The sequence below is a fragment of the Oryza glaberrima genome, chromosome 2, assembly GCF_000147395.1.
Source record: "Oryza glaberrima chromosome 2, OglaRS2, whole genome shotgun sequence".
Taxonomy (NCBI): Eukaryota; Viridiplantae; Streptophyta; class Magnoliopsida; order Poales; family Poaceae; genus Oryza; species Oryza glaberrima.
In genome coordinates, this window is record NC_068327.1 from 27,470,262 (window position 1) to 27,539,345 (window position 69,084).

General features: G+C 46.2%; 7 protein-coding genes across 9 annotated transcripts in view; 2 read left to right on the forward strand and 5 right to left on the reverse strand.

Annotated features, from left to right (window-relative positions):
- Window positions 1–1,091, reverse strand: part of LOC127761191 (protein RGF1 INDUCIBLE TRANSCRIPTION FACTOR 1-like) — a 1,655-nt gene extending 564 nt beyond the window's left edge. Inside the window, exons 1-4 of the mRNA XM_052285438.1 lie at window positions 891–1,091; window positions 596–802; window positions 283–498; window positions 1–192 (exon numbers count right to left, since the gene is read on the reverse strand). The exon at window positions 1–192 is cut by the window's left edge and continues 564 nt beyond it. Of these exons, the coding sequence (XP_052141398.1) occupies window positions 1–192; window positions 283–498; window positions 596–802; window positions 891–941 (666 nt within the window). The 5' untranslated portion in view covers window positions 942–1,091. The remainder of the gene's footprint in view (window positions 193–282; window positions 499–595; window positions 803–890) is intronic.
- Window positions 1,092–18,395: 17,304 nt separating this feature from the next.
- On the forward strand, window positions 18,396–19,444 carry LOC127761852 (uncharacterized). Its single transcript, XM_052286184.1, has one exon. The coding sequence runs from the start codon at window positions 18,535–18,537 to the stop codon at window positions 19,129–19,131; it is 597 nt and encodes a 198-aa protein (XP_052142144.1). The 5' UTR covers window positions 18,396–18,534; the 3' UTR covers window positions 19,132–19,444.
- Window positions 19,445–21,917: 2,473 nt separating this feature from the next.
- On the reverse strand, window positions 21,918–24,642 carry LOC127762000 (uncharacterized). Of its 2 annotated transcripts, XM_052286336.1 has the most exons (7): window positions 24,323–24,642; window positions 22,900–22,977; window positions 22,746–22,821; window positions 22,517–22,590; window positions 22,359–22,429; window positions 22,189–22,229; window positions 21,918–22,094 (listed from the first exon to the last, which is right to left on the reverse strand). In XM_052286336.1, exons 1-6 carry the CDS (start codon window positions 24,353–24,355, stop codon window positions 22,196–22,198), a joined length of 366 nt encoding a protein of 121 aa, XP_052142296.1. In that variant the 5' UTR covers window positions 24,356–24,642; the 3' UTR covers window positions 21,918–22,094; window positions 22,189–22,195. The 2 variants fall into 2 exon arrangements, with proteins under 2 accessions (XP_052142296.1, XP_052142295.1); XM_052286335.1 differs by having other exon boundaries at window positions 21,918–22,229.
- A 6,558-nt stretch (window positions 24,643–31,200) lies between these two features.
- LOC127761998 (ubiquitin carboxyl-terminal hydrolase 21) lies at window positions 31,201–36,895 on the forward strand. Of its 2 annotated transcripts, none has more exons than XM_052286331.1 (14): window positions 31,201–31,550; window positions 32,214–32,297; window positions 32,432–32,491; window positions 32,581–32,655; window positions 33,266–33,340; window positions 33,515–33,592; window positions 33,873–33,950; window positions 34,044–34,164; window positions 34,265–34,375; window positions 34,664–34,836; window positions 34,910–35,245; window positions 35,329–35,448; window positions 35,616–36,105; window positions 36,422–36,895. In XM_052286331.1, the coding sequence occupies exons 1-14, from the start codon at window positions 31,494–31,496 to the stop codon at window positions 36,682–36,684; spliced, it is 2,121 nt and encodes a 706-aa protein (XP_052142291.1). In that variant the 5' UTR covers window positions 31,201–31,493; the 3' UTR covers window positions 36,685–36,895. The 2 variants fall into 2 exon arrangements, with proteins under 2 accessions (XP_052142291.1, XP_052142292.1); XM_052286332.1 differs by lacking the exon at window positions 31,201–31,550 and adding an exon at window positions 31,726–32,089.
- A 413-nt stretch (window positions 36,896–37,308) lies between these two features.
- LOC127761999 (uncharacterized membrane protein At4g09580) lies at window positions 37,309–40,091 on the reverse strand. Its single transcript, XM_052286334.1, has 4 exons — window positions 39,725–40,091; window positions 38,263–38,533; window positions 37,924–38,094; window positions 37,309–37,837 (listed from the first exon to the last, which is right to left on the reverse strand). The coding sequence occupies exons 1-4, from the start codon at window positions 39,883–39,885 to the stop codon at window positions 37,673–37,675; spliced, it is 768 nt and encodes a 255-aa protein (XP_052142294.1). The 5' UTR covers window positions 39,886–40,091; the 3' UTR covers window positions 37,309–37,672.
- Window positions 40,092–46,262: 6,171 nt separating this feature from the next.
- On the reverse strand, window positions 46,263–55,989 carry LOC127762706 (ABC transporter B family member 2-like). The gene is made up of 10 exons (XM_052287180.1): window positions 55,451–55,989; window positions 55,293–55,347; window positions 55,028–55,203; window positions 50,157–50,357; window positions 49,802–50,061; window positions 48,786–49,712; window positions 48,034–48,694; window positions 47,710–47,957; window positions 47,207–47,619; window positions 46,263–47,105 (listed from the first exon to the last, which is right to left on the reverse strand). Exons 1-10 carry the CDS (start codon window positions 55,736–55,738, stop codon window positions 46,540–46,542), a joined length of 3,795 nt encoding a protein of 1,264 aa, XP_052143140.1. The 5' UTR covers window positions 55,739–55,989; the 3' UTR covers window positions 46,263–46,539.
- A 10,099-nt stretch (window positions 55,990–66,088) lies between these two features.
- LOC127761923 (F-box/LRR-repeat protein At1g06630-like) lies at window positions 66,089–68,435 on the reverse strand. Its single transcript, XM_052286255.1, has 3 exons — window positions 67,059–68,435; window positions 66,819–66,971; window positions 66,089–66,731 (listed from the first exon to the last, which is right to left on the reverse strand). The coding sequence occupies exons 1-3, from the start codon at window positions 68,040–68,042 to the stop codon at window positions 66,441–66,443; spliced, it is 1,428 nt and encodes a 475-aa protein (XP_052142215.1). The 5' UTR covers window positions 68,043–68,435; the 3' UTR covers window positions 66,089–66,440.
- Between the last annotated feature and the right edge of the window lie 649 nt (window positions 68,436–69,084).

The following is a 69,084-nucleotide window of genomic DNA, read 5'->3' on the forward strand; positions in this document are numbered from 1 at the left end:
GAAGCTCTGCACGACGCTGCTCTTGTCGCTGCTGCCGCCGCTGGTGCTCGTGCACGAGTCCTCGGACTCGTACCGCGCGTCCTTGAGCGCCGCCCTCTTCTTCTTCTTCTTGCCACCGTCGCCGCCGCCGCCGCCGCCGCCGCACCCGCCGTGCTTCTTCCTTGGGCGGTATCCACCGGACGTACCCACAATCTGCAGAGAAAAGAAAATAAAGACGCCATTGTTGGTGTCTACGAGCATGCGTCGCGCCAGAATTGATGGCGTTGGTTGGTGCGTGCGTACCTTGCATCCGAGGGAGCAGAAGCGGAAGGAGTCGAGGAGGCTGCGCTCGCAGACCTCGCAGGTGTTGGTGACGCCCTTGCCGGGCCTCGGCTGGGGGCGCTCGTTGAGGAACACCACGCGGGCGCTGTTGATGATGTACGTCTGCACGCCGGTGATGTCCAGCACCTTCTGTATCTCCGACACCCGGATCACGTCGTGGTACGACGACCTCCGTATCTGCTCCATCCACGACATGGACGGACAGGCAACGCGTGAGTCTCCGCGATATAGATCGATCGATCAAGAAGCACACGCATTGGATTAACAGACTGACCTGGATGGCGTGGTGGTCGCGGTGGTGGGAGAGGCAGAGGGAGCAGAGCGCGCCGTTCATGCAGTCGAGGCAGTACATGTTGCACTCGCTCTTGTGCGCGTCGGCGTGGATCCTGCATTGCACGAAGAAGCTCGTCGACAGCAGCGGCTTCAGCCACGGCGGCCACCGCTGGTTCTCCACCTCCTCCTCCTCATACCCCCTTCCTCCCTGCACCCCCACATTCAATCCATCACACCCCAATCAATAACCAAGAAACAGAGCAAGAGCAATCAATCAGTCATCGGCAGCTACTTACCATGTCGCCTCTGTTCTTCAGCGAGAAAGGGGACGCATGGTCTATCGCCATTCCCAGTGCGAAGCAATCGAGAGAGAGAGAAGAATGTGGATGGAAGAGACGAGAGAAAAGAGAGGAAGAGGCTCGAAGCGAAAGAAAGCACTTCTGAATGTATGTAGTGTGAAGTCTTTTGTAGACCAAGGGGGGCAAAAGACGAAAAGCATCTGCAAACACCGGGGTTAAGTAAACTAATCGGAGGAAGACTCGGGGAGAGTATTTGTGCTCGTTCTTACTCCCACCGTCCCAAAATAAGTACAGTTTTACACATTTAACCGTTCGTCTTATTTAAAAATTTTATATGATTAGTATTTTTATTGCTATTAGATGATAAAACATAGTAGTGTATGTGTTACTAAATATTTTTAAATTTTTCACAAATTTTTCAAATAAGACGGACGGTCAAATGTTAAACACGGATATCCACGGCTATACTTATTTTGAGACGGAGATAGTATCAACTACTCGTACATGGCGGATCCGGGCCGTCTCATAAGTCACAACCCGGCAAGCACATATGACCGATCGAATGGCAGAGCGTGTTTCCAAACAGTGGAATCCTAGCACAGTTCGAATTGTCTCCTACCGCAATGTCCCTTTCGCTTGAAATTTACTAATCAGAGTGTTGCATTCACTTGTGAACCTTATCATCAACAGCATTATGATTTACTGATTTCTTTTTCGTTACAGTAACGATTCCGATTGCAACTTGCGACGGGGCGAGACCCAAAATCCACCGTAAATTGTCGTAGAGTAAAGCAGTGCTATCAGTTTGGATATTTTCTTTTCCTACATTTTGGAATTATCACTTGCTAGTGAATGGATGCTTTCTCTAGGAGATTCTATTGCACTTGCGCATATGTTTCAGCTTCCCACATGAATGGTGGGGAAAAAACATTAGGCGCACGTTTCTACCCGAAAAGTGAAAAGGGGAAAAGTTACCACTAACTACGCCATTACCACCACAAATACTAATGTGCCTGCCACCTTTGGCATCCCACATTAGTCTTCCCCAAGTGGATCAAGAGGGGGATCAGATGCAACCTTAGCCGTGAGTGCGTACGCTGCCATACACTACGATATCTTTTTGGACGGAGCAGAGCACATCGGCGAGATGCCTCGACAGCCTACTGGAATCAGGATGCCTTTTTTCTGGTGGCCTACTGCATAATTTCATTTGCCGTTTTGTAAAGCCATTTCATTTTTCCGTTTTGAAACCTACAAACCGGTAGAACCATGGCATCGATAATTCGGCAGGTGATGCTACAGGTTTTCTGGCAATCGTAGGGCGTTCGGTTTGTGGTTTGGTCACCCACTCCTGTAACGCCATCTGAACCATTGTGCGTGCTACTGCATTTCGGCAATTCCTGGCTGGTACTTGGAACTGTGCACACAGTCACACACCGAATTGTACTATATATCGAGTAGATTAGCATCTGAGCACACGTTTTGTGGACTGTTCGTCCGAATTTTTTTTTCCAACCCCAGTTCACCTCCATTTTCATGTGGGAAGAATCGTGTGTGGGCCCATGGGATATTGATGTGTGAGATCATGTGAATAATCAGTAACCAGGTTAAAGATAAAGTCAGAAATACGGCATATTGATTAGTCTTGCAGCGGTTATACGTCGCATCGTCTCCTTGGAGCTAGTCGTAATCTCTTAGCAGATAATGACGAACAAATTAAGATTTACATGTTAGTAAGACGATTACCCGCAGTATATAATATTAGCTGAGTGGGTCCCCAAGTCGTAGAAACGAACAAGCAAGCGTTGACATGAATTTTTGTTTCAGCAATCAGGTTTCCCATTTGAGTTCAGCCAGTCTGCTGCGATAGACACGGCGGCGTAGTACGTTGCTTCAACAGTTGAACCATCACGCCGCCCATGAGTCCATGACACATGGCCGCCAGGTTTTCTGTTAACGATTTTCTGCACTCCTGGATTCTTGGCCGTCCCCTTGATTCACGGGTTCAAGTAAGAATTTCGTCGAGAGATCGCGCATAATCTGCCCAATGCGCCAATAATTCAGACGCAGATTTTGACCTAATTATATTACCTTGTACAGTTGGCCGAACTTATTAAGACAAATAAAATGAGCACTCCTGTTTCTGAACTGTTGGCAGTCACCTCAATCCACTGAATCTTAGTATAGTGATGAGCTTATAGACCACACACCCCTGATCTGCTTTCAGTGGGTTGGCATATTGGCATCTCCAGTTCGGGAGACACCTCAAAAGCGAGAGGCCAGCTCTGGCACAAAGGCCGAATTTTTCAAGGCGTGCCGCGTGCATTGCATCTCATCTGCTCTTGATACAGCCATTGCCGTACAGCGCTTGTGGCTCCAGTTCCTGAGAGGTGTTTGGATAACCTGACTAAATTCTAGTCCTATCACATCAAACACTAATTTAGAGTATTAAACATAGACTAATTATACAGATGGAGGTTAATTTACGAAGCGAATCTATTAAACCTAATTAGTCCTTGATTTGACAATATAGTGCTACATTAAATATGTAATAATCATAGATTAATTAGGTTTAATAGATTTATCTCTTGAATTAGCATGTAATTAGTATTGTAAGTAGTTTAATATTCTGAATTAGTGCCAAAAGTCGGGTATCCAAACAACCCCCCCCCCCCCCCCCCCCCCCCGCGTATTCCTCCGGCGCTAAGTCATTCCGCAATCATCTAGAGACAAGAAAGGTCTTCGTCCTCTCTCTGCGTCCAACCCGAAGGATCCACCTAAAAAGACGAGCTTTCATGGCTCTACCGAATTCTGGCACATGGCTGCATCAGATTACGTTACTACTCCTATCACGGACACCCCGTGAGAGAGGCACCGTGTCATTGCGAAGTGAAATGCTGCTCCATTTCCATCCCCATTTCGTTCACTAGTTGATCAGAGGCTCTTAACATTTCGGTATGTGGCTGTATGTGCAGTGCAGATTCTATGATATGGTCATCAGTTTCAGTACTGTACTGTATCGTACAGGCAAGGGCAATCACTCGATATAAATAGGCTTGGAATTTTCAGGCGTTGCGTGCTGCTGCTTCCCATGGCGGCTGCCGAGCAACGCGGAAACGGTCGCGCGAGGACGACAAAACCGACGCTTTGTTTTAAGCCTGAAAATCACTGGGTGGTGCAAGTTTATCACAAATATTTTAGTACAGAGTCGTAATCCTAGTGCCGGCCGCATTGCGTTAGCGTTTCGGCCTGGAGGAATTAAAAACAACCTGGGAAGTGGTTTTTTCTATGACATGCGCACCCCGCTGCTGTGGATGGCTGAGGCTTAAACAGGCGAACCGAGGTGACGGGATTCATGATTGATTGCTCCAGAAATTGGTATTCTACCATAGAGTTGGCACCTGGTTGACACCTGGATTAGGTTGGTCCTGATCTTTGGAGTATCTATTCGTTTTTTCCCTTTTTGGGTTTTTTTAATTTATTGTTTTTCCTTCCTTTACAGGTTGTAAGACTCTTTTTCAATGTTTTGTAGTGCACATTTCTTTAATGGAAATGGAGGGTGTTTGCCCTTTGATAAAAAAAAATTGCTGCTTTCTTCGTGGTTAGCTGACACAATCACACAACGGCGGGTTTGCTTTGGTTGCTCTCGGCTGCAGGTAGGAAGAAATGAAGCGGATGTGGTATACTGATATTCTGAGCTCTGCCGTTTGTTTCAGAATTCATGCAACCTGCTGTAAACTTGTGTGCCGGGGGCCTTGCAGGCTTGCAACCACGGTAGATGGAATGATGAGTTTGGTCAATATTTTTTTTTCTTTTACAAAGATAACATGTCAGTGATCAGGTGTAACCGTGTAACACGCCTAATCTAAAAAAGAATAGAGACGATACACCTGATCGTGAGCGATGTTCACCCTTACGGCCTTACCTTCATTAATGCCTAAAAAGATTCCGAAATAAGTCATTCTTCATGCCATCGGTAGGCTACAGGTTCCTTTTATAGTCGACTAGATTCATTGCAAAACCAACAAACAAATCTATACGACGAGATTGCTACCTGGCGGTCAATCGCCAGGGGCGATCACGATCAGATTCGGATCCCCTCCCTCCACATGTTTTTATTTTTTTTCACCACATTACTTTCCTATTTTAATAAATTTATGCACCTAAAGTTTGTACACCTCAAATTTACACATCTAAAGTTTATAAATCAAAAATTTATATATCCGATTCAAATTTGGATTCAAATATTTTTTATATATAGTATTTCTATACATCTAAAGTTTATAGACCCAAAGTTTATAAGTCAAAAGTTTATATACCCTATTCAAATTTGAATTTGAAATGTATCCGATTCAAATTTGAATTTGAATTCAAATATTTTTTATATATAGTATTTCTATACATCTAAAGTTTATACACCTAAAATTTATAGACCCAAAGTTTATAAGTCAAAAGTTTACATACCCGATTCAAATTTGAATTTGAATTATATCTGATTCAAATTTGAATTTGAATTCAAATATTTTTTATATATAGTATTTCTATACATTTAAAGTTTATACACATAAAGTTTATAGACACAAAGTTTATAAGTCAAAAGTTTACATGCCCGATTCAAATTTGAATTTGAATTCAAATATTAGTTTATAGACCCAAAGTTTATAAGTTAAAAGTTTACATACCCGTTTCAATTTTGAATTTGAATTCAAATATTTATTGTGTAGTAAGAAGAGAAGAAGAGGAGGGAGCGACGGAGCGTATAGGGGAGGGGCGGGCGGGTGATCACCCGCCTATTAGCCTTACCCTATCTTATATGCCCATGAGGCATGCCCAACGCAGGCCATACCCTCGGTTGCTATGTGGGCCAAAGCCACAAAAACGATCTCATCCCCCCCAATGGAAGCAATACCTTCAGATGGACCCTTTTCAAATTAAAGCTGCACAACAGATTAATTGCACGGGTGCTTCATGCTACACAATGCGGTGCCACAACCTAAACCTAGCCTCAGAGTGGTGCCTCGCGTGAGGGTGCGCGGAGCGATCAGAGGGTTCGCACCTCCTCGCAGGCGCGTGGTCCTCGCCACTTTTTGGCCCCGCGTTTGACATGTGCGCCTAGGGGTACGCTCCACGTACTCGCGTTGGGCATGCCCTGAGTTCTCAAAGCCTCTTTTTTCAGTGTTCACCTCTCGCTAAACGCTAGTCGGACGGCCACCTACTGACTAGCGACTAGGCTGATTAGGCGGCGACTAGACGGATTAGGCGAATTAGACGTTTTATCTATTTCTTTCACACAAAAATACTGATTCTAGACATTCGGTACTCGGTAAATATAGGCATTTAGACAAATAGCATAAATCATAGTTAAGTTCAGAAATCATCAAGTCCATACAACGAACTGACACTGCACACGAAGCATTGGGTTTAGTACAAATCTATAGGGATAGCGAACACATCAGTATAGCCACTGTACATGCACATCACAATTCATAAACCATAACTTTATAGATCTGAGGGGCTGGAGCTAGGAGAGAGGAAGAAAAAATTATCTAGAACTGGAAGAACAGAGGAGGTAAGGTGGTGGAGGGGAGCCTGATCCCCTGATGGCCTGATCTAGGGTTGGCGTAGGCTGCTTGAGTGGTTCCGTGCTTAACTGCTTCAATCGGTGTGTTTGTCACCTTCCATTGATGGCAAGGATGAAGGATGAGATGGAGAGCAGGAGCAGCAAAGGAGGGGGAAGAACGTGGAGCAGCAGAGGAGGAGAGGGAATAACGTAGCGGCGCAGTGGAAGATCGATGGGCGCAGCGACGAAGCCGTCTCTCGTGGCGGTGTGAAAAAGGGGTAGGCAGGGATTGCGCTCTCTCTCCAGGCTCTCAAATAAGGCAACCTAAATCCCCTTTTATACCGAGTCGGTCCCGCGTGGCGCTTCTAAATTTTATCACGCCCAAATTTTGATTTCTTTCGCCTAGTCGCCGCCTAGACGCACTGTCCCGTTGTCTAATTGCGCCCAGGCACTGTCCTGTCCAGGCCGTCCAGGCCGCCTAGGACCGACTAGTACCGTCTAGACGGTAAATCGACTAATTCACTGCCTAGGGTAACTGGACAAATTATCGCCGACTAGCGATTAATCACCGTCTAGACATGCTAGGCGGTCGTTTAGGCGAATATTGCTTTTTTCCCATGTTTCGCCAGCCCTGGCCATACATATCTTTTTGCCGGTTTTTTGCTGGGAATACCGCGCACGTTTATCATTTTGCTGGAGTTAAAAAAAAAAAAAACAGGCGTCTTCTCTAGGCCTCTTCGACAAAGCCAAAAGCAAATATCGCCTCGGTACTCACACGTCCTCAATCCGGACTCCACATGCGCTCCTGCATGCTCTTCCTTCGTGAAGAAAAACAATCAATTAGATTTCTATGTATTAATTTCTACGAGTATCATCTATCTATGTATCTATTATATTATAAAAACAGCGTTAAAAGAACGCACCATATTCGCTGTAAGGCTATAAATTTCCACATTAATCAGAGAAAAAGAAAAGAAGAGTTCAAGTAGAAATTCAATTAAAAATAGCTGAAATTCGGAATTAAAATAAAGCAATATTGAAAGAAGTGGCCATATAAAAACCCAATACGAGATTAATCGAAATTCAAAATAAAAATAAAATAAAATACGAAATTAGGAAATAAAACGAGAGTCCAAATAGGAATATAATTTAAAATAACTGAAATTAGAAATTAAAAATAAGGAATATTGATAAAAGAGTCCATATAATAACCCAATACGAGATTAGTTAATATTCAAAATAAAAATAAAAATAAAATCCGAAAATAGCAAAAATAAAAGAAGAGTTCAAGTAGGAATACAATTTAAAATCAACTAAAATTCAGAATTAAAAAAAGCAATATTTAAAGAAGAATCCATATAAGAACCCAATACGAGATTAATTAAAATTCAGAATAAAAAATAAAATAATATCCAAAATTAGAAAAATTAAAAGAGAGTTCAAGTAGGAATACAATTTTGAAACAACTGAAATTCAAAAATGAAAAATAAAAATATTAAAAGAACACTATACGGTATTAAATATTTTTTTAAAAAAATTCTGAAATTAGAAAAAGAAAAGAAAAAAGATTTAAAATAGAATACAATTTATAAATAACTAAAATTGGTGATAAAAATAAAGATTATTAAAAAAGAGACCATCTAAAACACACGGTGAGATAAATTAAATAACAAGCCTATAAAAGAATAGAGTGGTGGCGGTTGATTCGACATATAAAAACTGTTAGTAATACACCAAATAGAATCTTTAGAAATCCCGTCAAATGCTGCCAATATACTCCTCTATGACCCATCCGCCGCTTAATCTTTATTGTCATTAGCATTTTAATAATTGAACAAAACTATCGTTGGAATTCATATTTTACTTTCAAGAAGTCCCACCAACCATCGGTAGGCCGTGAAGCAAACGGGTAAAGCGGTTGCCGGGACTTTTAGAAAGTAAAAAAAATAAACCCCATTGATAATCATATTCGATTTTTAAAATCTCAATGATAATAAAAAGGAGAAGCAGCAAGCGGGGTGTATAGGAGTATAGTTGCAGAGCCGCCGACGATTGGCGGGATTTCTAGAAAATAAAAAATAATTCCAACGATAGTTATGTTCGATTTTTCGAATCACAATAACAATAAAGAGTAGGCGTCGGATGGGTCGTAGAGGAGTATAGTGGCATCGTTTGACGTAACTTCTAAAAATTATAAAAAATAAAACCCAACAAGACAATAAATTTTAAAAACTACAGGGTCCAATTTTTAAAGGCACGAAACTTCTAAAAAGTAAAAAAAACAATGATAATCATGTTTGATTTTAAAATCTTAATGACAATAAAAAAAGGAGACAGCGGGTGAGCCATAAAGAGTACAATGGCAAAACCGCTGACAGTTTGGCGGGACTTATAAAAAGTAAAAAAAATGAACTCGAACGATAATTATGTTCGATTTGTAAAATCCCAATGACAATAAAGAGAAAAGACAGTGGACGGGCCATAGAGGAGTATAATGGCAGCGTTTGACAAGACTTCCAGAAATTATAAAAACGAAACCCAACGAGATAATAAACTCAAAAAAACAAATCCAATTTTTAAAGGTTTCAATGAACGAAACCCAATGAGATAATAAACTCAAAAAACATATCCAATTTTTAAAGGTTTCAAGGAGAATGAATAGAAATAGTGGTAGACCGAGCAAGCAAATAAAGAAGGATATGACAGAAGTAAGGGGTAGCAGCTGGTGTGACTTTTAAAAACTATATAATTAGAAATACGGGGATGATACGGGGATAACTATTTAACAAATTTAAAGTAAAATCATACTAAAAAATATATGATTTTGTTTAGGTGCTAGCCACGCAAGTGAGCGGGCCATCCAGCTAGTTCGATTTATATGAATGAGGTATAGAAAAACCTCTTAAAAAGTCCTATGAATTATGTGTACATACTCATATTCCTTCACTTTTATTATTCCTATGAGTTAAAATTCTGATGCCTTCCTCCTTGGTGTGCAGCCGCTGGCATACGTTGGTCATATTGATCTTTTGAGTCCTAAAGCTTCAGGTGCCAAATCTTATCAAATCTAGGCAACGACCGACGATATCAACCTCCTTCGTGTGTGTTGGCAAGCTTCCCTTTGTGACTCCATCGGTTCTCAGTGATGAGCTGTTGGCTATTGCCATCTGCCCATCTATTAGTTTCGTTGTGTAAGGCGGATGGTAATAACGGGGGAGATAGGGATGCCCACGATATTATTTTTCTAGAATACCCCTCCATTGACCATTGATCATCACATTATGTTTGTTTAGTAATATACTACGGAAAAAATAAATTGAGAGACCACAACGCCGTAATCTCGGTTGGATGGCCCACGTATGCACGCTGACCGCGCATGCCAAATGACAAACTAATCAACCAATAATTATTGTGCATTCAAATCATATGCAAGCATGTAACAAGTAATCTCTCATCACTAAATTCTTGATTGCACTTTTTTCAGAGAAGGTTATTTTTTAATCGGCTCTACATCCAACCAATATATGGAGCCATTTGAATTAAGAAATTAGCCCCGCAAACAATCTAATCTAAAATTTACTCCTATAAAGATTTAAACTTAGAATATTGGGTACTACTCAGCTCACTGCAATTACTAGACTATGCACATGAGAAAATAGGAATTTCGCTTGCTCCTCGTGTTATGTGACGATCAATTCTGTTTTTTTATTTTGTGTCAGGGTTACGGATAAGGTATACCCTCTACTCTTGGATATATGTTGTATGTCGATACGGTATACCTGCGCGTATACGGATGTTTCCTGTATACATTAAGGAAATCCATCACGTAATAGAAACGGAGTCCACGGATGGAAGGAGTCCTACTCGGACAGAACTAGGTCGTTACTATATTGTGTGGGGTCCGATATCTACGAGTTCTACTTGGAGATCGACTGACCCGCGGTATAAAAGTGACCCCCGGGGAGGACTTAAGGCATCGAATCTCATCGCCAACACAACCACCACAGCCTACGAAGTCGAAGCCGGCAGGAGCTAGGGGTGGAAACAAGCCGAGCCGAGCCACCAGGCTCGGCTCGTGAAAGCTTGGTGCAAGGGAAGCTCGGCTTGGCTTGGCTCGCTACAAACAACGAGCTAAAAGGCTTGGCTCAGCTCGTTTATGGGCTCGAGCTGGCTCACGAGCCTGGCATCAAGTAAATCTCAAGCAGGTCTAAGAGAAATGGAGCAACATTTTACTAAATAGAATGTGTAATAAAGTGATATTTTTCTTTAATATGTCATCACAACACATAAATACATAATATGACAATTAAAATTATCATTTTTAACAAATAAATAGTTAGAAAAGGTGTAAAACTTTTGCATATGACACTATTGTACTGAGCCAAGCGAGCTCACGAGCGGCTCGTGAGCCGGCTCGGGCTTGGCTCGTTTCGGAAACGAGCTAGGAAGGAGGCTTGGGCTTGGCTCGTTTGGCTTTCGAGCCGAGCCGAGCTATGTGAGCCCAAGCCAAGCCTGAGCCGAGCTCACGAGTCCAAGCTTTTTGTCCACCTCTAGCAGGAGCCAAGTCGCCGGGTGATCTAGTCGAACCAACTCGATTACGGTCTCGTCGGTATCATCGAGTTCCATATTCCCTTTGTAATCTGTGACTTCCACCATATAATCCTATATCAACTGGATTAGGGCTATTACCTATCAAGGGACCTGAACCAGTATAATCCTTGTCTTTTATTTGCTTGATGTCGTACTACATAGATCCTCGTACCTGCGTACCCCAATACCCTCTATATCCGGTCTAGGGTACCCCATATCGACATTTTGATAATAGGATGATTGATTGTGTCTGGAGGGAATATGTTTTTCTAATTTCCTAGCTACTCCCTCCGTCCCATAATATAAGGGATTTTGAGTTTTTGTCTGCACTATTTAACCACTCGTCTTATTAAAAAATTTGTGCAAATATAAAAAATGAAAATTTGTGCTTAAAGTACTTTGGATGATAAAGTAAGTCAAAAAAAATAAATAATAATTCCAAAATTTTTTGAATAAGACGAGTGCAAGCAAAAAATCAAAATCCCTTATATTATGGAACGGAGGGAGTAATTCATATTTTTTTTCTCGGAAAGTGCTCGTCAAGAGTCAAGACCTCACTCTTTGCTCCAGGTGTTTCTAGCGAGATGTGGATTTGACGGTGATTCTTGGAAGGCTATTGTTGACCCATCTTTTTTACAGAGCATAACTATATCTAACGGTACATATTGAATTTGTGTTGCATCGGACGGTCATTATTCAACATATGACGTGGCTTATTATATGATCAAAGCAGGATTCACTTTTCACTTGGATAGATAGATAGATACCCTGTGTATATTTACTACTAAAAAAATCTATAATGATGATGGTGAAGCCGACCCTGATAGACCTGCACAATCACAATCGTTCAATCCTAATAACTAATGTCCCAGATTGTCCAGCTCGTGTGGATCGCTCACGCATGCCTCCTCCGCACCGAACGCCTCCTCTCCGTTCTTCTCTCTCTCTTCTTCTTTCTCCCCGTGCCCGACGCCGCCACCACCTCTGTGATGCCCAGGGCCCGAAAATGATGTGTTTTTCGTCCTCGTTTTAACACAAAAATTCCGGAATCGGAGTTCACAGTCCCCGGGCTATCCTCCTTCATAAGCTGCTCTCTGCCTTCTCAAACTAGCGAGTGGTATTAAACTTGCTACAGTACCGCGAAGGTACTGTAGCGAGCCGCTGCTCTGCCTGCTGCGCTGCTACTACTACTCTGCTGCTGTTGTTGTGGGCTGCTGTTGGGCTGGGCTAGCCGGCCTGCTGCTTGCTGTTGTGGGCTGCTAGCTAGCTTGCTTCTTTTCTTTCTCTCCTTTTCTTTTTCCTCTAATTATTGCGGGGCGTGAAAACCGCACCGCCCGGCTCTCCTCTCACTCGGAGCAAGTTTAATAGTATAGCCAAGTACCAACTCCAATTTATCTGTAGCCAATATAATAACTCATTTATACAATAGTTGCATATAAGTATATACTACACCATTAATATATGGTCCCACCTCTCATACACACACAACGTATTGGATTCCGCGCTGCAGCTGGCTACAAATCTGTAGCCTGTTTTCCTTCTATCTCTTCTCTTCTCTCCTCCGCATGTGTTTACAACTGACTTGTAGCCTGCTCTTGTACTCGCTCTCACCACGCGTCCCCCTCCCCAAATTCCGAGCTCCCCACCACCCGCATTTTGCAGTGGCTTGCAATGTATGTCGCCAACTCCCCTTCTCCGTGCCCATGCATCATCGGATCGAGCGTCACCGTCGTCGGATCAAGGAAGCCCTCTCAACGCCATCGTTGTCAGATCGAGGGGAGGACGTCTCCTCCGCTCAGCCCTTGATCTCAACCTCGTCGTGCGTCTCCGCTCCACGCCCGATCTCCTCCTCGCCGTTATTGTACTCCGCCACCAGACTACCTCAGCCCACGCGTCGCAACCTCCTCCATCAATGATGCGCTGCTATCCGCTCTGCCTCAAGCGCCACTGGCACCCCACATTGCCACCGTTCTCCGCCGCCAGACCACTGTCGCCTCGATCTGCTCCGCCTATGCGTCGCTGCCTCCTCCATCCACCCTCGCCGCCCCGACCTTCAAATTCGTCAGCCGCCACCACCGACATCATCCATCCCCTCACTATCACCGGCTGCCGATTCCACTAACCGCCACCCCCTCGCGCTGCCCGACTCCGTTGACGATGATGCGCTACTGTCCACTCCGCCTCAAGTGCCACCGACGCCCCACGTCGCCACCATTCTCCGCCTCCGGACCACTGTCACCTCGATTTGCTCCGCCTATGCGTCGCTGCCTCCTTCATCCACCCTCGCCGCCCCGACCTTCAGATTCGCCAGCCACTGCCACCGACGTCATCCCTCCTCCTCACCATCGTCAGACGCCACCCCACTGCCCTGACCACTCCAGACAGGTATCTTCGTGCCCATCCTCTTGTACTGCTCGATGAAATGCCCATAGGGTATTATTTGTTCACGTAACATTACATGATATGTTTTTTTTTTAGTTTTACTTGTCAAAACTGAAAATGAGATCTCTAGATTGAGCAGGAAGACGATAGCAAACAAGAAAATATATGGATTTGTTGGTTGGTTGGTTCTGCTATTTCTTTTTCCATATTTAAGTGCAGTATAGCACAGGATAACACTGCACTTAAAATATTTTTTTTCATATTATGGTTCAAGTGCTGATATTGTGGATTGCCATAATACTATCATCTTCCAAGTGCAAATTATCATGGAGATTTCTGGGTTGATGAGGCGCTGTCGTTATGGAATTTTGATTTTATGTTCGTCCATGATTACCAGGATTGGGAAGGATCTAATATGTGGCTTAGGAAAGGGAGTGCTTCAACCTGGAAGCATCTCCTGCTCATTATGCTCTTAGGTGTTTTATTTCTGATGCCGCTACTATTGATACAACATGGAAAGTCACATATTGTTTTAAAATATTTATTGTGCTTAAAATACTATACTGTATAATGTCTGAAATTTTTACTCATGCGTTAGATGTTTCACTTTCACATGTGCACTTCTGTTGAATGTTGTTAAGTTCACCTATGAACCATTTCGCTAAGTGGTTTACACTACATTTCTTTCACAGGTGGTGATCATAGCAGATAGCAATCCAATTCCTACCACCGTGTAGGTGTCATCTTAGTAAAAAAAACCGGACCGGCGGTTGAACCGGAAAAAACCAGAACCAGCACCCTCATCGGTTCGGTTTGACTCAAAGACCACAAATGCAGTTGAACCGGTACAAACCGGATGAACGAAAACCGGTGACGCGGGCTATCTTGAACCGGCGGTTCAAGAGGCAGATGGGCTGGCCTTGTAAGGCCCACTTGGATTGTTGTGGCCCAATTGCAATTTAATGCCTAAAAGGAGAAAATGGTGCGGTGCATAGGGATCGATCCCTGGCCGATGGCATGAAAGTACATCAACCTCACCACCAAGGCAACTATTTAAGACACATAATTTTTCCGGTTCAGCAATCGAACTGGTCGACCCGGAGGTCCAGCACTTTATTTTTCTACTATGGGTGTCATACACTTTATTTTTTCTAGTTATAAAAAGACAAAAAAAAAAAAGCTAGGTATGTTTCTTATGAGCCTGTATATGCCACTTTACTAAAAGTTTTCCATCCTCAAATTTTTGAGGAACTCAGAACTACCGTTAAACAAACGTGACTTGTTCCAAAATATCATAACTTCCCCATCAACATTCTCTTTTCAAACAATTATAAAACTCCACCATTCACTTTTCCCACCTAACTCCACTACTCATCCAATTACAACCCTCCACCACTTACTTCTAACTACTTTCTTAATAACCATGTTCAACTCTAAAACTTCTTATATTCTAGGATGGAGGGAGTAAGTGTTAATTGGAAAAGCGTGCGTGTACTCCCAGAAATGTGAAGGTTCGATTAGAGCAGCACTGCTGAATTTGTTGAATGGCAACGTGAAAATATTGTGTTTCAAATTATGATTAATTTCACTATTTCCTGGTTGTAGTTCCTTCCTTTAGAACAATCTTCCGCGCTCTGAGAACTAAAAGAGGTAAATATAAATCCCCAGACAGAAGAAACCAAAAGTGATATAAAATTGTTCATTTTATATTAAGGTTTTTGTTACAACAAAATTGCACGCAATGATTATTAACATAATTTCACGTGGTGTAATTTAAAATTGATATATGTTTTTGTCCATTGCAACGCACCGACACCTAACTAGTGTAACAAAACACCCACGCGAAATGGCATGTGTTTGGGACGATTGTTGTATAGGGTAACAGGGACCTGTGTTTGGAACTATTGCTGTACAGGGACCTGAACTCTGGAGACCACGGTGGCAACAGAAAATCGTCTTGTAAAATACGGCATCTTCAGTTTCGTCGATCCGTGCTTGAAGCTCATAGGCATGGATTAGCAGCGGCAGAGAATCTCGTCGATAAATTTTCCCGTTCGCTATCCAGGGTATACCAGCCCAATATGCTAGATTGTCCCTGGCCTGTGGCCTCTTTGTCTGCAACTTGATCAAGGATGATCAGCCACCGTTAGGAATGTCGAGAGGATAACAACTAATGGATTGTCTAATCGCTACCTAATTATGGAATCCCCCGGTAGTTAACCGGCTAATAAACCACCTAGTAACACGCAGCAACGTGACGCCGAGATTAGGGGATTGATTAACTATCGGGAATGAAGGGGAGCCGGCCAGCCGGGGATTAGACTAGTCGATCCCCGTCGCCGTCGCGTGGATATTTGACGCCGACCGGCCGCGGCCGGGACGCCTGGACGCTGCGCCGTCTAGGCGGATTTGAATATAGCGCCGTCGCCATGTGCCGCGCGGTGCACCGGGCACCTACCCTCGTCGAGGATTACCGCGGGGACCGTGCCTACGCCGCCGCTCTCTACAATAGCAGATGATACCGCGGCGTCAGCCCATGGGCTGACACCTGCGCGCTACTGTGCCTACCCCTCCACCGGTGGTTGCCTGTGTTTGGTTGGCTGATTAATTAGTTGGTGGTTGCTGGTGCTGTGCCTACCTGCAACATGTTAAGGATTTGCATGCTTGTCTCTTTGAACTGGCAGAATTCCTTTCCAAGGATAGAATGAGTGTCATTGCTGATGATGTGAATTGATCGACCTAGTGGCTCATGTGCTGTCAACAAGGGAATCCGTTTTCCTACTTAAATTGTCGTGACTCCTGAGTCGTGACAAAGGATGAGTGGCTTAATTGGGGACGCATTCTTGTTCTTTGTGAAGTCTGAATCTGCGCTTCTGGCACGACGGATTGCAGGGAAGATTTTGTGGCTTCCGCTCTGCCGACGTTTTGGACTGAACCCTCCGCATCAACGACAGTGTACACTCTCTTTGGTGGTGTACCGGTGTACTGTGTTGCGGGAGAAGATTTGGGATTAGTCCCTTTTGGAGCAAACTGGATTGTTTTGGAGGCAAGATCCAGCACTGAAGAGCAAGTCGATATATAGGCCATTATCTGAGAACGAAAGATGTTTGCTTCTACTCCTTGCGAACTTGGCAATACGGTGAAAAATATATACTACAGGTGTCGAAGCAGGCGGTGCATTTTTTACCTTCCTATGGGGGAGAAAAACAATGCGCTTCCTCCCCCGGGTCTGTAAATTAAATAACATGGCAAAATTTTGTCCGTGCCCGTTCCCGTTGCCGTCGATAGCCAAATTGCTCTCGTCGTTTTCCATGTTCCATGTACGATGCGGAACGATGGAATATCTGGTCGAAACGCAACCGCGCACCGTACGTGTACACGCGCTCGTCGCAAACGTGCACGGTTTGCACGAGTGGCCGACGTCTAGCGAAAGCCCCAGACGCAGAGCCAACGACGCGCGCACGCTACACCACACCGTGGAGGTTGTCAGCCACACGTGCAAGTACAACCACAACCGAGGGCCAGGCGGTAGTGGACACCGCGCCACGCCCGCTAGTCAATCCACGCGAGTAGTACGCGACTAGCAACGGCGTGTACGTCCGTGTACGACGGACACGATGCCTCGTCGTCCCGTACGGCTGCAACCAGGCAAAAACCGGCGCGGTGAGGCCAGGTCCGCGCGTGCGCGCCTCGCAAAGCCGCGAGTCGTCCGTCCACCAGTCCACCACACGGGCGGGCATGGAGACTGGAGAAAGAGAAAAAAGAACAAACAGCCTCGGTCCCGTCACAAAAGACCGACATGCGGGGCCCATGTAACTGACCCCGACACGCCTCATTCCCACCCCGCACGTGCGCCGGCAGCCTTACCTCTCAGCGCGGTGGCCAGGATTCTCTGCGTCCAGCAACACTGTGAATGGATTTGCATATTAGTAGTACACTTTATAAATCTTCGAATTCATCATATATAATTATCGTAAATCTTCGAATTCATAGTATTACTCCAAGCATGTCATACTCCCTCTGTCCCATAATATAAGAAATTTTGTGTTTTTACTTCCAATGTTTGATCACTCGTCTTATTTATTTTTTTTTGAAATTATTATTTATTTTATTTGTGACTTACTTTATTATCCACAGTATTTTAAGCACAACTTTTCGTTTTTTATATTTGTAAAAAAAATTAAATAAGACAAGTGGTCAAACGTTCGAAGCAAAAACTCAAAATCCCTTAGAGCAAGGATAATAATATAGCCGACCTGTTGGCTATAAGGTTCTTTGTAACCTTCTCTTAGCCTACTTATATAATAGTTAGCTCTTTACGATTAATACAAGGCCCACTTGTCTTTCTCACAGAGTTTATTGGTTCTTGTGTCCAAGCCGGCTGTAAGTTTATAGCCTGCTTGTCCTCTCTCTCCTCTCTTTTCTCCTCCACCTCAGCATTTAACCGGCTTATAGCCTACTATTATACTTGCTCTTATATCGTGAAACGAAGGGAGTCAATTCGGATCCTCTATTGTGGAGGAGAAAATTCAACGATAGCTACAGTGCCCAGCATTAGGAGTACTGTGAAGCGTCCGATAGAAGATGGATGGATCAGATGAGATGCTACAGCACTAACCAGAGGTGCTACAGTACATTCATCCCCTGTAGCTATAGTAAATCGCGACTGTGCTGTGCATTAGAACACTGTTCCCCTCACATATTACTGTAGCTATAGTGACCCTCTACATTACTGCAGAGGATCCGAATCCGGAGGGAGTACCTCAAAGTAGGGTTTTTTATGGGAGTACATTGTTTTGTACGAGTGCGGTGTTCGCAGAAGATCTTTTTCATATTCCTCAGCTGCTAGCCGCCAGCTCTACGGATGGCACACTCGTAAATAACTCGGGAGTACGTGCCGGTTTGGTGCGCTCGCGAAACCACAAGCCGTTAGTAGTAAGCTCCGGTGGTGGCGCCTTCATTATGGCCTCCGTCTCGCTCTATTCCATTTCCATTCCGTTCTACAGCGACGTTGTGAGTAACGCCTCCTCTCTTTCTCTCTGAGAAGCGCGGAGCGGAGTTAAGAGAGGGAGAGACGCAGCAACCAACAGCACGCGCGGGCTGAGGGGGATGAAGGCCGAGAAGGCAGCGGTCGCCGTCGGCGGCGGCGGCGGCGGCGACGAGTGGCGGTGCCGGAAGCACCCGGTGGCGAGATCCGGCGGCGGGGTGTGCCCGCACTGCCTCCGCGACAGGCTCCTCCGCCTCTGCCCCAACTGCGCGCACGTGCGACCCTGCCCCTGCACGTGCGCGTCCCCGTCCTCCTCCTCGTCGGCGTCCGGCGAAGCGGTCGGCCGGGTCCACACCCTCATCGAGCGGGAGCACCGGATTGCGCGGTCACGGTCCGTCGCCGCGTCCTCCTCCCTCGCGGCGGCCTCCACCGCATCAGCCACTGCCGGCGCGGTCGGGGGGAGGCGGAAGGCGAGGGTCTGGGGCTGGCCGCCGTTCTGGAAGCCCGCGGCCAAGGACGGCGTTGCTGCTGCGGCGGAGGAGGACGACGAGGAGGAGGAGGGGATGGGGCTCGCGAGGTCGAGCTCGGTCTCCGCGACGGTAGTGGAGGCAAAAGCGGCGGCCGCGGCGGCGAAGGCGCGGTGGGGGTGGCACTTCCCGAGCCCGCTCAAGGCGTTCCGGCACCGGAGATCGTCGGCGAGCATGCCGGAGCGAGGATGAGTGAGATGGCTCGGCATGGCCGGAAAAAGCGATCAGTAGGGATGTGTGCTGCTTTAGAGGACTAAATTAATTAATTAACTAGACGGGGGAGATTACAGGAGATTTTTCCTTTTGGCCTTTTTGTGGCTTCGCGTGCTAATCTTATGATTAAATTAGACCAAACTCCAAAGCCTGTGATTTGGGCGTAATGTGTGCATATGCTCATGCCAGTGGTGTTCTCTTCGTTGCTTTTGCTCCTTTTTAGCGTGCTTGCAAACGTTGTAGCCTGTGTACATCAAATTGGGAATTTTAAGGTCGCTGATTTGATCCGCACTGCACCAGGCGTTCTTTTTTTTATCTCTTTTTCGACATTGACGGAATGTGTAGTTTGTGCTTTGTTTTTCTTTCAGGTTGGAGTGACGGTGGAAACCCCGTGTACTGACTGACAGGTGAGGCCCATCCCTTGTTTGCCTGCAGCAATTAAGCATGACAGCGCTAGTATTAGTCTGGTACTAAGCGTACTAGTAGGACTACCTTGAAAGAAATAGCAGCATTAGCGTGAGGTTTGATCAGTAGAGCGTACTACTCTAGTGTCTACTCTATATGTCGAGGCTTCAAAAATTCCCCGTCTAAATCGGGGTAACTGTTAGTACTGATGCGGTAATCATTAAGCAACAGGTGAAGCTTTGTCCGTGGAATCTCTGGGAAAAGATTGTGATTTCTCGCGAATGCGAGGGCTCGAATGCTCGATCGCCACCGCTAGCAGTAGTGTTACTGTTGGTAGCTGTTCGCCAATCAGTCGCTTGTGGGACACGCACGCTCGGCTCGGTCTCGCCCCTGCAATGGCGCAAGCGTCCGAGATTTGGAACCCTCTGGATCCCGAACGACGCGGCCGCCGGCCACCTCCTCTCCCGATCGGTAGGCGCCCCGTCATCTCAAGCGTGTCCGATTGTCCATGTGGCTAAGTGACGCTCCCCTCGCCGCGGCTGGATTCTTGCGGGGTGATCGACGCGACGCGGCTGCGTTTTGTTTCGGTGGAAACAGTAGCTTCTGACCCTCATACTCCTAAGTTCTTTATTTTTTCTCCTTTTTTTTTTCTTTTCGTTAATCCGGTACAAAGGCATGATTGTGTCAGCGACATTATACAGAACCACGATAGATGTCTGACGCTCCACGGTAGATGCATCGAGTGACCACTGACCGCAGCCGGGGGCGTCTGGTCCTGGATCCCTCCCTGCAAGCAAAATGGACCGATGCAGCTTTTGTCCACGCGACGCACACCCTCCTTCCAGGAGTACTAGAGAGGAGAAAACACGTTGAGCAAAGGTAGTAGTATTTCGAAAGTCCTGTCCCCCCTTCCTCCACGTGATTTCCTTTTTTTTTTTGGCACCACATTACTTTTTAATTTTAGTAAATTTATGCACCTAAAATTTATACACCTAAAGTTTATAGACCCAAAGTTTATAAGTCAAAAGTTTATATACCTGATTCAAATTTGAATTTAAATTATATCCGATTCAAATTTGAACTTGAATTCAAATATTTTTTATATATAGTATTTCTATACATATAAAGTTTATAGACCCAAAGTTCATAAGTCAAAAAGTTTACATACCCATTTCAAATTTGAATTTAAATTCAAATATTAATTTATAGACCCAAAGTTTACAAGTCAAAAATTTACGTACCCGTTTTAAATTTGAATTCAAATAAATTTGAATTCAAATATTTTTTTATATTTCTATACATAAATTTTTCCAACTTTGTTTTTTTTAAAAAAAATTATGGTGTAGTAGGAAGAGAAGGGAAGGAGGAAGGGGGAGAGGAGTGTATAGGCCATATGGGGATAGGGATCGAGCGATCGATCGCCTATTAGCCACCCCCGTAGTATTTAGCTATTTGCCTTGCTCATCCAAGGCTGTGGTGGTACGGCAAAGCCCACGGGCACCGTCCGATCCTATCAGCCTTCCGTTTCCACTCGATATCGAAGGCCCTACAAACCATGGGCCAAGCGTGGAGCAGGTACCATTGCCCACTAGTGGTCTATTAGTGCAGATCATGTGCCATGACTAAATAGAACAGTGCGATTTATTTCAGCTGGGAGACAAAAGCTGGTACGGTATAAACACCAGCGTCACACGCTAACTCGCTTTACAGGCCAGAACTTTAAATCAGAAAGGAACCGCTTGATGATTGCATTTTTTTTTTCTTGAGAGAGAGAGAGAGAGGATGATTGCAAGGTCAGCACAGCAAGGAAAGACTGGCCAGGAAAACTCAAACTGGTAGAACTTTCCGTTGGGAAGAAAAATTTGCATCTCTTTCTAGCTTCATCCTGCATTCCTTCCACTGATGGCAAACAAGTCCAAAATAACAACGCAGTAAAGAATCCTGAGTTCTTCAACCCTCCGTGCTAATCCTACCAGTTTATAATAACAGGCAGCCAACCATGTCCAGCAACAAAATATATACCGCAACTCAGATATAAGGACGTTGTCCCATGTGCCTGAATGGAGGGCGTACCGCTAAAATTGCTAGCTATATAATCAAAACATGCATCAAAAGAATTTCTCCAGTGCTCCCTTGATACGAGTAACACATACTTGAATGGAGATTTCGAGATCAAACACCAAACTGGAACTAGTGATCCGAACTAAGCACATTTTAATCTCAGCATATGTTCATCATGGCAGATCTGTGATAAAACTGATAACACCAGAACTCTTCTATGCTATATTACTGCATGGACTAAATGTACAGAATATGTGAGGTTATGTTTTACTGTCATCTACTTCTGTCAGGCGTTCATGAGAAAGGATAGGCTTAATTTGTATTTGTGTCAAGTTAAACACCACGAAACTGTTGCTCTTTTTTCGGTGAGAAGCCAAGAACTACATCTGGAAACTGCGTGCATGCATTTCTTGCAGCAAAAATACATTAGTATACGACAGAATCCATTGTTGTGTTACAAAGAACAGAGAGATGCCCTGCCGTATCCATAGTTGTGTTAAAAGAAACAGCTAAGCATCCAATTGGCCTCAAAGAAAGTACTGAAGAAGCTCATGGACAAATAAGATGTACCTATAGATCAATGGGGCTCCAATTCCCTCAAATGCCGGGCCCTAGAAAATGAAATCATAAATACTGTATTCGAAGTGTTCACACTACTATTAGGAATCATGCCATGAAGTCTTAAGTCTTAACCAATATGCAAAACAAATTTAGCATCAGGCTCAAATGAAATGCTTTACCATTTTGAAGAATGGTCTATGCCAAGACCATTGCAGGTAAGTATCATACCCTTAAACCTTGTAAGGTACTCCTAAAAGCGAGGGAAAGACAGCAAGAAAAATCAACACAAAGCGTGTAGAAGAGGAATATGGAAGGCCAATTATAGAAGACACCTTACACGCAAAGTATATCGATTTAACTCATAACATCCGGAAAGGTCGTATTCAAGGCGCTTAGCTGGATCACTTAGAACTGAAAAAACGGAACATAAAAAAAAGTGAATCAGGCAATGGCGATAACATTTATCTCTAGGAAGTACATCCATATTGAGATCCCAAATTTATCTCTAGGAAGTAAATGAGGATAATAAGATCATCTGTGCCTACATAATGGAGAGTGGAAAATACCTGTGTAGGCTTCATTGATCTCCTGAAATTTAGCTGTGACATCATTATCCCCCTTATGCTTGTCTGGATGCCACTTCTGTGGATGAATTATCAGTTACAGTGTGTTAATGTATTATTATTTGCGTACCCCGAAAGAAGTCCAATAACAGCATACCAAAGCTAATCTTCTATAACTCAATTTGATGGTGTCATCGGATGCATCGTAATCAACCTCCAGAACTTTGTAATAGTCCTGCTATTCCAAATGAATATAATGAATAAGACGTATTAAAAAAAAGTGTACCTGTGCAAGAAATAGTATAATTGATTATGGACACTTTTCAGAATATGAATGGCACGGTAGTCCACGTCATGAGTACATAGGCGGTAAAGTGAGTTTATTTTGGATTAGCATGACTTATTAAGATTAAGTGCCCAAATGATAGCTCACAGCGCAGGTGAGTTGCATATTAACAGAGTTGTAAAAACCATATAATAACACATATTGAGTTCATACCATAGCGAAGCATACAAGTGGCAATATACAGGCTTGAATTGCCTAGCAACTCCGATGTCTTGTAAATAAAGATACACTAAATCGCATGCTGAGTAATAAGTTGTTTGGTTGTTTCGCACCTTTTAACCACCCACAAGGCCACACTCTATTAATAGATGTTTTATGCTTGAATAATAATTCCTTCACTTCGTCAGAAGATAACATTTGCTGTGAAGAATAGTACAGACAGAGCAACGCATCTGCCAAGAAAGTAGAACCTAGTTTGTGCAATTCACAGCATTTGTCTTAGATGAATAAAGGACATCAAGGTAAGGAAATTGGTTTAAGCAAAAACAAACATCAGCAATGCATTGATCAGCATTTTCCAAATGGCTGCAAAAGTTCAGGTTAAAAAAGAAACAGCTAACAGGACTCCTATAATATTGTAGGGTGGTGTTCGACAAGGAGACCTGACGAGCAGTTACAATACAATGGTGCCACAGATTGAACCTAAACACCAGTCTTCGTCTCAAACCCTCAGTGAGAGGGTTGTACTAAAAGGCTCAATTCACCGATTACAGACCATAGGTTAAATGTTGATCCTGTGCTGCTGCATTAATCAAGAACCTAGAAACATTTGCGCGAGGAAGATGAACCTAAATCCACCATACGGAATTCGGCCACTCGGCACAGTTGACCATGACTAAATCTGGCCACCAGCCAAACAATCATATGCTGTCCACTAGCGAGACCGCGGGCAAAGCAATACCACAGTAGCTCCAGTACTATTTGTAGCCATCAATCACAGTATCAAAATGTCCCAGGAGAAAAAAAAGGTCCAGAACCAACCAACAAATTATTGGGAAGGCCTATCCACCTTTTTCCTGGCCACAGTGAACGAAGATACAAGTCATCGGCCTCTCCAATAATAGAAAACAACTGGCTCGCGCAGCCGCAGCACAGCTCTCTTATCCTTCTATACAAGCGGCACGACCAAAACCAAATCCAGCCATAGACTGACGAACTGAAGCTCAAACACTCGATCTCTCTCTCTCGCGCGCGCGCGGGAATAATACAACCGGAATCGCGGGGGGACGCGTACCTTGTGGGGAGGCTTCTCGCTTGCTCCGTCCATGCAGCGTAACAATTCATCACCCCCAGCTGATCCTCTCTTCTCGTCGTCGCCTGTTTCCCTTCCTCGTGTCCGCCGCGCGCGTTGGCGGCGGCCCGGCTCCCGGGGCTTGGCTTGGGGGATCCGGGAGGAGGAAGACGAGGGGCGAATCGATCGGAGGCGAGGGCGAGGCCGAGCGAGAGGCCGCCGGAGTGGGTGGGATCGGAGCCGGAAGGAGTTCCTTGTCCTCTCCTCCCTTTACTTTATTTCCTATGCTTTTCTATTCCCCTGAATTTTTTTGCAACTTTGGTGATGGATAATAGGGGGGAGGAGATGACGTGTATCCGACCCGGACACCTGTCCTTTCGTGTCATTGGGAGCGCCCGCTCGTCTCGCGGCGTCACCCCCGTGACCGGAAAGAGTGTGGGGCTCCGATGCAATGGGCCTGGTCCACAGGGAATTATTCATGGGCCGTTCTGGCCTACTGCAAATCTGCAATCTGCAGTATATGCTGCTAGTAATGGAATAAGTTTATTTGAGGTCCCTTAACTTTACACCGAGTCCGATTAGCGTCCTTCAACGAAAAAACCAGATACAATCGGTCCCTAAACTATCAAAACCGGTGCAAATAAGATCCTTCAGCAGTTTAGAAGGCGGTTTTGGCTGACGTGGCGCCAACGTGGCTGGTTTGACTTGGTCATCATCCCACGTGGCATTTGACGTGGCGCTTACGTGGCAATTCAATCCCAGAAAAATAATAAAAAACATGGCCCCACATGTCAGCTACACATAAAAATAATTAAAAATAGTGGGGCCCACGTGGGCCCCACATGTCAGCCTTACCTCCCTTCTTTTCTCTCTTCTTCCTCATCCTCGCTCCTATCTTCTTCTCACTCCTCTCTTCTTTCCGGAGCCGCACCCCGTCCGGAGGCGCTCCACCTCTGGCGCCAGTATCCGCTCCAGCAACTCCTTCAGGCTGGGCACGTCGGCGATGATGGGCTTGAGGTAGTCCACGTACGACTCGTGCGCGCGCTCCGCCCTGGACATCGACATGCACGCCTCCCGCTGCTTGCGGTCGTCGTAGAGTTGGGCGAAGAAGAGGTGCTCGACCGTATAGATCAGTAGAAATTCAGACATTCCAAACAAGCTAGTATTTGCAGTAAGAATTTTTAGAAAAAGAAATAAAAAACATGAGCAGATCCATGGCTAGAAGAGGACACCACCTACCCAACACAGTGTCGTCGCATGGTTTGATACACGCTCTCCTCTCATCTCATCTCGTCACCATTGACAGACTAGCAGCGCCGTTGGCCTGGTGCGCGACGAGGCGCCTTCCCGGGCGAGCGCTGCTACCGCTGCGGCGGCGGCGGCGGCGGGCGTCAGCTCCGGATCCGCGAGCTCCCCGTCTCGCTGGCGACCTCCTCCTCCGGCCACCTCCGCCGCTCGCGACCTGCCGCTCCGGCCACCCCTCTGCTCCACCCGCGACCTGCCGAGTTCCCCCCCACCCCGACCAGCGCTCCAGTCGTCACCGCCACGTCGCCAGCCGCCGCCACCGCCGGACCTCCCCGGCGCCTTGAGAGAGAGAGGAGAGGGGAGAGAGATGAAGAGGAGGAAGGAGGCTGAGAATGATATGTGGAGCCCACGCAGGCCCCACTATTTTTTAATTAATGTTTTTAGTGTAACTGACAAGTGGGGCCACTTTTTTTCTTAATTTCTAAATTAAATTGCCACGTCAATGTCACATCAATGCCACGTCAGATGAAGACCAGGTTAATTTAACCACGTAGGCGCCACGTAAGTTAAAACTGCTATCTAAACCGCTATGGGACTTATATTGCACCGGTTTTGATAGTTGAGGGACCCGTTGTATCTGGTTGAAGGACGAAAATCGGATTCGTTGACAAGTTAAGGGACCTCAGATGAACTTATTCCGCTAGTAATTGGCAACCAGGCCCATGAAAACATGCAAGAAGGAATTAGCTCAACACTGTATTTGCTCGGTTTACTTCTGATCCGAGAGAGTAGGGCATTTTCAGATCGTAGCAAAATAACCTTATTAAATTTTAGCATTATCAAAATTTTAGCAAGATGGTATTATTGTTAAAATTTTTGCAGGATTTTTTATATATTTAACAAAGTTAGCAACAAACTAAACGTAGACAATTTTTTAATAACTTTGCTAAAAAAAATAATATGGTTGAAAATGGCATCAAAGTGAACATGCCCTAAGAGTTTCGCTGACAAGATACCCAATATTGTTTTCTATCCCGTAATTTTTGGTTAAAAAAAGTCGGTTTCGGATGGTTCATGATCTATTCTTCTTATTCTCCACTAATATAAAGCTCCAACTCTAAATCTACCACGATCAACAAGAGGGATGATCGCGCTCAGAAAGCGCAGAAGTTGAGCAGGTGAGGAGCGGAAAACGACAAGGTGGCTCATCTTTTATTTGAGAGAGTTAGATATATATAATAACTTTTATCCCTTAGGATTTATCCTAAAATATAACAACTTCTTCATCAACATTATCTTTCTAACCAATCACAAGCATCCACCATTTATTTTTTCCACCTACCTTCACTACTCGTCTAATCACAACTCTCTATCATTCACTTCTACCTACTTTCTTAATAACTGCGTCTAACTCTAAAACTTCTTATATAGTGGGACGGATGGCGTATTAAATAAGTTTTTTTATTCCTTAAGTTCCTGAGATTACCAAATACTTCCTCTGTCCCTAAATATTTGACGCTGTTGACTTTTTTAAACATGTTTGACCGTTCATCTTATTCAAAAAAATTAAGTAATTATTAATTCTTTTTCCTATCATTTGATTCATCGTTAAATATACTTTCATGTATACATATAGTTTTACGTATTTCACAAAAGTTTTTGATTAAGACGAATGGTTAAACATATTTAAAAAAATCAATAACGTCAAATATTTAGGGACGAAGGGAGTAAAAAGCCACATTTGTTTGGCGCTTTCTAACTTCTATTTTCGTATCTTTCACACGCACATCAAACTACTAAACGATACTCGTAATAGTATGTTATTCAGAAAAACATTATACATAATTGTAGTTGCTTCTAAAATCATATTAGTATATTTTTCAAAAAAAATAGCTAATGCTACTTAATTAATTATGTGTTAATGTATCGTTTTGTTTTGTGTGTCGGGAGGGAAGGGTTTCCAACCCTCTAAAACAAACACAGCTTTCAGGAGGAAAGGGTCTCATCTTTTCGCTTATACTTATACTTATCAGTCAAAATTTGAATTTTCAACCTTAAAGTTGGAGCTTCTTTTGAGGTTTTTTATTGAAGTTTATTTTTCAGCATTTGTATTTAGATCACTAAGAACGAGTATATAAAACTTTTATTCACAATTTGTTTATTTGCAAATATGTCGTTTTGCTTATTCCGCGAAACGATGGCTCCAATAATTTTATGAAGCTGCTGGTGATGCTTTCAGGATGTTTTTCTCTTTCAAACTGGAAGGAAGAAAACTGTTCGAAGAGTGTCATGTAATGGGAAGAAGAAAACATCTTCATTTATATATGCTAACGATCATAATATACAAGCAAAAGCAACTATGAGCAAACTGTCGCATGAGTCCTAACAAATGCCATGGATTAATATGATGCTATTGAAGCGTTATGCAAAATGTATTGAAGCGTTATGCAAGGTAAAATGATGCTATTCTATATACCGGATCGAAATGCCACAAAACTTAATCAAATATTTTCAATTAAAAAAATGTCACCTAGGAATGGTACAGCTGGCTTTTGAATTGAAAATTTTGAAAGTTTGAAGAACCGGCATCTTTTTATACCATACTAGTAATACACTCATACCCCCTGTCGAGGGGTGACCCTCTCTAGCGAGAGACTGTGAGGCCCCCCTTTGAGAGTTCGGCCGGGGGCAACGGGTGAGATTCGAGAATTTGGTGAGCGAAACTGTGTGTGATCTTGATCTCGGAGGCTCCTCCAAGACGATGAGGCAAAAGAGGTTTATACAGGTTCGGGCCGCTATGAAGCGTAATACCCTACTCCTGTGTGTATGATTCTTCTGTGTTTAGAAAGTCCCTGAATCCCTGGTATGCAAGCTAGGGTTAGACAAGCTTTGGCTCAGGGATCCTCCATCCGATCCCCCTTCCTCGCTAGGCATGGTCCTCCTTTTATACTCTAAGGGGATACCACATGTGCTACGAGTGCTACCTAGGGAGAAGGGAAAATATTATCTATATTAATTACATGTCTTGTGCCTTAGCCCAGAAGCTATCTGTACGTCGGTTGCTGCGCGGGGCCCATCAAATCATGCAGGGCGCCCTTGTCATTCGCCATTTAATGGATGAGGACTTCCGGGTTCTCGTTCACACCAGAAAACGGGAACCCGGGTCAGTTCAGAGTGGTTGGACCAACTCTGACCGGGGTAAGAGGCTGTGAAGCCCCTCATCATTATGATGGGACGGGACGGAGCACGCCGCTCACCACCTGACACACTGACAGGGTGGGGGTACACAGTCGCCGTCCCATCGGTCATTCAACCGGTCACAGACCGGTCAGATGCGCAGCACGCCGCATTAAATGCGGCATGGCGCGGTTGCATAAACCACTTTAAATGCAATTAGGTGGCAGTTAGGCGCTCCCACCTAACCATGTACACGTGGGCTGATACATGGAGGGGGTCGGGGCAGCTCGACCCCAAGCGAGGGCGGCCTCCTTCCTCTAGCTTGGAGGGGGGCAGCCGCCGCGCCACCCCGGGCTCGACCCCCCTCGGGGGGAGCCACGTGGGTTTGGGGGCGGCCCAACCCCAAGCTGGGAGGGGGCAGCCGCCGCAACACCCCCGGCTCGACCCCCCTCGGGTAAAGCCACGTGAGTTTGAGGGCGACCTCCTCCCTCTAGCTGGGAGGGGGCAGCCGCCGCGCCACCCCGGGCTCGACCCCCCTCGGGGGGAGCCACGTGGGTTTGGGGGCGGCCCAACCCCAAGCTGGGAAGGGGCAGCCGCCGCAACCCCCGGGCTCGACCCCCCTCGGGGAGAGCCACGTGGGTTTGAGGGCGGCCTCCTCCCTCTAGCTGGGAGAGGGTAGCCACCGCTCCACCCCGGGCTTGATCCCCCCTCGCGGGGAGCCACGTGGGTTTGGGGGCGGCCCGACCCCAAGCTGGGAGGGGGCAGCCGCCACAACACCCCCGGCTCGACCCACCTCGGGGAGAGCCACGTGGGTTTGAGGCGGCCTCCTCCCTCTAGCTGGGTGGGGGTAGCCACCGCTCCACCCCGGGCTTGATCCCCCCTCGCGGGGAGCCACGTGGGTTTGAGGACGGCCTCCTCCCTCTAGACGTGATACCCCCGGACCCATATCACCGACACTCCCCCATTTTATAATGTAAGACTTTTTAGTATTGCCCACATTTATATATCATTAATATCTATATGAATATGGACAATGTTAGAAAGACTTACATTATGAAACAGAGGTAGTATGTTATAACAGATCAGGCCTGATTGACTATAAGAAGATTAGTGATGAAACTTTGGATCCATCCAATGATTACCTAAGTATACTACGCGTGCGAGTGCGGTGCGTGATGAGAGTAGGGAATGGATTGGAAGGAGAACACCCCTCATTTGAAGGTAGCATAGAAAATTTTAGATCTAAACTTATTTGAGTTTGGAGAACCATACTAGAAATATGTTTCATAGCTTGTGTCGGGTTAGATCGATATAAGTAGTAATAGGCTATAAAAAATATTAGTGAAAAAAACTTGCATCCGGTGGTTACCTAAGCACACTACGCGTGCGAATGTGGTGCACGGTTAGAAGAGGGAACAAAAGGAAAACAACTCTGCTTTTAAGGTAAAAGACATATCCATCTAATCGAATCCTTAACACTCCACTTAACATGCGGGGTTGATCATGGATTCGTGGCGGACTTCTAGCCCCATGGGAGATTAGCTACCTTGAGCTCCACCTGAAAACATGTTTTTTTTCACGAAACAATGTTCATTGAGTTTAATCTATTATGATTTTTCCCCTTCCTTTAGCCCCATAAGAGAGACAGGTACTGATATATTAACTCGAACAACGAAAATAGAGAAGAGGAAAACTAAACTTCATATCCCAAGTCGTCGTTTTGACTTATTTTTTAGTCAAACTTTCTTAACTTTAATTAAATTTATAAAAAAATTAGCAACCTACTAAACTTAAATTAGTTTTGTTAAATCTAGTATTAAATATATTTTGATAATATGTTTATTTTTTTTAAAATACTACTCTCTTGTTCCTAAATTGATCATCATATAAGTTTATGCACTAAGACCAAGGATAATTTAAATCATATCAATTAAGACACCGTACACACATTCTCCCATAATGCATGCATCGATTAAAATCCCATGCCAATTACATCTTAACATGCACATATTATCCCATACTGCATTAATTGTATTCCAATAAAATTCGTGCCTATGCAGTTATATGGTGATCAATTTGAGAAGTTTTGAATTTTATTACAGGATGGTCAATTTGGAAAGGAGAGAGTAATATATTTTCCAATAAACTCGGGGAAACATAAAATAATTTGACTAAAGAGAAGTCGAAAGGACTGTAATATGAAACTGTGGGACCCACCACTAAAATGACACATGCCGTTGATTGGTTGACACAGATCGGATTCGGAACAGGGAAGCTGCATCCGCAGTGTGTTGACCCACGCGACGCAGGAAACGGAAACGCGGGAGCGCGCCGAAAATCCAGGCCCCCACTAGCCCCCCCACAGGCGGGAAACGCGAAAACCACACTCTCCCCATCCCGCTGTTTTTTCACATTTTCCCCGTCTCCTCTCCTCCCTCCCATCCCGCCGCGTCGTCAGTTTTAACGCGCCCCCCGCCCCGCCTCCGTTTCAAACCCAAAATATTTCCGCCCCCTCCTCACCTCCCAAATCTTCCTTTCCCTCCTTCCTCCTCCTCCTCCTTCCCACCCAACGATTTGCCCTACTTTTTTTGCTTTCCCCCGCCGCCGCTGCGATTAGTCTCCGATCTCAACCAATCGACCAACCAAAGCCTTCCCCTCTCCATCGATTCAGCAGCCGCGGGCGAGCACGCACCAAACCGCCACCTACCGCCCCTCCCCGCGAGCGAAAACCCTAGCGCGCCCTCGCCCTCGCATGGCGGACCAGGACGGCGCCGCGGCCGTGAGCGAAGCGGAGGCCGCCCCTGTTCAGGTGAGATCCTCCGGTCTGCTTGCTTGTTTTTCTGCAGTTTCTGGGGGGAGGGGGGGGGGGGGGGTGCTTGGGGTGGGGTTTCGTCTGGTACGGCCGTTGCCAGTGGTAGCTTGCGTGGTAAGACTGGTCGCTGTTTTTTTTTTTTTGGGTTTACTCAGAACGCGGTTTTAGTCGGCGGGCTGGCTTGTCGTGTGGCGATTACTTGTGTTTACTGCTCATTTTTGCAACTCAGGATGCGATTTTAGCCAAACGTGTTTGATTTAGATGGTTTTGGAGTTTTGTGGTGCGTTTCGATTGGGTTATTGCTGTGGTTCTACCCCAATATTAAGCAGGGTACATGGCATTCGTGTGCTGGGAATCTGGTAGCAGGTAGGAGTAGCGCCTCACCACCACTTTTTATTAGTACATAATTATTGGGCAACACTAGTGACATTCATTCATGGCTAGTAGACGACAGAAATTGTGATGACTATCATGCTGCTTTCCCATTTTGTTTGTGTGCAACGTTCCGCAGTGTAGTTCAACAAACTGAAACGATGGTAATTTCGACCTGCCTTTTACCTTCTGTTTTGTCCAATTTCTGCTAGTACTTGTTACAAAAGGAAATGGTCTGTAGTTTTGGATCATCGATACATGGCTTATTTCTGACAATTGAGTTCTTAGGTTGAAACTGGTGCTGAAAGTGGGGATGCTGAAAGTGAGCAGTACCAACCATTTTTCTCCATGTGCCAGCCGATTCGCTCTGTTGTAAGATGTTAACCTGACTTCCTTGTACAAATATTTGATTACATGTGTTATCATTTCTCTTTGAAACAACATTACATGCCTTTTTTGTGGCTGCTAATTTTTTAACTTTGTCGGTTTCCTGGTTTTGCCTGCAGAGCTATTCAAATTCCTGGGATATGGTTTGTGCCCCCACAATTAAGAGTAACGAACACAATGTATACTCTTATCTATTCTTTTTTGCGATTAGCTTGTTGTCGCTCTGCTTTTGGCATAGTTAATTTAATATGCTTCTTCTCATACGCAGAGCAACTTGGATTCGATGGATGATAAATACATGCTGAGTGCACCTTGGCCTGAAAATGGGCAGCCCCAGTCTGAGGTATTTGCTAACCTTTCTAAGAATATGATTGTCCCAGTCAGTCTGTTTGGGTTCCTTAATGCTGATTTTCACCAAGTACTGTTTATTAATTTTCACTCAGAGCATTTCTGATACAGTAGATAAGAAAGCAAGTTATGTTCATGTCCTTTAATAGGTAATGAACCCACTTTAGTGCAACATCTCATGGAAAATAACAATCAATGGTATGAAGCATAAGCCTTGGTGGTTTGTTTCCCTGATCATCCCTAGGGAACTACGTGCCTGTTGTATTTTGTGCTCCGTGCTCTTATGTTTCTTCATGAAAAATACAATTGGTACTCTAATTACTTAGTATTTTGCCATTTTACTATCTTAATTTGAAGACTTGCATGTAGGGCACCGTTTTGTTGTGTGATATCATGCAGCCCTAATTTTTTGGACTGCAGGAGTTCAATTGTTAGCTTAGACCATAAAAAGTTAATGTAATCTAATTTTTTAGATTAAAAGATTGGGTGCCCAAGTGATTTTTATGTTGCAGCTAGCTATGTATTACCATGACATCCCTATACAGTCTGTTGTATCTAAAAATTTGCTAATTTTGGCTGTTTTTTTTCTTGTTCCTTTTTTTCAGAATGACATGGATTTGTTAGATGGGGATACAAATATGCAGTCTGAACCCCTCAGCACAGAGCAGCCTAGCTCCAATGTAATTTTCTATCTATTTGATCTTCTCTGGCCCTTTGTAGGCATGTGACCCAGTTATATGTTTAATGGTGCACACAATAAGCCTTGAACTGAAATATCTTATCCAACTATTCTACATAAACTGTGATAACCAGGTGCCTAGAGCTCCCTAATATTATTGTTGGTGGTGCTGCAGGATGAAATAGATATCTGGGATGGGAAAACTAAGCAAGACTCATCATCCCTTCTTGACAGCAAGCTGTACAACTCCGGCGTAAGTGGCTTCACAATCACACCTATTACTCCCTACAATAAAATGAATTGTTTTGGGGTTCGTGCAGTCAAACTTTGTAAATATTAGCTGCTAATGTGTCTCCAGCAGTATTTTAGAAACTATGCTTATACCATGGCTTAAAATTATATTATAAGTTTATAACCAAATTAACAGCCAAAGTTATGTTTTAGAGACTGTTATGTTCAAAACAGTTATGCTAATGCCATTATTTTAATCTTTCTTAAACTGAACAAATTGGATTGATAAAAATGTTTAACAGAGCGGCGCTGAACCTTGCAACATGGAGGGCCAACAATTTTCTTTGTCCTTTTCCCGCAACACTCAATCTCAATTGGTGGTATGTTTTATGCAATATCTTCAACCCTAAGACTTACGTATGCTAATGACATATTCAATAATTTTGTTATTTTTAAAATTTCTTCATATGCAGGGATCTGGTCTTGGCAATATGGGGAACACATGCTTCCTAAACTCAATTCTTCAGTGTGTCACCCATACAGTCCCACTTTTTCTCAGGCTTCGTTCCACTGATCACTGTGCTCCATGCTCATGTATGGATAGTTTCTGACAGTAATGTTTTGCTACCTGAAAAATGTGTTATCTCATTGCCATTTTTGTTTCATGATAAAAAAAACTGTTGGTCTCCTGCAGATGATAAAGATGGTTTCTGTTCATTCTGTGCTCTTAAAGAACATATTGATGAATCAATCCGAAGGTCTGGATCTGTTATAAGGCCAGTGAGGTTCAGAGATAATTTAAGGAGTATCCTTTGCTCTCGATTTTTCCTTGCAGTTTAATTTTACCACATTTGTGCACACATGCTCAGTAATATGACTTGCATTTTTGACAATCATTGGGTGTTTATGCCTGAAAATTTCAAGGTTACCCCTTATATGATTTCATAACTTCTATTTATATGCTTCCTCAGTTCTGTTTCAATTTCAATACATCTTAATATTCACTGAATATTGTGCTGAGATATATATCTTCTATTGTATCTGTCTCTGGTACTTCAAATTAGTGGTGGAGTTCCTTGACAAGATTACCCAGAATTATCATCAGATTTTAGACCAGGACAACAGGAGGATGCACATGAGTTCCTACGTTGTTTGCTGGACAACCTGGATAAGTGCACCACTGATCCCAAGCCAAAGAATAAGCCCTCATCTTTTGATGAAGAAAGTATTGTTAAGCAGGTTTTTGGAGGCCGACTAAAAAGCAAGGTATTTTACTTTGTCATCATGCTTGTTGTCTTGGCACTTAAAAGTTGCAACTGAATTCATTCTGTCTATCTAGTTGACTTGCTGTGAGTGTGGACACTGCTCGGAGACATATGAGCCCTTCTTGGATCTTAGCCTGGAGATTGATCAGGCTGATAACCTTATTGATGCCTTGGAATCTTTTACCAAGTTGGAGCGAATTGGGGATGCTGAGGACAAGCTGAACTGTGAACATTGTAATGCAAAAGTTTGTAAGAACAAGCAACTTATGCTTGATAGATCACCAGATGTCGTTGCCATTCATTTAAAGCGTTTCACCAGCCTTGATAGATCTGTTGAAAAGATTGACAAACATGTGGTGTACCCACTAGAACTTGATTTGAAGCCATTCCATTGTGATCCTGACATCAATGTGAGTTTTTCTACTATCTCTATTTTTAGCAATAGCTTTACCAAAGGCATGTTTTGATGTTTTACTTGTCCCACCTTATGCAGAAGGAGCTGAAATATGATCTTTATGGCGTTGTTGAGCATTCTGGTTCACCTAGCTATGGCCATTATGTTTGTTCTGTTCGTTCTTCACCGAGCACTTGGCATCTAATGAATGACTCCCATGTATGTGTCACAAGTTACTTGCTATTACTTTTTTTTAAATTAAAAATACTACCAGGGCTTTGCCCAGTAGTTATATATATTAAGAGCAGGATGTGTACAGATACTTGCTATTGCTTTTTAGGTTTATCATGGCATGAATCATTAACCTCTGCAAACCTTTGTTGTAGGTTGATTTGATTAGTGAGGCAAGCGCGCTGAACCAGGAAGGGTATATTCTGTTTTATATTAGGCAGGGCAAATTTCAGTGGTTTTCAAGTTTGCTGGAGCAAAAGGATGACCTGCATCCTGAAAATACGAGTGGTGCATCTCCCGTTTCAGTATTGGAGAATATAGATGTGGATTGTCCAACATCCTCTGGTGAAGCAACCAACAGTTCTGGTGATAAATTAGAGAAAGATGAAACTAGTCAATGCAAAACATCTTTCCTTGAGGAGCCAGCTAAGGGATGCCCGATTGATGCTATCAACAAGGCTGACCTAAAAGATGAAATCGTGCCATGCATATCATCTCATCACGATTGTGTGGCTATTAGGTGTCCTGGTAGTGCTGCTGACATTACCAATTTGGACAGACCCTCAACTCCTTCGCCAAAACGCAAGCGTTTCTTCTCTGATGATAATGAGTTTAATGTGTTTGAGTTTGAGGACTTCGGTGATGGTAAGTCCTACATCTTGGTTCCATTTTCTTTTGTTACCAAGTTCTCTGCAGCGGAACAGAAGTTCTTACGCACTACCCTATAACTGCACACTGAATTATTGTCTAGTTATCATACCATTGGTGTACCACTAATAGAGAGATTTTAAATTCATTGATAGACATACTGTTGCTGTGCTCTGCCAATGCTGATTACATTAGTTTTTCTTTTCTGCTAATTTATCGGGTTCATTGTCTTACATGGTACTACTGTACATTGCTTTGCTGATTATCCTTTGAAAATTGACGAGGCTGACATTTCTGCTTGTGCCATTTGCAGAAGATGAGACCCCTCTGCTTGGAAACCTTAAATTCACATCAAAAGCTAAGAAGGCTAAGGTTGAATCAGCATCTAAATCGACGAAGGGCCCTTGCATAGATAAGAACGTAACACGATTAGTAAGGAGTATGCCGTCCACTCGGAGAAAAGGCATTGTGGACTGCTTGAGCCAACTCAATGCAGAGCAGGATTCTGGAAGCTGTCCTCGGAGTCACCCTCTTGGCAAAAAGAAACTCGGCATCCCGGTTCCAATCAAATGGTAGCATGGTCCGAGTGCCGAAGCCTTTTTTTTTTTTTCCAGCTGTACATGTTAGTTTAGCATGCATTTTGTTTTATATCCAGAACCAACAAATTTTATCTGCTTGTCAACCTGTATGACCGGCTAGATGGTGATAGTGAGGTACATTTTTGCTGCCTTCTGATGTGGAATGCCTCACCTATATGTATGGAACATGCACTCGGAGTCCCACTTCATTTGTGAAAAACAGTGGCAAAGGGAAGAGACTAAAAACTGAGGAGTTTTGTGTGGGCCGGTGCCGTTCTTCTTCAACAGCGAATTATCCACCAAACGCATCCGTGTATAGGACTAGAGCGTGTGTGCGACTGACGGATTGCCCCGTCAGTTTGTCACCCAACAGCCGTGGTCCATCGCAACGATGGAGAGGTCCCAATTCAAGAACGAAACACATAATCGACAATCGAGAGCGCGCACCTGCGCGCACCCCTCACCTACCGAAGCCATTATATGGCATTTGGCAACAGAATCTCACAAAGGATCGCCTCTCAAAATCGTTATGATCGCGGCATAGCACAAAAGAGTGAAAATGACATGCAATTTGGCTGTTCACTTCCGCGCCCAAACAGACCATTTCATGGACAGATTCACAGATCACTAAGACAAGGTTCCATGAAAAACTGAATCTGGTTAGCAGTGCATATACAATGATGATAAGATCAGCTGTTCCTTCGATCTAAACAAGATGTTAAACAGAACAAATGGGTCATTTTAGCTCTGGTGGCCCATCTTGTTCCCCAGAATCATAATGTTGTGACAGTGAGGTGTCCCTTTCGCAGCACCATGCACAAAGGGTTCCACAAGTGGAGAAAGAAAGAGGGGCCCTTGCCATGTTCTGTTGCCCTTTGGCCGGCCATAAGTTGCACCGATCCAAACAAAGGCCATGGAAGCAACCAAATGCAGGATCTTCATATGTACACAGAAGGGGAGGTGAGAAGGAGTTCGCGTGCAAGTGATCAGCTACTGCTAGCTACCATTTCTGGCCCTTTGCCTTGTTGCTTCTCGTTCTTGCCCAACAATGTCGGTGTCACCGAAACAACCCCAATCAAGAACAACAGTGCTATTGATTGTTTATCATATAGGTCACTCAATGAGCTCAAGTCTCCCAAAACTATTCCAGCCTGTATTTCAGAAAAGAAAGAATAAAGCATGAGCTATGCATGAGAAGAAACTAGAATAGTATGTGAATTTGAAGCAGGTGATTTACCCTGACAGTCACATAGGCAGCTGGGATTAGTCCAATAAAGGTTGCCAGGAAGAAAATATGGTAGGGCACATCCACTATCGGCGACGCTAAATTGATGAAAGTATTGGGCAATGTTGGAGTTACTCTAAGGAAAAGCATGTAATTCAACAGCTTCTCTCTCCTTTTTGCAACCTGAGAAGAAGAAGCAAACAGCATCAGTCAGTTACAGAATCTTGACGGATATCGAATCAAAGAATCAAAATGTCGCATATCGAACATATAAAAAACATTGCCATGAACTAGAACACAGGGAGAATCCTAAGCGATATCAGCTGACTAAGATGCAGGTTAAGAAGTTACCTGCTTCTGAAAGAACCCAAGTTTGTCCGGCCACAATGAGAAGACCAACGGTTTCCCAATCAGCTTAGACAGGAAGTAGCATGAAGAAGCTCCAGCCGTGGCGGCAAAGACCACAAGGGCAACACCACCAAGCTGGCCAAAGAGTGCTCCGGCAAGGAGGGACATGAATATGGTTCCTGGGATCATGAACGTCTGCATGAAGATGTACACGGCACAATAGCCCACCAGCACCTGCACGGTGTAGTCGCTCGTGTAGTCCTCGAGATGATCCCTGCAAATTAAACGTACACAAACATTAGAAGCAGTTTAATTTGAAACATCCATTGCCCACTGAGACATCAAACAGTGTAACTGTGTAAGGTTGAACATGTGTAGAGTTTCAGACAAATTCAAGAACACAAGTTTATCTGTTTATCTGAATAGTGAAGTCTGAACAATGGTACTATTTGGCAAGTGGTGTTTAACCTAACAGAAGGCCATAGCTGAAGAGAGTTCAGATGTCAACAAAACATTGTTATGGCGTGCAGTGACCAAAAAGGCACACATGATGGAACTCGATCTGACCAATGGCCAGGTTCAAAACGCACGACAGTTACAGCTGGGCAGAAAGTAAATACCGAGAAGAAAGGATTTCATACTCCACCGGCTGCGAAAATTACGCGATTAATTACGCTTTTCAATGGATTAAGGGGACCACAGGCTGCAATGTGTATGGGCCATACTTGGACATGGATAATCAGGTCATAAATCCATGTTCTACCACTCCACTAAAAGTGGACGCCCTACTGTAGAACTCTTGCAAATTTCCTACCGTCACCGTCAGAAAAGTTTTTTCTTTTACCGATGCTTCATTTTCAGTTACAACAAAGCACTTCGTGTAGTACTACTAGACAAAGGTAACTTGTTCAAAGGAATCACTGAGACCCTTTCCAAATTTCCTTTAGAAAATATCCTCTCTAAATCAGTAGAAATCCACAGACCAAAACGAAGACTGTCTCAAAACACCCGCAAAACACACAATAGTGGACGGATTTATTATTCAGATAAGCAGGAAAAAAAAAACTACAGCTTTGCTACTACAAGTCCATTATCCAAGAATAATCCGTTACGTTCCGAAATCCAGCAACGCACCAACGCAGTTCAAGCGGAAGAACAGGATGAAATTGGTATCAACAGTAAAGATGAATAGAATCTTTATATTTGGCAAAAGTACGGAACATATACGATGCAATTTACGTACTTACATTCTATTTGAAGTTTTGAACACAAAAAATAGGATTCTTCCTACAGGTAAGTTCTAGTAAATTAGGATTCTTCACAGGTAGGTTCTAAAACATAAAAACGCACAAAAACTGCAAACTTTTGAGACAAAAAAAAAAGAGAAGCAAGTTTCTATCGAACAAGCAGTATCAGCATATGCATAGACCAGCTGAACAGTTAGAAACGGTATCGGTCGAATTACGTGAGGATTTGGAGCTCCTGGAGGTTCTTGGGCAGCTTGAGGAAGCTGTAGTCCGAATGAGGCATGGAGAGGTAGACGCCGACGAGACCCGTGGCAAAGGCGGCCGCGACGCCGGCGAGCAGTGCCGCCTCCCACACCGGGAACCTCTCCTCCCTCCCCATCTCCTCCTCTCTTTCCCCTGTAAAATCTGTGACGCTGCGCGCCGCTGGCCGTTTGGGAGGAAGAAGAGGAGAGCTGCAGAAGGGAAGAAGAGGAAAACGGAGGAGGCACAGTAGTCTCCCTTTTAATCCGGACTTCACAAATCACAACACTGTGTTTTCTCTCTCCTGTCCGCCTCTTTTTTTATGAGTTTTCTTGGTGAAACCGTTTTCTATCTCTACTTCCTTTTGGATGAGGTTTGCAAGTTTCGTATGGCTGGTGACTTTTAGCAAAACTAGATTCAGATTTTGTTTGGTTGTAATCGGCTTCCTACGAGTATTAGTTTCAGCGAACCCAGTATTTTCCACCAAGAATTTGGTGACTTGAAGCACACACCCAGTATGTTTCTTCTCCTCCTTGGTTTTGTATTAGTTTTTGTACTAGGAAAATAATATATGGATTTTTTTTGACCCCTGCTCTTTTCAGTTTTCTTTTTGGATTTTTGTCGCGGATTATTTGCTCGATGCTTCTAAAAGTACGATAATTCTTCTACTCCATCTGTCCTAAAATATAATAACTATTAGCCTTTAAAATTTGTTCTAAAATATAATAACATCTCCACCGATATTTTCTTCTCAACCAATCATAACCCTTCGCTGTTCAATTTCTCCACCTACCATCATTTCTCAACCAATTACCATTTGATTTTACATATTTTCTTAATAATCGTGTCAAACTTTAAAAATTCTTATATTTTGATATGGAGATAGTACTATGTTAGACCATTTATTCAGGAGTATCTATAAAATTTATTTCTCAAAATATTAATTTATTGCGTTAATCGAGTAAAACATATATGTTTCAAAAGGGCCTTGGGACACAAGGATTTTTGAAGTTTTTTGGGCTAATTTTAATAAAACTATCCAATTCTTACTTAAAATGATTTTTTTTCCCGCACAACAACCAGAGAAAAAATATTAAAGGAAACCTCCTTTTGTTTAGTGTTTAGCTCAATTCCCTAGCAGATTTCCATTCCCCTTTCATCGGTTCGGGCGGACGCGTGCTGTTGAAGCAAGGTGGGGTTACACTTATACTGCGACCAAACACCGGCCGTGACTCTGCCGCTCGTTTGGGTTCAGTGGCATGGAGCTTTTCGTGGCCACCCACAAAAGTTTGGTGAGTCATGAACAATTCGCCGAGATGTCCCTCGCATACAAGAGGCAGCGGTTGAGCACGCACGCCAATTGTTTGTGCTAAGTTTCTCTCTAGATTACCCCTCCGAATACGCGTAAAATTCACCTCCATAGTCGATAGCGTAATGCCCATTTTTCCCCCCTAGCTGAATACTCGGTTGTGTTTGCTTCACCGGCTCTTATTAAAGACGCAGAAACAAAACGCACGCCAGGTAGCTGAATACTCGGTTGTGTTTGCTTCAACTGAATGCACGCAACTACAACATGTCTGTGCTCACGGGGTTTTGTATCACAGGAGCGTGCCTCTGAAATCTGAACTTCTGATTCAAACTCTCGAACGGTCAAGTGGTCAAGCCTGCCTTCCAGGGTAATCTGTTGCCATTATCCCTTCGAGCAAAGGCTTTGCTGTTGCTTCGTCTTGCAGTTTATCCCAACTGCTGTTGGATTGGCATTGGCCTAGTCGTGGCGGCAAGTGTTGTGATTTTTTATTCAGAAAGGGAGATTTCAGACGAATAATCAGGTACAGTAGTTGCAAGCAATAAAATAAGATGCCTTTGCTGCATGATTCGCAGTTGTTGGAAGCTATTGTTTGTGTACGAAAATGGAGCTGAATGTAAATAATTTCTTTTATATTGGAACGTGAACCTGTAAAGAATTGCTTGGACGGAGCTTGTTTCGTTTCAGGTAGCAAGTGTACTGTGTCTTTGTTGTGGCTGTTGTTTCTTTCCTTTGCACGGCCTAAGCAGACAAACGTAACGGCTTCTGTGGCTGCTGTTTGCGAGCATGGATGCAGAGATTGCAGACAAAAATTGATAGGAACTGCTCGAAAATCACTTCGTTTATGAGGCTGGAGATCTCCGAGCAAAGAACTGTATCATTTTAAGTGGTTCCTCTCGCATGAGACTGAAGCATCACCTGAACCAATTGGCCGGAGAAGCTGGCTAGCAGCAGAAACAAGGCCCCTTCTTTTACTTACAGTAGTAACTCAGTATACTAGTATGTCCCAAAAAAAAGCCAAACCCTGGCTATGAACCTGGACACACATGTGTCCAGGATGCGTGTCCAGGTTCGTAGCTAGGATTGGACTTTTTTTTTGGGACGGAGGGGTAGTCAGTAGTACTAATCTCCATTCCGTCAGACACCACAGGGCTCGACTCTACCGACCGTTGGACAGAAACAAGAGGAAACCTGACTACCTCTGTTAATACAGTGGACCAGCTTTTGTATGGCACTACGGCTCTTGTCCCCTTGGTAGATCTCATTTCACCCAGCAGATCAGCAGTGTGCAAAAAGGACATCCCTTTTTAGCACGTGACTGCCTATACAATGTGACAGAAAATTCTACACACATCATGTGAATATCAGACCATTGATTGATGCCCTAATAACCATAACTCTCTACCATTCCTCCTCACTCTCGTGCGCCGCTGCCCGAAGATTCCCCTACCTCCTCTGCGCCACCACATCGCCGGTCGTCCTCGACGGTGCCAACGAGTCCTGCTCACCTGGCCTCCTCCTTCTCAAGCTGGCGACGGAGAGTGCCTTCGTCGTCATCTTTCCTGTCTCCAGCGGCTCCTCCCTCCCAATGCCTTCACCCTCACCTCCTAACCATGTGCCCCGCATTGTCCCTATTGCCATCACCAGCCCATCGCTTGTTGTCAAGCCTATGGCCCCGTCATCTCCTATGACCATCCCTCTAAGCTTAGGAACCTTTTCTCCTTCCCTCATCAGTCGTCCCAAACCCTAGACCCAAACTCGTTAGACCATCGTTGGACACTCCGACTCGCTATATTTTCCGTCGAACGGAGGTTAGTGATTCTGTTTTAACACCTTTGTTTCGAAAAACAAAGGGCGATGAATCAAGTTCGACAACGGGTTTTTCAACGAGTCGTACAAGGAAGGAGCTATAGGTACTCTAATATTTGTATTCTCGGTGTCATGGAATGGAAGAGAATTAAATTAATTAGGTATTGAACTTCTAATTTCCTTTAGAATCTAGACATTATTTCCCCCCTTGCTTCCGAAATAAAATAAATAGTAAAGAAACACTAATGACGACCCTTCGAGTTGACAAAATTCATAAAATTCTCCGTGAACATATTGAACAATATAATAATAAAGTAGGGATAAGAATATCGGTCGCGTAGTTTAAGTGGGGGAATGGGACTGCTTTTATTATAGATCTTGGTGAAAAAAATGTCAAGCGAATTAGTCGAATTGGTAGAAGGGACTAAGGTATTGTCCTGAATTTGGAATTAAAAAAAATGTTAGGATTGTACTAATGGGCGATGGGAGTTGGCTGCCAAATTGAGGCCGTGTTTAGTTCCAAAATAGTTTTTCAAACTTTCAACTTTTCCATCACATCAAAACTTTCCTACACACACAAACTTTCAATTTTTCCGTCACATCGTTCCAATTTCAACCAAACTTCCAATTTTGGTGTGAACTAAACACAACTTGAATGGGCAACTGGACTGTGCATCATGAGTTCATGACATGATCTTGCCATTTACTAGCGGTAGCCACAATTGAAATTCTGAAAAAAAAATGCAGACAAAGTTGAGCAAATGCCCAACCATGTTGTAGCTTCCCATCTGATTCATGGCCACATAATTTCCGCTACTTCTATAGTTCTATGTAAATAAGCGAAGGAAATGATTTTTTCTTTTGTCTTTGGTCCTCTTAGGCTCATAGTCCATAGACAAGCTCATTGGATGAGGCTAATTCTGGGATTGCCAGCGAGATCAAATTCCCTGTAGGCGACGTCGTTTTATAAGTGAATATCTAAGGATGTTGAACTATGTGGCATATTATCGGCATCATGTGAGGAATATGCCATAGGTAAAATTAGTAGGGAACTATCTTAAGACGAAAATGAAAGCGGTGCGATCCAGTCGTGAACCAGGGAAACATCAGTACATACATCATCTAATGCTGCCTGCCGTAGTGGCATCTATAAGCATCATATTCCATTATTCCTTTTGAAGCATCTCATCCTCCGTTGGAAATTTCCCTCGGCCTTTTTCACCCTCCTTTCTATCCTCAGCATTTTTAGGAATTGTGGGCCGACTTGAGTTATTGATTATCAGCAGAATAAGTTCATCAAAGGTCCCTTAACTTTACACCGAATCCGATTTTCAACCTTAAACCCCAAAATCAGATTCAGCCGGTCCCTGCACTGTCAGAACCGGTACAAACAATGTTCCTCGGCGTTTTGGAAGGCGGTTTTGGCTGACGTGGCGTCTACGTGGCAATTATATCCTGGAAAAGTAATAAAAAAGGTGGACCCACATGTCAGCTACACCCAAAAAGAAATTAAAAAGGTGGGGCCTAAGTGGGTCCCACATGTCATTCACACCCCCTCTTCTTCCTCTTTTCTCCCCAGCTCCTCTCTCTTCATCCCCCTCCCTTCTCCTCTCTCTTCTCGATGGTGAGGACGCCCGGTGGAAGTGGTGAAGGGGTGGAGGAGCGAAGCGGCGAGGTTGAGCTGGTAGCACGGCGAGCAACGAGGCAATGTAGAGGGGGCGGCGAGACCGACCACCACCGACAAGAGCGGCGAGCTGGAGGAGGAAGCCAGGGCAATAAGAGGGGGTCGGCGACGACGGTGAGTGGAGCAGATCGACGCGGGCAGCGGCGGGTCCCCCCCAAAGTAGCGTCGGCAACCGAGATCCAACAGTGGCGGCAGGGAGAAGGGCGGTGGCTGGCGGGGGGAAGGGGTGGCGTGCAGCGGTGGCCGCCGGAGGAGGAGGCCGTCCACCGCGCGCTGCTCCCTCCCCCGCTGTGGGTGATGGACCGGTCGCGCGTGTGGTGGGACCTGTGCAGCAGCGTCGACTACTCAGAGCGACTTCCGCCGCGCCGAGCTCGCCGCCGTTGTCGCCAAGGAGGACACCGCCCTTCGCGCTGCCATCCCCGTCCGCCAGCACATCACCGTATGCGTCTGGCGCCTCGCCATGGGAGAGCCACTCAACAATAGGACGCAGTGCTCCCCGTATCTCCTCCTACGGCGGCTGATGGAGAGAAGGGGCGGCGTGCGGCGGTGGCCACTGGAGGAGGAGGAGATGCGGCCATGCGGGGAGGTGTGGCGGTGGCAGTCGGAGGATGAAGCCATCCGCCACGCGCTGCTCCCCCCAGCAGTGGCAGCGGCGCGGGAATGGGGACAAGAGGGATGGCAAAAATGAGGAGGGGATCCCGCCGGCCATCACCACCGTTGGTGGTAGTGAGCTTCCCGCCCCTCTGCTCTGCCTCGCCTCACCCACGGCCCGCAGCCACGCAGCTCTGCCGATGGCAGTGACGAGGAGAGGGATGAAGAGTGGTGAGCTGGGGAGAGAGGAGGAAGAAGGGGGGTGTGAATGACATGTGGGATCCATGTGGGCCCACCTTTTTAATTTTTTTAGGTGCAGCTAACATGTGGGACCACCGTTTTTATTATTTTTTCGGGATAGAATTGCCATGTAAACACCACATCAATGCCACGTGGGACGAGGACCAAGTCAAACCAGCCACGTAGGCGCCACGTAAGCTAAAACCGCCTTTCAAACCGCTTAGGGACCTCATTTGCACCAGTTTTGACAGTTCAGAGACTGGTTGTATCTGGTTTTAGGGTTCAAGGACAAAAATCGGATTCGGTATAAAGTTAAGGGACCTCGGACAAACTTATTCCATTATCAGTACACCCCAACATCACCGGTAGTTTATATGGGCCGGATCTACCTCACATTTAAACAACAAAGAAGTCTATTATGTGTCTCACAACTATAGCCCCACTCTGATTTTCTTCCTCAATCGTAAAATGACATATAAATGTTCCTTCAACTATAAAGATCAGATCAATTTACCTCATCGGTGGCAGAGTTCAAGAGGCGATTCGATAGTCACAAATCCGCTTCAAAAATCGGAAACTGCGCCAACGGGCAGACAACGTTTGGGAAGTGGATTCGGATCCGATAACAAAATATTTCAGCACGCGCTGGATCAAACGGCCAAAAAAATCAAATGTTTTCAGTCCCCGAAAGCTAACTAGCAAAACCCAAATTTTAATTGGAACTTTCGTGCTGTCCCGACCTGGCACGTTAGTTTGTGTTTCTTAAATCACAACTATCTCTATCCCTAAATGTATGAGCGTACTATTGGATATTCTAGCAAGGTGTTATATTCTATATTAGATTGCTATATTTTGAAATATAGCCGTACTATGTTGCTATATTATGAAACAGAGTGAGTCGTATATCATACCATTTGCCATGAATCTGCTTATGTAAATGTAATCGCGTATCTACTAAATTCAGTTATTTAACTTGTACAGAAAAAGAGAAACAAATCCAATACTTTCTCTTGTACATAATCGTGAACCCCTCGTTTTACAATGGAAAAATAATTGAATCGTACCGCAGCGATTTGTTTCATTCCATGTACTGTACTCCTTAACAACCAAGAAGAAGCGGAGGCACATAGCAAATATACAGAAGCACAGGAGATCGATCAAGATCAATGCCTCTGCATCTGGTCCTGCTGCTGTTGCTGCTGCTGCAAGCTGACGAGCTTGTGGTAGGCGCCGTTCCTGTTCTCGATGAGCTGGTGGTGAGCACCCTGCTCGATGATCTTGCCGTCCTGCAGCACCGAGATGACGTCGGCGTTCTTGATCGTCGACAGCCGGTGCGCCACCATCACGGTGGTCCGGTTCCTCATCACCCGGTCCAGCGCCTGCTGCACGACGCGCTCCGACTCCACGTCCAGCGCGCTCGTCGCCTCGTCCAGGAGCAGGATGGCCGGGTCCTTCACGATGGCGCGCGCGATGGCGATCCGCTGCCGCTGCCCGCCGGAGAGCTGCACGCCGCGCTCCCCGACTCTCGTCCGGTAGCCCTCCGGCAGCGCGCTGATGAAGGAGTGCGCGTTCGCCAGCTTCGCCGCGTCGACCACCTCCGCCTCCGTCGAGCCGTCTTTCCCGTAGAGGATGTTGTCGTAGATGGTCGTCGCGAACAGCGCCGGCTCTTGCTGCACCAGGCCGATGTGCTTCCTCAGCGACTTGAGCTTCACCTTCCTGATGTCCTTCCCTGCAAAGAATCGCATCAAAGCCATACGAGTTCAGAATTCGGATTCCGTTCGGGAGATATGCAGAGCAATTCATTTTGGAAGCTGTGAGATCGATACGTACCGTCGATCAAGACTTTCCCGGCGATGGGGTCGTAGAAGCGGAGGATGAGCGAGAGCACGGTGCTCTTGCCGGAGCCGCTCATGCCGACGAGCGCCATGCTCTTGCCGGCCTTCATGAGGAGGTCGAGGCCCTTGAACACCACCACCTCGGGCCGCGCCGGGTACCGGAACTCGACGCCCCTCAGCTCGATCACGCCCTCGACTCTCTTGACGTCGTTGCCGGCGTCGATCAGGACGTCGGTCTTCCTGTCCAGGATCTCGAACACCGACGACACCATCTGGTTCCCCTTGATGATGTCCGGCGCCATCGCCAGCGTCTCCCCCATGGCCAACGCCGTCACGATCAGCACCATGAATGACTTCATCACCGACTTGAAGCTGGCCATCTCCTTGCTCATCAGCTCCGAACCATACCTGAATCCCGATCAAAGCTTTCAAATCTTACTACTGATACAAATTTGGACTGAATTATTCACCGTGTTCCAAACTTCGTGTAGCACTAACCATAAAGCCAACGCGTAGGAAGAGAAGAGGAAGAACTGGGAAACTCCGTAGAAGAGCCCGGCGCCCTGGCCTCGCCGGAATGACTGCTTCGCTGGCTCCTTCAGCTCGTCGGCGTAGAGCTTTATCACCTTCTCCTCAGCGCAGAAGGCCGCCACCGTTCGGATGTTGCTCACTGCCTCCGCGGCCAGCATGTTGGCTTTCAGATACGACTTGCCAAGGTTGCCCCCGTAGCCTTTCATGAACATTTTCTGTCGCATCACAACACACAGATTGTGAATTTGATCGAGAATCAGCCAGGATCATCTGACGAGATTCTGTGCTTACCTCGCTGATGTGGCCGCTGACCATGAGGGGGTATGTGGCGAGAACGACGAGAGTGATCCGCCAGTTGATGATGAAGGCGATGATGAGCGACGTCACGATCATGCCGATGTTCTGCAGCAGGATGGTGGAGCGGTCGACGACGATGGTGCGCACGAGCGTGGCGTCCGTCTCGAGCCGCGACGACAGCATCGAGCTCGTGTGGCTGGTGTCGTCGAACCACCCGATCTCGTTCCGGAGGATGGCCGCGAACATCCTCTCCCGGACGCGCAGCGTGAGCCGCTCCCCCATGATGCCGAAGCTGAGGTGCTCGATCGCGTGGAACACCACGGTGAGCACGGCCCCGCAGCAGAAGAGCACCGCGATCTTGCGCACCTCCCGCTTCGTGGTCTCCCACCCCATGTAGTAGGACACGAGCGCCTGCGTGACGCCGAGCGCGAACAGCGGCATCTGCGAGCCGGCGACGAAGGCGCTGACGGTGCCCGACACGCCGAAGAACCAGTCCGGCCGTATCATGGAGTAGAGCTTCTTCATCGACACCGGCTTGCTCTTGTGCCCTCCTTCGTCGTGCGCCTCCACGGTGCCGTACCGGCTAACCGAGTCCTTCTCTGAGCGGAAGCTCCCACCCATGCTCGTCCTCGATAGCTCCCTCGAATACTTGGAGCTAGCAACACGCAAAAGCCATGGTCGTTAGCTCGCGGTGGCTGCTCGGAACTTGACACGACGTCGTCACGTTCACGTTCACGTACACATACCTTAGTGGTCGGCTGAGGCTGGCGCTGTCGGAGAAAGATTGCTTGTTCTGGAGCTGAGCTGCTTCCTGCAGCTGGATCAGCGAGGCGTAGGCGCTGCGAGGGTTCGCCATCAGCTGCTCGTGCGTGCCGGTCTCGACGATCCTGCCGCTGTCCACGACGGCGATCGTGTCGGCGTTCCGGATGGTGGACAGCCGGTGCGCGATCACCACGGTGGTGCGGCCGACCATGACGCGGTCCAGCGCCTCCTGCACGCTCTTCTCGGACTCGGCGTCGAGCGCGCTCGTCGCCTCGTCGAGGAGCAGTATCGACGGGTTCTTCAGTATCGCCCTCGAGATCGCGATCCGCTGCTTCTGCCCGCCGGAGAGCTGTATCCCGCGCTCGCCGACCTGCGTCTCGTACCGGTCGGGGAGGTGGTTGATGAAGGTGATCGCCTCCGACAGCTTCGCCGCGTGGTTGATCTCATCCATGCTGGCGTCCCCCTTGCCGTAGAGTATGTTCTCCCGGATGCTCGTGGCGAACAGCGCGGGTTCCTGGTTGACGAGGCCAATCTGCTGGCGCAGCCACTTCACGTCGAGGTCCTTGATGTCGTGGCCGTCGAGCAGTACCGCGCCCGTGAGAGGCTCGTAGAACCGCTCGATGAGCGAGACCACGGTGCTCTTGCCGGAGCCACTCCCGCCGACGAGCGCGACGATCTTGCCCGCCGGGAAGTCCAGGCTGAACCTGTCGAGGATGACGACGTCCGGCCGTGACGGGTACGCGAACCGCACGTCGCGGAACTGGATGTGGCCGTCGACCGACGGCAGCGTGCGGCCGGCCTTGGAGCTCGCCTTGTTGACGGTGTTCCTCTCGATCATCTGGAAGATCGGGTACGCCGCTGTCCTCGCCCGGAGGAACGTCGATATGTTGGGCGCCGCCTGCCCGAGCGACCTGCACGACACATATTGCGACCAAATTATGCACGGGCGCCATGGGCGTGTGCATTCGCTGACACAAACACGCCAGGGTTGCAGACTCACAGGCCGGCGATGACGACGTTGAGCATGGTGGTGAAGGACTCGCCGCCGTTGGAGATGTTCTTGTGGACGACAACGCTGGTGAACCAGATGAGCAGCGCCCAGGAGAGGAAGAGCACGGAGTGCATGGAGCCGAGGCCGAGACCCTTGGCGAGGCCGCCCCTCTTGCCGTACTTGTACGTCCTCAGCAGCGCCTCCCGGTACGTCCTCACTGCCTTCTCCTCGCCGACGAACGCCTGCACCGTCCGCACGTTGCCGATCACCTGCACACCACACCTACGGCGGCGTCATCAGTACGTGTACGTACGTCCTCGTGCTGGGAGAAGTCCATTGAGAGGGGCACGATCGATGGACGGACCTCCTCGGCGATCTCGCCGGCCTTGACGTAGGACTTGCGGACGCGCGCCATGAGGCCGATGGTGACGTAGGCGTAGATGCCGCCGGCGATGGCGATGAGCGGGACGATGGCGAGGGTGACGAGGCTGATCTGCCACACCTGCGAGAAGCCGATGGCGAAGCCGGCCAGGAACCGGCTGATGTAGTGCATGAAATTGCCCACCTGCACAAGAACAACGCAGCTCGTCAGCGCCAAGCACACACGTGACACGTGACAGCGCACTGGATCGCTCGTCCCCCTTCGGCCCTTCAAGTTCCAAGTTCCAACGCAGCTCTGCGATTTGGAATTCTGGAATTGGGCTTACTGGGCTTAAGAAAAAGGGCCTATATTGGGCCTCGAGGTATGTACGGACGATACAGGCAAGAGTAGTCCCGCAACCTTTTCAGAGAGCTGGGCCGTCCAAACCAGGAGTGAGCTAAGCGACACCTTTTAAATGGTTAGACTACGGAGAACCGAGCGTTCCTCGGTTGGCTAGCGTCGCCAGGTGAGCGAGCAGCCCGCGCGGATTCGATCCCTAGGATCGCAACTCGCGTGTCTCACCAGGGGTTTTTCCCGTTTCGCCGGACTGACTTCGGTTGGTCCCGGCTAGGGTACACACACGCGTGTTCAGTGGGACTGCACGTTTTCTCCTAGTGACTACGATAAAAAAAATAATAATTATGGTTAGGATGCAACACACTTGAACAATACGGTATTTTTTAAGTATTTATTTTTTTAAAAAAGATAGTCAATAAAACTTTAAGTAATATAAATATAAATAGTGTCCATTGGCAAGTACTCCCTCCATTTCTAAATATTTGACGCTGTTGACTTTTTTAAATATGTTTGATCGTTCGTCTTATTCAAAAAATTTAAGTAATTATTAATTATTTTCCTATCATTTAATTCATTGTTAAATATAGTTATATGTATACATATAGTTTTACATATTTTACAAAAGTTTTTGAATAAGACGAATGGTCAAACATGTGCTAAAAAATCAACGGTGACAAATATTTAGAAACGGAGGGAGTAATTTCTTTGTCCAAAATATAGAAAAGCTTTTGAAGTATAATGTTGGAGAACATGTAAAAGCTAATATCCCTTGTCTTTAAGACGGAGGGTTCTGGGAACGGAAGGAATAATAATTTTTCCAGTGGCAGCAACCATCCTCCATCTCTCCGTGTGGGGCAACCGTACATCGTGCAAATGTTCCAATAGTATTACAATTGTACAAAGAACAAGCAAGATGCTTATTGCGCAAATACCCCACCTGCATTACTGTAGACCAAACTAGAATTCACATGTTGAGACCCCAGAAAATGGTTCGCAGTTCAGTTGGCAGTTGGGACGAAAAGAACCATGCTTGCAAAGATGGAAACAACTTGTTCCTCTCCACTGGTTCATTTCAGAGAAGTCGAGATCTACGACAGTAGCTTAGCCTTTCCAATCAAACGATGTACTCCTCCTTCAATGATAGCTTAAGAAGGGCGTTTTCAGCATTCTTGTTTAGTGAATCGTAACAATCATTTTCACCTATTGCTCAGGAAATTAAGAGGTTGGTACTGATTAGCAGCGAACAGTACGCCAGTGAGGATCTGGATGAATTGGAACTGGTTAAGTGTGCCGTCTACAAGGCCTTTGTGTACTCATTTTCATTTAGAGTATATGATTTAATTAGCTCAGACGATACCAGTTACGGTGATGACTTAGAATTCAAACAAACACTAGGTGTAGCATTTGTGAGAGTCTAATGTTTACGAATTAGCTGGCTCCATTAGCTGGAGTGATCGCAAAAAGTTAGTGTTACTGATAGACAAGTCAGGCAACATAGTATCAGATCCCTTAAATAACCACTTGGATGCCATATGCAGGTTATGCTCTATCGAAAAAGACGGTGGCTCAAGACAATCATTTATTGCGTGTTTTATGCCAATCCTGTGAGATTATTATCACCAAAACTCATTTATTTTTTCACCGATACTTCAGGGACAGCTACTAGAATATGCGACAGCTACTTCAGGGGAAAAATACTCCCCAAGTGCTAGTACTGTTAGTATATGTGAATTAGTAGTAGTTACAAACAGCACTTTAAATGTAGGATGAGGCACAGTATAGATAGTACTACTGTTTTCTTTAAATTTCATCTTGTTTTCGACAGGAACATTTGAACCAACATCGTTTACAACTGGCACAAAAATGAACCAGAGTACACATAAAGCTGCTACAGTTGGGTGGATATCAGGATATGCAATTCATTTCATGGGAATTTAAGAGGACTTTTATGGGAAATGAACTACTTCATGTGACAGTCCTATAAAAATTGCCCAACATTTTTACAGGATTTTAATAGGAATTGGTTCGATTCTCATTAAAATGGAGAATCCTCCATTCGATAACAGGCCTAAGATAATTTATAATATTCATCATTTTCGTTTTTTTCTCTCCTTAGATCATAACACGAGAAGATCAATGTACATAACCACATGCCATGCATGCTTACCGGCCATTAGTTCTGGTAGATATTCAGTACCATTATGAATTTATGATTGGCTTGAGAAAGAAAATCACACCAAGGTCTTTCAAAAAACAAAATCATCGACGAAGCTGCCCCCTTTGTGCTGAAGACCCGGAGACACGCCATCATCTTTCCATCAGTTGTAGCTACACAAGACAGGTCTGGAAGAGGACCCAGCCGTGCCTGTATATCTCCTGCTGCCAGATGCCATGGAGGAGCTAACCGAAAAGATAAATCCGAGCGGTCCCAAAAATAATAATTTTATTTGAAGCTAGAGTTTTATGTTGGTCAATTTAACGATATTGAAATGATAAGAAATTAGCTAATCTAGGAAGATTATCTTTATGTCTACTAGTTGGCTTTACTTTTTATATAGAGAAGAGTATTTTTTACGCAGCCTTTACATCCAATTGAAACTTAGCCATCAAATAACCGATCTGAAATTTGGTTCTATGAAGATTTAAACTCAGGACCACAAACAAGAAACTTAGCCCTTAAATAAACCAATATGAAATTCACTCTTACGAAGATTTGAACTCATGACCTTAGGTGCTACTTAGGTCACTACAATCACTAGGCTACATGCCCTTTCACACTAGTTGGTTTTATACTTGATATTTAATACTATCACATGAGCAGTGGGATGCTATGTGCATGTTGGAGATGTAAACCATTTTTATTATTAAGGAAAAAAATCACTCGGTGTGTTTGGAAGGAGAGGAATGCACGAGCATGCTATGGCATCATGGCAGAGTGGTGGGCATGCATGGCGAGCGGCTGAATTTGGAGGTGTCGTCATCAAATAGATTCAAAGATCATGGGTAGCGAGGTGGTAGGTTATGGGGCATGAGCTGCCCAGCTTTATAGCAGAATTTTGATCGGCTTGTCCTGGTTGGATCGCTTAGAAATCTAACTACCAACAATCACATTTGTTGTAAAATATTCTAATTTCTCTTTTTTCTTAATAAAATTTGTTGAAGAAAATGTATCACATACGTGGATCATTTGACTACATACATCCCGCCTTACTAGAAACAGTCACGTCCTACAAATCTCCTATATATAAATTGCTTAGACGTCTATTTCTTCCATCTCATAAAAAATCAATCTAGTACCGAATGTGACGTATTCTAATACGACGGATTTGGATCGAATCTAAACATATATATATATATATATATATATATATATATATATATATATATATATATATATATATATATATATATATATATATATATATATATATATATATATATATATATATATATATATATATATATAATACTAAGAAGTGTCATATCTGATACTAGATTAGGATTTTATATGATAGAAGGAGACATATTTAGATTTGTCAAACTAGAATGTATCATATTTGCTACTCCCTCCGTCCCATAATATAAGGGATTTTGAGTTTTTGTTTACTGTTTGACCACTCGTCTTATTCAAAAAAGTTTGGAATTATTATTTTATTTTTTTTGACTTACTTTATTATCTAAAGTACTTTAAGCACAACTTTTCATTTTTTATATTTGCACAAATTTTTTTTAATAAGACGAGTGGTCAAACAGTGCAAGCAAAAACTTAAAATCCCTTATATTATGGGACGGAGGGAGTAGGTTGTTTTTTTTATATGGAATGGAAGAAGTAATATGGCAAATTACTGCAGACACTACACGTACCAAATTACCAATCACTCCGCGTCTCCGCCACTCCGGAGTCCTGGCTTCTGAACGGCAGAGTTGGCAAAGGCAGAGGATCACTCTCCCCTGCACTGAACTCAAATGGAGAAAACGTAAAAGACTGGACAAATGTACGGGATCCCATTGGGTGGATTCGAGTGGTTGTTGGATTGATGTGCATCCCAATTGATAGAGATGAATTCAACGGAGTTAACTCGAATCAATCAGCGAGTACTCATATCTACTCCTAGTACTGTTTCGCAGTTACTACAGAGTTGAGTGGATGAGCGCATCCAGGCCAGATCGAGAGGCGAAGACTGTGAACGATCTACTACTGCCCGCAACGCCTTCAATGCCCCTCACCAACCCTAATAACTTCCCGGCGCCGCCCCGCCCTATCTACTCACCCGACCGTCCTACGTGTGCTTCCCTGTCTACCGGCCGTCGTTAATCCTCTCCTCTCCGATCGCTTCTCAGTTTGGGATTTTCTTTTTCCCCTTTCGCTTCACGTGAACGGCCGGCACGGCGTCGCGTGCGTACGCGATGCCGCGGCGAGAAAAAAAGCAACGCGCGCGGGTTGCATGTTTGTTACACGCGCGTGGCGTGTGCATGGTGATGTTATGTTACGCGGGGGTGAGTAGAAGTGTGTGTACCTTCTCGGAGATGGCGTCCTGGACGACGAGGATGTCGCTGGTGATGGCGTTGATGACCTCGCCGGTGGAGGCCTCGGTGTCGAAGACGGCAATGTCCTGGTCCAGCATCGACCGGAGGTACGCCTGGCGCATCTTCGCCGCCTGCCGCTCCCCCGTGTGCATCCAGCACGCCACCTCTGCACGCACACGAGAGCCACCAATCAACCAACCACCGCGCGCATTGCATCGCTCGCGTCTCGAAATCTACGCATGCATCAGGGCTCACCGGTCCACGACGAGAAGAGTATGACGATGCCGAGGTACACGAAGTCCAGCGAGTACTGCATGCACGGGGAGACAAGGTGAGCAAGCAAACAGAGTGTGACATGCACGGTGCAGTGCATGCTCAATGGGTGGATCGGGATGTGTTACTAGCTAGTGTACCTTGGCGACGCGGCCGGAGACGGTGGTGGGGAAGAGGTAGGCGAGGCCGATGATGTTGATGAGCTTGCCGAAGAAGATGAAGAAGACGGGGACGGAGGCGCCGTGCGCGCACGCGCCCAGCGACCCCACCGCCATCAGCATGTAGTCCCACCGGTCGGCGAACGAGAACAGCTTCAGGAACGGCACCTTCTCCACCTTCGCCGCCGCCTCCTTCTCTCCCTGCTCCGCCTTCTTCTCGCCGCCGCCGCTCTGCCGATGCTCCTGCACGCCATGCACCGGCGAGCTCATCTTCTCCGACTCGCTCCCAACAAGATCGCGTGTGCGGGTGAGCCAAGACGCTGTGTGGCGCCTGCGTGGGGGGAGGTGGTGGCCGGCCGCGCGCGAGCTGAGGCTTTAAAGACTAGGAGTACACAGTCGTACAGCTCCTCCAGTTCACTTCACTCGCTGTCGTCGCTGGAATGGTGGCGGCCGTAATTTAGCCCGCGTTTTAGCCGTGGCAGCAGCGAGCAGCCGGCCGCGTCGCGTGGTGGTAGTGGTAGAGAAAGCAAACTGAGACTCATCGACGGGTGGGGTTGGTTGGAGTAGATGGTTAATGTGGTGCGCGAGGTTTGACTCGCCTTGTGCTGGCTACTGGCTAGCTCAGGCCCTCGCAGTAATGGGTGCTGAGCAAGTTAGTGCTGCAGTAAAGAGCGTTTGTCCAAATGCTGTTGTTGGATTTGACTCGAAAAATCAATGCTTTGGCAAATCCCCAAAAATTAACTGCCGTGAGTTTACCTGTGGGATCCTAGTACTGAATGAATGGCTGAACAGTTAATATTAGCGGAATTGTTAAATCACATTCGACTTGATTCTTAGGAGTTCATTTTTTTTTCAGATTACTGATCTTAGTATTTGCTTTACAATTCGTGCTCTATGATCCCGACAAACGACATTAGAGTTACGATCTAGGGTGCGGGGAGGAGATTACTATGCTTACAGATCTGGCCAGGAGATACGGTGGCTTGACAGTGGATGGTGGAGATGGACAAAAGACGAGGCACTAGAGCCATAGGGAAGAAGGAGGGCGGTGGGCTAGCGTTGACGGTAAGGGGCAAGCGAGCTTGTGGTTAATTACGGGTACGAACAACTGCATATGGCTGGGTGGTTTGTGGCACGGGGTGGCGCCTGACAGGGGCGGTGTAGGCGGCGCTCCTTTGGTGAATAAGGACGGCCGGATGCAGGCGGCGAGAGGTGACATCGGCGCTAGCAACACGTGAGGAGAGGGGAGTGACTGGCGCCGGCAACACGAGAGGAGAGGAGAGGTGACACCGGCGCTAGCAGAAAGGGGAAGTGCGGCAGCGGCGGCGGCCCTAGCAGCGGCGCACTCGGAAGTGCGGATACAACAGAAAGGGGATCGAGGGTAGCAGAGAGAGATGTGGTGTGGATGCGGTGAGGAGTTTAGGGTTTTCTCTCCTCAGCCGCCGGAGGAGTTGGGCTTGGGCCTTGGCTGTTGTCTGTTGGGCTGGGTCTTTACTCTAGTCTCTAGGAGTCCTAGCTCGTTAAGGCTCGCGAGCTAGCTAGCTCGTTATCTCTAACGAGCTTAAAAGCCAGCTCGGCTTGTTACGAAATTTAAATGAGCCGAGTCGAGCGAGCTAACGAGCCACGAGTTTTATGTCCACCTCTAATTGTTAGTACCTCTTTGATTTGGTCAAGAGTAGCGGTGTAGTCGAAAGCAAAATTGGCTTGACACACAAATCTGCGGCTATGCAGTTGTTCGTACCCGTATACCGTACTGTTATAGGTCACTTCTATTGAAAAAAAACAAATTGTTAGAGTCAGAGATCACGGCCCTTTATTCCCCACTTTCAACATGTCTCTCCGACGCAACACACCAAATTAAGCTCGTGTATGATTTTACCCTGTAGTAAGATGACCAAAAGGACTGAAGAGGTATCTAGGCGAGATATAATGGTACATGTCAACGGTTTAGGTCACGACTACGGTATTTGCATGGTATAGGGATCGTCGGTACCAGGGAATATGCGAGATTGAGGTAAAAGAGACAAAGACAAAGATTTTATACAGGTTCGAGCCCCTTATCGGACATGTAATAGTCCTAATCCTGTTGGCCGAATTCGGTGTTGCTCCTGTTGGACAAGTACAATATTTAGGATAACTTATCTAGCTGTCGTCGATTTGGTGGCATAGATAACCAACACGTAGTCAACGACATGGTAGTCTTCCTCCTCGAGTACGAACTCATCGAGATCAGAAATGGCGCTAAATCCCTCTTGTCGGCCTCGGCATGCACCATACAGGGTCTGTCTACTTGTCTAGGCTTATCCCTGATGTTAATGTCTGGCGGCGTGTGTTGGCTTGTGTATTGTGTGTCAATCTGTTGTTGTGTCTTGTTGGTCTCTCCCCCCTCCTCCTAGGGGGTTTTGTATTTATACCAATAGATATCCTCTTATTCAATTAAAACTAGAGAGACCAATATGGATACAATCCGAGTAGTACTTGTTGTTTCCATATAGAACTCTACTTATCATTCCTTATCCGGAACTCTTTCTATATACGAGGTATGATTCCGTATAAGACTTAATATATGGTGGGGCCTGTCGTGCTTAGTCAACTACTATTAGATATGTGGTATCCATAACCATGATAATACTACTTGGTTAATCCAGGGTGGGATCAGTTTTTGGATCACAAAGCCATAAATAATCTAACATCAGTACGTGGGACATTCTTGCAAACTGAAATGGCTGGTTGCAGAGTTGCAGTTCGCAAACTTCAACCTTATCAGGCGGGCTAAAACTAAACTGAATACGTACTTACCCTACTCAACAGTCTATCGTATACACACATGTGAAATGCCTCACATGCCATGGTCTGTCTACAAGCAGAAGCAGGGCAACGCCAAGGAGGCTTTTATTTTCACTTGATCTGACACCGGAGCAGATTCGTCTTGTACTTAATGATATGTACCGATGCGAGGCCTTAAATGGCCACAAGGGAAAAAGGGGGTGATTTAAATGTGGAAGGAAAATGCAGTTGAGGACGGGATAGATGGGAGGAGGATCATGGCCTGATGCGATCAGATAATTGCCGAGGTGGACACTTGTGCCGCGCGCAGCAAAAGAATGCCAAGATGCTGGGACTTGCTGAGAGCAGCAAGAATACCAACATGCTGATGACTGATGAGAAATTGAGAATGCTTTGGTTGCTTTGCTTTTCCCATCGCTGTGGCGACGGACACGCAATTAATGGTGAATTGACGACAATAATGTGTCGTTTTTGCCCTTGATTTTTTTTTGCCTTCCGTTTTTTATTTTGTTTAGTTCGCATCAAAATTGGAAGTTTGATTGAAATGATGTGACGTAAAAATTGAAAGTTTGTACGTATAAAAATGTTTTGATATGATAGAAAAGTTGAAAGTTTGAAGATAAATACGGCGCTCGTCTCCAATATAGCCTGACGGTGACGCGCGTAGTGTGCCAATTCAGGATGCGCAACTACCGTTGGGATTGGTGGTTGCAGAAAGGCATACTAGTACTTGCTTCTCACCGAAGTACACTGGCCGTCTGCATTGCAAGTTTGCAACTTCGCAAGACAGGCACAGCGCCGGAAACTGTAGGCATATTAAGAGAAAAGAATATGTGTACGGCCATGTTTCCACGTCAAAATAAATAAGAATACAGCTTGATGCTCGTCAACTTTAAGTATATAGCTGAGTAAATGTGCATCAGCCAATTGCATCCTGCAGACCAGATACAGATTCTTCTGCTGAAGAGAGGAAAGGCCAGGGAAGGAAGAGAGCGAGAAGGTGATGATTCTTTTTGAATAGAACGATGGATTTCTGTGCCAAAAGCATACTGGAAGTTGGAAGCAGCATTTGCTACTAAGGCCCAGGATCAGTATGAAGCCCAGCCCATGTAATGACATGGCAGCCAGTAAAAGGCCGGCTCCTCGGTGTTTTGTTTAGGAATAAGTCCATTTAACCTCCCTCATCTTGTGCTTGTCTGAATAACATCCTCCAACCGGAAAACCGGATATATTACCTTCCCCAAGTGTTAAAACCAGTACAAAACAACTCCCTCGGTGGTTTTTGACAGTGGTTTTGCTGATGTGGCAGCCTAGTCATCGAAAAAAAATTAAAATATTACGTGAGGGCCCACATATAAGTGTCATTTCTATTCTTCCTCCTTCACTCTCGTCTCTCCTCTCCCTTCTCTCTCCGTGGATAGAGCACGGCCAGGGGAGGTGCCGGAGCGCGCGAGAGGATGGGGACCGCCGGAGGATGCGGGCGCATGCCGCGAGGGAGGGCTCGCCGGCCGTGGCGCCCGCGGGGAGGGTTCGCTTGCCACGGCAAGCGCGGGGGGCACGGTTCGCCGGGATGGGTCGTCGAATCGCCGCCACTGCCGTCGCCGCCGACGAGCTGGCTCCTCTCGTCGCCGTCGGTCCAAAGGGAAGAGACGGAGACCTTGCTCCCCTTGTCAAAATCGGCGGAGCTCAACCTGGGCATTGCCATTGCCGTCTTTGGCTCCACCTCCCGGATCGGCAAGACAACACAGCGGCTGCGCAAATCCGGCAGCTCAACGGCGGTCTTCGCCGCGAGAGGCCGTGGTAGTGGCCAGCGGGGCGACGAGAGGATCTAGTATGCACCGGTGTCTCGACATCGGTGGCGGCAACGGGAGCCATGGTGGGAGACGGCGAGCGGCGATAGTGGCCATCGTCGGGCGGCGGCGCCCGGGTGTAGGATCAAGGAGGCCAACTAGAGGGGGGGTGAATAGGCGGTTTTAAAACTTAGTGGCACTTAAACAAAACTAACCTAAGTTGCTAGGCAAGGTAAGGTGCAAGGTTAACTAAGCAACTAAGTTAAGTTTTACAAACCTAGGTGATATGGGCTCAAATATGTCTCTATAAATGTAAATAGCACAAATGTAAATACAACAAATAAATGAGACAAGAGACAAGGAATTTTTCACTGAGGTTCGGAAACTCGCCGGTTTCCTAATCCCCGTTGAGGCGAGCCCAACTCCACCGCTCAACCACGAAGCCACCGCACGCCCCCTTCGTCAAGGGGTGGGCAAGGCGGGAGCTGGCCCACGGAGAGGACTACCCAAGCCTCGATCACTCAGGGTAGTTCTTCCTTCACTCCGAAGGTGGTGAACTCCAAACCACTCACAAACGGCGCCGGGCCTCCTCCACAATCTCTTCGGAGAGGTCACCGGGCAACACCTACACAAGCCGTCTAGGAGGTGGCAACCTCCAAGAGTAATAAGTCTAGGATGCTTGCCGAGGATGATCAAGTGCCACACTAGCTATAACAATGAAGCAATGCACTTGGATTGGCTTAACTCACTCTCTAGCACCTCACTAGATAAACTAAGTGCACAAGGGTGTGAGAGCTCTTGCAAGGGTTCAAGATAATGCAATGGAGTGCCAAAACCTTACCCTTGCTGCTGGGGAGTGGGTATATATACCCCCAACCACCAAAACTAGCCGTTGGAACCGAAATCCCCAACTTTGTGCTCTGCCGGTCAGACCGTCGTTGTGAGGCCGGTCAGACCGGACTACTTTATAACGGCTAGGGCAATCATTGAGCCCACTCAACATGGCCGGTCTGGCCGCAGTGTAGTGGCCGGTCAGACTGTCCACGGCTCGGTCAGACCGCCGTCGGCTCGGTCTGACCGGTTGCGGCTCTGGCGGCTCTGTATCGCCACCAAAAACCAGACCAGTGCAACAGACCAGTGGGGCCGGTCAGACCGGCTAACAGGCCCGGTCAGACCGGCCTAAGGCCCACGGTCAGACCGCAGGTCACTTTTCAGCTCAACCGACCGTTAGTAAAACGACGATATCTCTTGACTCGGGTCTCGGAATTTGGCGTTCTTGGACTTTATGGAAAGCTTATTCAAAGGGCTATCCAACACATGAACAATCCATCCAAGAAACACAACTTTTCTCTAGGAGAAAGGGCTCACACTTCAAAAGATACTCTACAGGACATAACCACATGAGGCTACCCAAACCTATAGGATTTGCCCACATCTCTCTTTGTTTAGGACTTGAGAAAACTCACCACACTTGGCTAGACAAGCCCACCAAATACACCTACATGCATATGAACTAATATGGCACATGATCATCCACAAGCTCGCTTCATAGACCCCTCTTGATAATACGGCGCCTATCTAGCAAATCCGGTCTACACCAAACACCAAGACCGGGAAAAGACTAAGAAAACATTCTTAGCTACATTATACCTTTGCCTTGCGCCATCCATCTTGGGGTCAAGCTTGAGTCGAGATCAACACTTGTGACCATTTGATTCAACCATGTTTATACCAAGGTATTTACCATCATTTGTCAAGACTTTCTTCTCATCACAAGCTTGATTTCATTCTTGCCAACATGGCGATGTCCTTGGCTTGGTGACCATTAACCCATGGTGTCATCCATTAGCCTCATCATAGTGGGACCTATTCCTTTTCACATCTCAAAGGAGAACATTAGTCTCAACAAATCGGTTGTCATCCTTCACTTGATGACCAACCGGTTGCATATGAAAGATATGGATATGTTTGTTGAGTATTCATTAACATCACAAGTGTCATATACTCGTATGCAAGCTCAAGTGCAAAGATCCGATATAAATAATAGGTGAACAACATGGATCTAAAACATGCACAATAAATGTATAGGATTTGCTCCCCCTAAGTATATGCATACAAAGAAATATACAAGAGAGACAAGTGTATGCATAAGTAAAGAAGAACCAATGGTGTTTATCCTATACACATAGAGAAGGCATATGTAGTAATGATGAAGATAAACAAAAAAACACATACCTTCATGATCTCCATGTTCTCAATGTAAAGGAGACTAAATAAGATAAGACTCAAGTAAACATTAGTCTCACACTTATATAACAATAACATGTAAATCATATATATGAACCTATCAAAAAGTAGGAGATAAGAAGTGATACATATCGCTTTATCTCCATGAATTTCATCCTTGTCATGATTAAGGTCCATCACCAAAGAATGCATATCTACCACATCTCATTATCGAGAAATAACCTTGTTGAAAACTTATGTAAAAGAGAGGTTAATCCCATAAACATCGGTTTATCATCTATCACCAAAGTAACAATTACACAAATTGCTTAATCCAAGATCTTTCAATCTTTTCTCTCTTTTGTGATAGATAATAATCCGATATAAACAATACAAAGAGATGAGATGAAAGATAATTTCAAATCAAGATAGAGATCTTATAATGAACAAAATATAGAATAAGCTCCCCCTCAAGATGTGTATACATATGGATATGAAGGAATGCATATGCACATAATCAATCAAGATCAATGAGGGAGCTCACATTATATTTTGGATCCACAAGAGAGACCAAGTTAGAATATGTGAAGTTTAATACATACCTCCCATCATTTTTACTTTCATATCCAAATAAGACTAGTCAAAGAAAGACTCATAAAAATATTAGTCTCATATAATTAGATTTGTCATTAATCACCAAAACCAAATTAAGGCACTTGAACTTACACCGGGCTTGTTGAGGAAAGGGGAAGGGGCGGCGTCACCACAGGACCCGCGTGCAGCCGGCCGACAATCTCCTCCCCACACGCGTCGTGGCCGGCTGACAAGCTCCTCCTTCCATGCCAGCAAGGTTGTCGGCAACGTCGCTGCCGAGCAGCAGCAGCCGTCACGGCTGTCCTGCCGCTCCCGCCGAGCTCCCGCCGCTCTTCCGAGATCCTGCCACCCCGCCACTCTCGCCGTCCTGCCGCTCCCGCTGCCCCGCCTGTCCCGCCGCTCCCGCCGAGCTCCCGCTGCCCCGTCGCTCCCGCTGTTCTATCGCTCCCGTCGAGCTCCCGCCGCTCTGTGATCCCGCCGATGTTCCTACACGTTGCCCCGCCATCCTGCTGCCGCCGAGCTCTCTCCATCTCGCTCGCCGCCGAGTTCATTTATTTTTATTGTTTTACTCACTGACATGTGGGTCCCATTTAGGTTTGTTTTATTTTAGTGCCACGTAAGCGCTACGTCGATGCCACATGGGAAGTCAACCGCCACGTAAGTGCCACGTAGGACAAAACCGCCTCCGAAACCACCGAGGGAGGTGATTTGCTCTGATTTTTAGAGAAGAAGGAAGCGTTATACCCGGTTTTCCGGTTGAGGGATGTTATTCACGCAAGCGCAAAGAGATGAGGGAGGTAAAATGGACTTATTCCTTTTGTTTATCTGAGATGAATTTCAGTGAGTGAGAACCATAACGCACATGACAATCGTAGAAACAACTCAAATACTCAATTTGACAATTTGTTCCACTATGGTGAAAAAAATCAGCACGGTGATTTGGTAATTAGAGATCAAACAGCCGGAAGCTTTAACTCATAACAAGACAAACGCACTGTCCTTGTACCTCACCTGACCTTCTGACGGACGAATGGCCGAATGATCTTATAACTGTACTCCCTCCTTCCGGGAAGGAGATCCTTTGACGTAGAGGCTTCTATGTCAGAGGGACGTCTAACTCCGGATCGCCATTCGTAGCGCATCCGACATTCCAGAAGTGCAACGTACAGCTATAACATGCTCGGCTTCTACCCATTCACAACCGCCGGAGGTCCGGCGGCGCCGGGGAAGTCCAGCCGCCAAAGCCGCCGCTCGACCTGTGTTCATCTCTCGCTGGTGGAGGGCGTCAGTGTCGATGTCACCCGCATGGCCGCGTGCGGGGGGGACACGGTGGCGGTGCCACCGCAGGCAAGGGCGAACTGGATTCCAGAGATGGAGAATGTTGCAGGTTTGATCGAGCTTCGAATTGGTTGGCAATGTTGTGTATGTGCAACTGTGCGTACCTAGGGGACTCCGTGGCTCTTGTGCAAAAGATGAGACTTTTTTTTTATCAGGGAGCTCGACGGCAGGGACGAAGCAGGCGTGGAGGACTGGAGGGTGCTCTCGTCCACCGCATGCGTGGGTCGCGCATGCATCTCACTTGGCGGCACGCTTGGACATGAAGCAGGACAGCGAGGCTGAAGTGTTGCGCGCCGTGTGTGCTGCTGCCCTTCGACCTCGCGGTGGTGGTGTTGCTGCCGTCGATTCATTCCCCTACCGTGTAGCTCGTTGTCGATGACGACTACGGGAACTCCAGTTTCTTGCTGACCACGATGAAAAGCGACGAGTGTGGCGCGGTTGTCCAACCTCGCAGGCGGCATCCACAAGCACCGAGGTAGGCGGAAACATCGCCCCTGCCCTCGCCGGTCGCGGCGGCGGCGGCTGTGAATGGACCGAACTGAGTAGCATACTCATTGGGCTTGTAGGCTGATAATGGAGATTGGAGAACGGACTGAAACGATTTCTCCCATCAGATGTGCTACGAACAATGATCCGGAGTTGGACATCCTTTGACATAGAAGCCTCCACGTCAGTGGATCTTGTACCCTTCGTTCCAAAGTGAAACAAAAAAATCCTAACTATAAACTTAAACATAGCTTTATAGTTGATTTATTTTGAGATGGATTCGTAGCTAGTGGTTGATTTATTTTGAGATAGAGTGTGTAGTAGTACAAGATTATGTAGTCTTGCTCCATTTAAGCATTTCATAACCTGACAAGTGCTCTATGGACTAGCATTTCATTTAATCAAAATCGGGTATGGGAACTCTTATGGCGCATTTAAGCTGCTATAGTGTTATGAACTTTAGTACTCCCTCCGTTTCGAAATGTTTGACACCGTTGACTTTTTAGCACATGTTTAACCGTTCGTCTTATTCCAAAACTTTTGTAAAATATGTAAAATTATATGCCTACATAAAAATATATTTAATAATGAATCAAATGATAGGAAAAGAATTAGTAATTACTTAAATTTTTTGAATAAGACGAACGGTCAAACATGTACTAAAAAGTCAACGGCGTCAAACATTTCGAAACGGAGGGAGTACTATGATACTACAAGCCCTTTATTTCAGAGATGACAAGTTGTTCATGTTCCTAGCATTTTTCTTTGCAGAAAGTCAAAACAGGAGGTGTGCATGGCATCATTTCAGCAATGACAAGTTGTATATATTTTTCCAATCAACCTACTATGGGATCACAGATGACAGGTTGAACAAAAAATGGAACCTTAAGATTATCAACTAAAATGTTTTTTCTCGAACTAGCAAGTGAGAATGCATAGGAAGAATTAAATATAATTTCAATAACTAAAATAAAGGCACCCAAGTCCAAAGTCAAAAAGAACTCGAAACCTCAATGGTGGGGGTGCATACCCACACATCCCACCGGCGGAGGTAGAATCAGTTCCTCACTTCTCAAACAAGCAAGATGGGCACTTGATTTTTCCTGTCACTACTTATCTCATGATTATCTTAGGTGGACTTATCTGCTTTTGTAGATGAGCTTGTTTCATGCTCAAGTATGTTGGTAGCGTCATGGAATTCCATATGGAGCGCATGAAATTAGTATGTACAAGAACTCTATTATCTTATTAGAGACCCTTTAAACATGACAATACCACTGATTGATGGTACTCCATGAATCATACAAGCTTACATACAACAGTTTGTTTGATACATGAATGGCTTTTACAGCATATCTAAGAATCCTTTTATATTGATCAAATGGGCCAACAATTAACGTAAATGATAATCTCATCCTAATATATGCCATAGAAAATCCAGCAAGTCTGCATAAAGTACTGCATGCTTTCCTCAATTTCATTGAGGAAATTTATTAATATATCCAACTAATATAAAACTTAGTATCAGTCTCCAACAAATACAAAAAAGTATATCTAAAGGTGAAGCTAAATGGAATTATAAGTATGCCAAGCTAAATGGAGCTCGCCGATAAATGAAAATGCTTATCAACTCTATAAATAGTTAGAATTAGCCAGAATAAGACCGGAAGAACCTCATGGATGGTAGGCAAGTCACTTCTTCCAGGACTACATCACGAGGCTTCATAAATTGACAGAACAGAATCATCTCATCATCCAGTAGCAGAAAACTGGATGTCAGCATCTCGGGAGGCCTTTCTGAGCTTCAATACCCTGCGCCTGAACTTTGCCTGCTCAAGGCCATCCATCGAAGGCACAATAGTCATCATCTCTAACATTGGTGTGTTCTTGAGCAGAAGCTTAACAAGATCCAATCCACTCTTGCTCTCATCGATGTACACCATCCTAACTGCCCTGAGATGCCTCAGCACGACCCCTTTACCTCCCATAACCCAATGGTTTGCTCCATCATCGCTACCCCATCTCCGCTTGCATTGCGATGGCTGCAAGAATTAGCAACCACACCATCAGCATTGCTACCATGTTTTGCAGAAAAAAAAACCTAGAACAGCGAAAGAATTATATCTCACCACAACAGACACAGAGAGTTCTTCCACATTCTGACAATTTGCGAGCAATGGGGCAATGGATGAAGCACCTTCTTCTCTCCTCTCTATTATACATGACAACTGCCTCACTTTGTTTAGCCGCACCTTGGACCACTCCTCAGGACGTGCAAATTGCTTCAAGTTATTCACAGATCAATAATTAGATTCCTCAAAAAAAAAAAACTTTTTCACCAGATCAAGATTCAAGAGTATGTCATATACCTCAATGCACCAAGGTGAAAGCATAAGGCTCTGTACATTCCCAACCAAAGAAAGAAGCTCTCTGAGATTAGGCTCCTGGAGCTTGACCTGCGGCTTCTTGATGGCAAGAACGACCTCTTCTAATGAATCGACATTGTCTATAATGTGTCTGGTTGCCATTGCACCCGAGTAGTGGAGGGTGCGCAACGCTGGCATGTCAGAGAAGGCAACAGAAGACTGCGGAGTCCAAGAACAATCCGTGATGGCAAGCGAGCAAAGCTGCGTTGTGCCGGCTAGGCAGAGTGCACCAATGCGGCATTGTTCAAGGATCAGGTAGCGGAGCTGTTTGCAGTGCGAGAAGAGGTCTGCAAAGAAGTCGTCGCCGGCAAGCGGAATGGAGGCGAGGTGGAGGCGGGACAAGCGGGTGAGCGAGCAGAGGGACGGAAGAGGGTGGGCGTAGTGGTCGAGGCGAAGGGTCAAGGATGTGAGGTTGGTGCAGGCGATTAGGGAAGGCGGGAGGAGGGCGAGGCGGGAGCGGGGGAGGTGCAGCTCCAACTGCTCGACCCCGCGCGCGGCGGCGGCGGCGAGCCAGGAGGCGAGGTGGTCGGCGGCGGAGGCGGCGAAGGCCTGGTCGAAGAGGCCGTCGAGGCCGAGGCGGAGGCGGCGGAGCGGGTGGTGCGGCCTCGAGAGCGCGGCCGTGGCGGCGGCCGCGAATGCCGCCCTGCGGCGCGGCGCGGCCGGGAACGCCGCGGCGAAGTCGAGGTCCAGCGCCGGCGCGGCCGCCGCGACGCCGCGCCACCGGCGGGAGATGGCCGACGCGGCGACCGCCGACCTGAAGGGCAGCTTGGACACGATCAGCCCGAGCACCGCCTCGGGGAACTGCTCGAACGGGTCGCCACCTCCACCTCCATCTCCCCCGTCCCCGCCGCCGCCGCCGGTGGTGGCGTACGCGCGGGCGTAGGTGTAGCCGGCGGCGTGGTGGGGTATCAGGTGCTTGGTGCGCATGGCTGATCTCCCAAACCCCCCGGCCGCCTCCGGGCCGGCTCTTCGCCCCGCGATTCGCAGGAAGGTGTCCTTTTTTTTTCCTCCCCCTGGAATCGGAAGCCCACGCGCCCACGCGACGCGACGCTGGCGGCGAGAAGGAAAAGTACAGCGCAAACAGGGGAAAGGAACCGAAAGCGCAGGCACGCAGGCCGCAGCCGACCCGCGGTTTTGATGGCTCCTTTCCGCGGATGCGAATCGCGAGGCGGCCGCCGCGTGCCTCGTTAACCCGCGATACCGTGGGCGTGGGCGCGTGGCCCCTGCAGCTGCCGTCACCGCCGTGCCGTGGAGACGACTCGGCGAGGAGGACGGTGCCCCGCCCCGCGCGGTCGCATGAACGAGCAGATGGGTTGTGAACGAGTAGATGGGTTTTTGGCTCGATCGGCCCTGTGTGCGCGCGAGGCCGAGTGGAGCGAGGGTGGTGCGGTGCGCGCGGTGGGGTTTTGGCTCCGCGTGGTGGGTTTGCCGTTTGCTGCCGCTCGCTGCAGGCTTTTCCGTGTCGTGAGTCGTGAGTCGTGACGAGCGTGGCCGCTTGGGGAGTTTGCCAAGTGGTTTTGGTGACACTGGGGCCTTTTGGCGGACTTGGGGGTCGGCCGCGCTGCCCACGTTTTGTTCTGACGTGGGTTTTGGTTCGGTTTCTGGTTTGGACTTCTGGGGCGGACAAGTGGATCGCGAACCGAACTTCTCTGTACGAGAGGGAATCCCTTTGCCTTCAATGATCAGTAATCCCTTCCCTCCGTTTTTACTCCATGACAGGGCAGGTGATGAAACAGTAGAGCATCCCATTGTCCATGGACCACGGCAGTCGTACGAAAGATTGGAGAAATCGTGCAGTTGATCTGGCGTCAGAGAGCAGAAAGTGCGCTTGTCTATTGTTGTAGTAATTGCCTGACATATTAGCCTGCTGTAGTAACGCTGCAAGATCATTCCGTATTGAAATACTCTTTTATCTCTCCGTTCCAAAATAAAGTAAATATAAGTAGGAAAAATATGTGGAAGCCATAAA

Coding starts and splice junctions, on each gene's coding strand:
- LOC127762000 (XM_052286336.1), bottom strand. CDS start 24,355: ATGGACGGAGCAAGCGAGAAGCCTCCCCACAAG. Junction 22,822..22,899: donor GTTATAGAAGATTAGCTTTG/GTATGCTGTTAT, acceptor ATTCATCCACAG/AAGTGGCATCCAGACAAGCA. Junction 22,591..22,745: donor GATCAATGAAGCCTACACAG/GTATTTTCCACT, acceptor CCGTTTTTTCAG/TTCTAAGTGATCCAGCTAAG.
- LOC127761852 (XM_052286184.1), top strand. CDS start 18,535: ATGAAGGCCGAGAAGGCAGCGGTCGCCGTCGGCGGCGGCGGCGGCGGC.
- LOC127762706 (XM_052287180.1), bottom strand. CDS start 55,738: ATGAGCTCGCCGGTGCATGGCGTGCAGGAGCATCGGCAGAGCGGCGGC. Junction 55,348..55,450: donor TCTCCGGCCGCGTCGCCAAG/GTACACTAGCTA, acceptor CCGTGCATGCAG/TACTCGCTGGACTTCGTGTA. Junction 50,358..55,027: donor AGGACGCCATCTCCGAGAAG/GTACACACACTT, acceptor GTTCTTGTGCAG/GTGGGCAATTTCATGCACTA.
- LOC127761998 (XM_052286331.1), top strand. CDS start 31,494: ATGGCGGACCAGGACGGCGCCGCGGCCGTGAGCGAAGCGGAGGCCGCC. Junction 32,492..32,580: donor TTAAGAGTAACGAACACAAT/GTATACTCTTAT, acceptor TCTCATACGCAG/AGCAACTTGGATTCGATGGA. Junction 35,449..35,615: donor ATCTAATGAATGACTCCCAT/GTATGTGTCACA, acceptor CCTTTGTTGTAG/GTTGATTTGATTAGTGAGGC.
- LOC127761923 (XM_052286255.1), bottom strand. CDS start 68,042: ATGCGCACCAAGCACCTGATACCCCACCACGCCGCCGGCTACACCTAC. Junction 66,972..67,058: donor TTTCACCTTGGTGCATTGAG/GTATATGACATA, acceptor AATAACTTGAAG/CAATTTGCACGTCCTGAGGA. Junction 66,732..66,818: donor AACTCTCTGTGTCTGTTGTG/GTGAGATATAAT, acceptor TAATTCTTGCAG/CCATCGCAATGCAAGCGGAG.
- LOC127761999 (XM_052286334.1), bottom strand. CDS start 39,885: ATGGGGAGGGAGGAGAGGTTCCCGGTGTGGGAGGCGGCACTGCTCGCC. Junction 38,534..39,724: donor CAGGAGCTCCAAATCCTCAC/GTAATTCGACCG, acceptor TTTAATTTGCAG/GGATCATCTCGAGGACTACA. Junction 38,095..38,262: donor TTGGGTTCTTTCAGAAGCAG/GTAACTTCTTAA, acceptor TCTTCTTCTCAG/GTTGCAAAAAGGAGAGAGAA.